Source organism: Labrus bergylta, chromosome 12 (assembly GCF_963930695.1).
Source record: "Labrus bergylta chromosome 12, fLabBer1.1, whole genome shotgun sequence".
Classification (NCBI taxonomy): Eukaryota; Metazoa; Chordata; class Actinopteri; order Labriformes; family Labridae; genus Labrus; species Labrus bergylta.
Genome location: NC_089206.1, coordinates 15,642,080 through 15,713,382, shown reverse-complemented (window position 1 = coordinate 15,713,382; position 71,303 = coordinate 15,642,080). Strand labels below are relative to the sequence as shown.

Genomic DNA, 71,303 nt, shown 5'->3' with positions numbered 1-71,303 from the left:
TTTTGTTACAGCCATTAAAAGAAACAGTGAGTCTTTGATACAGTTTCTTGATTAATTGAGATGTCTCATACTGTACATGCTTATTAAATGCATTTGGGAAATCTGCAGCTCTTGTGCACTGTTTACTTGATTCATTGCTGATTACAATTACAATTTATTCCCAGTGATATTTCATTACCAAGATTTTTTTTTAAATTAGATCCCACATGGAAAAAAATCACGAGAACAATTCTGTAATCAAATTAAGGCATACCTCAGATTCATTGAAAACTCTTCAGTATTGTGCTTTCAGGTTGCACAATTCTGCCACACAAACCTCTCCCTGGCTCCTGCCTCTTGAGTTCCCTGCCATTAATCACAGAGACAAGGCGGTCTTTCCAACACTCCAACCACATGCTCTGAACCCACTGGGCACCATGACAAGATCTCCTGCCTCCTCCTTTCCCAACCCCTTGTCTTTTCAATAGCCAAATTGCAGAGCTGCAAGTTGGGGCTGGCCTCCTCAGGGGGCATGTTAGCCATGTTAACTTAGAAGCCATTCCAGTCCACAACATACCAATGAGGTTCAGTCACTAATGACAACAGATTATCTTAAAGGACAATGAGGAGACTTTCCTAACAGCATCCACTGTGACATGTAGATTCTCAAAAGATTTCCTGGAAAAATAATTTTGATTTCAAACTTTCGACTCTTGCTGAGCTAAATTAGGCACACAGGGGCTCTCTGCGTTTATTTGACAGAAGTGGGTCACAGACAGGCTCTCTTGGGTCTCATCAGATTTGCAAGTCAAAGACAGACAGCAACTCTTTAATGATGGAGGAGTAAACCTTCTCCTACACCCGCTACCCTGTGCTATACACATTTCTAACAAAGTTGCACACATTTTATGATGACAGCTTTATATCAGTGTCCTTACTGTAAATGAGCTGTCACTGAGGAATACTGACAGCTCTGGAATGGAAGAGCTAACCAGGAAGCTGATCCCCTAGTGGTCCTGGTTAGAATGACTTCCTTGCTCCTAATTTATTGGCTAATCAGCCTGTGGATCAGCTGTCATTTGGTAAATATTTGACACCATTTTTCAGCAGGTCTCAGTAGGGACCAATGGGAGCAATGAAGCAGCTCTAACCCTGTGGAAAATCTGAATAAAATAAAGTCATGTCTACAACCACATCTGCATCAAACAGGCGGTGACAGCTGGGTAATTTAAGAGAAAAATAATAAAGGCAAGAGCGAGACGCAGGAAATAGTTCTCCCCGTTAAATATATTTGACTAAAAGTGGGGGGGAGGATTGTGAGCAGTAGGGAGAAGAAGAAGCAGCCAGTGTTGGATTCCTGGGATTCTTGCATACACTAGGTGATTTATGGTGTTAATGGAGCTGAGGCTCAATAGGACCTTTACCTCTGGTTTCTCTACACACTAAAAGCAGAGAGGATGCACACACACACTGATGCACACACACTGGAGTGCAGTAATTCTGAGGATCGGGTCAAGGGGGATCCCCAGAGGTCAAGAAAAGCACCCCCAAGGGCCCCCCTACAAAGGGGGAGACATTACAACATTAAGTTAGCCGCTTGTTTTCACCCTATGCTTGTTCCTAGTTAGCAACTAAAGTCATTATTTCCTTTTCACTCACTTGACCCCCCCAGGTTTGATGACATCTGTTATTTAGGGAGTGGGGGGGGGGATCTGCAAAGCCAAAGCTCTGTACATGTTATGTTTTTAAATTCTTAGCTTTGATCATACTGGAGCGCAGCATTAAGTGGATCTTTTTAGTGATAAATAACGCCAGCAGTGGTGCCATGAAACCGGCTTTGGTTACGGTCCATCATTAATTTCTACATTTTTCTGTTTTGTTCTTTACAGTGACTGATGTACCACTGTCCCATCTGCAGCTGTTGCTAAAGTGAATTTTTTGAGGGTATGACTTGAAAAATGCTCTTTGCATCAAGACTTTCTCAAGCTTCCATGAACAAAGATGACAACTCTTCAGTCTTTGCCCCTTTATTTAACAAAACTAAAGCCTGGAGCTCATCGTGTTACCATCACAGTAAGCTGCTGGTGTCTGCTCGAGTTTTATGTTATGACGAGGTAATTCTATTCATTGTATGGGGATTACTATCAGAGGAAATAAGTGAAACTAGTAATAATAAATGTCTATATGGCAGCCTCGGCTCTTATAGATGGGTATGCTCTCAATGCTTATTCTCTTATTAGTTTGTTGGGCTAAATCAGAGGATCATGAACATCCTGGAAACTCTGATGAGGACTCCTTTCACTGGTTTGGTTTGGTTTATTTTCAGCAGGTGTTTTCTTTTTACATTTTACACCACAATCCATACATGCACAAATATACATGACCAGACCCTGAGCACTTAACAACAGTACACTCAAACACAGCATCATTAAAGCACAAGAAGAGTGACACCATTATAAAGTGATTAAGGAATCATCCCCAGGTATGTAGGGGAGCTAAAGCTCCTAGTGCACTACTATTTGTAAATCATACAACTCACTTGACATTAAAGCTGAATTCATGAAAGAACAGCTAATGGATCCGTTTTTATGTACAATTCAAATCACTTCAGAATAAAAAGTATAGCTAAAGGAGCCCATCACAAGGCAAAAACAAACAAGAAACCAAACTCTAACACTTGAAAATTTTAGAAAAATAAGGAATTAGTAACATTTTAATACACATAGACAAGAGGAAAAGTTGTAATAGCTTATGTTTTATTTTTTTCTACTATTTACTCTGATTATTTGTGTGTTACAGTTGTTTAAATAAGTGCAAACTTCATCCTATCCCCTTTAAGACGTGTTCTGTTTGCTTTGTGTTGAGTATGGCACTCATTTTTGTTGTTTAGGTTCACTTATTTTCCATCCCTTTTCTTGCTCAGTTATTTATCTTCTTTTCACAGAGAGTGTTGTCTATTTATTTGAGTTCATGAAAATTTACAAGATTGACACATTTGCAGAAAACAAAATCATGTAATTTAAAAGACATTTGACAGAGTCATACATGTTATACTTCTATGAAGAATTCAGAATATCCAAATACAATTTAAAAAAAGTTAAAAAAGTCACACATAGCATTTGTTACATTCTGTCTTCAAGAACCTCTTCATTAAAATGTCAATACGTTAAAACATTGAAAGTCTCTAATATAATTTTCAGATATTGAAAAATGATGATTCCACTTTTTCACCCATGAAACATTGCTTAGCAGAAGTGTATTTTGGATTTAGAATGATGGTCTTTAATATTGACTTGAAGATTTCTGCATCATAAGTGTCTTAATAAGATGCTGGTCCTGTTGTATTAGATGCTAACAGTGGATTTTTGGGTCAAAACATTGAACAATGGACTACGTTTATTTAAACATTAAACATCAACTTTCCAAAAAAAGATTGAATTCAGACTCATTGATTTCTCTTAGTTACAGTATTATATGTAGACAACGAAGCATGACAAACTGCAGGATAAAAACACTCAACACCAAGTTCATGACAACAGAGACTCTCTGTATGTTTACTATGAACTGGATACATTCTTCCAGTATTAAGGGGGGGATGGAGGGGGGCTTGTGAGTGGTGGACTTGGTCATCTTTCAACCAGAAAGTAGGGAGTGTGAGCCAATGCTTCTGCAGCCACATGTCGAAGTGTCCTTGGGTAAGACACTGAACTCACTCGTATAGCTCTCAAGTAGCACAGCCAGCAGTGTGTGAATGCTTATAAATAGGATTAGTTAATACTGTCGGGCACTTCACGTAGCAGCCTCTGCCATCAGTTAGTGAATGGGTGTATGTGACCTATAGTGTAAAAGCAGATTTGGGTAGTCTAGAAGACTAGAAAAGTGTTATACAAGTGCATCTATATTTTCCAAAATTGGTAAAACTAATAATTTGTATTATTGGTGTTTTTTTCTACTGGGGCCTCTTCTTCTCTTTCAAAAGTTTGGTGGATCACAATTGTCAAGATTACGATCAAGTTTGGGACCTTTCTCTTCAGTTTTATTTCAAATGATTAAGTTCTGGAAGGGACTGATTTGTACGATGAAAACACTCTAAGTCAAATCTTCCTATAGTGTGTCTGTCAAATGTAATACTTTGGTCCATTGTTGAGCCAAACCCTGAACTATATGTGTGGCCTTTAGGAGCTTTTGTTCTCTTTATGACCTATTAACCTTCTCAGCGTCTCCCTCCACAGCAGTAAGTACTGCCCACCAGTCTCTCCAGGTGCTTGTTGCTCAAGATGATTGTTAAGTATCAATTTCCTGTGTCACCTTTATGGCTTTTATTTATTTGTCTGCTCCTCGGTGTGGAACAGAGCCCGAGCATTAGTCAGCTAGATGGATTATAACTCAACTGCTACGACTCATCAATCTCTGAAATTTGACTTCCTGAATCTCATACAACTGTTACTGTCATATTACGGCCAGGCATTATCAAGATCAATGACATTTTAAATGCTTCCCAGTTAAGGATGATCGGTGACAATAAAAAGGTAAGTTGGTGATGAAAGTGTCTCCGCTGTGCGTATAGTGAGAGTCACCTGCAGGAGAGCTGCAGCGGTTAAATGAATGAACTTGTAATCACAACAGTCACCCTGCTAAATGTCACATGTTGACCATTATTGAGCAATCAAGAAGTATTTAGCAGCCAATGGCTTTATCACACTGAGTACCAATCAATGCTCACTTTCTTTGGGTTGCTCTCGTCTAAAGCTGTGTGGAAAAATCATACCGACACAAGACTTATGACTATAACATCTGCAGCATGAAAATATTTTAGATACATCAGACTATGTTTAGATGACGGTAAAATTCATTATTTTTCAGTCTTGCCCATTTTAAAAGCTCTCAAAAATATACTAAATATTGGTTAAAGTGATTGATATCCTATAATATTATGACAATTGCAGATGCCATGTTTTAAAAAATAAATCCTGTAAAATGTTTTAGAATAGTCTTAATATATGCCTTTCCATCTATGCTCTAGTTTTGACAGTACTTTCCATGCAACATTACACCATCTGTACTTTAAATTCTGCGTTAAGAATTATTTAGGAATTACATTTTCATAATATGTAATGGAAAAAAGTGTTCATGCAGATCAAATACATAAAAAAAGAAATTGTCCAATTCCCCTGTATAACAGCTTTGTCTCTCTGTCAATTTTAACGTTTTGTTGTAATAGGGTCCACTTCAACACTATTCTACATGTTGAGTTTCAATTATTGTAGAGGGAAGTCAAACAAGCATTGAAAGAAACTAACAAGTGGTTAGATTTACTATTGTAATGGGTTTTTTTTTTTACACAGACAGCAGTTGGCTCAGTTGGACAAAAATAATAAGAAGGTCAGCCAACATAACACAAATGCTGAATCAGAGATATTTGCAATCGGACATTGTTATTTTGTTGACTACATGAGTAATTTGAGTCAAACTTCAAATGCTTAAACTAAATGTTTCTGAAGTAGGAATAACTCATGCTGTGCAGCCAGACATTGTTCCAAGATAACTTTGTTTTAATATCTACTGGAGAGAACAAAGTTTGCAAGATGCACAACATGTCAGCCTTAATTTGGGGGGAATGAAACTGATGTCTGGGACATCTTGAATATTTCAGTCTGATAGATAATGCAGCCTTTCATTTTAGCATTATTGAGTTTGAATAATTTACTCAACGTTAACATATAGCTTTAATTACAAGATTACATGTTTTGTTTTTTTCCCTGCAGAAATATTCCTCCCCGGACCTCACCAGAAGATTGGTGCTATACTATCACTGTGTCATTTTTCTATCAGCATTTTGGTATTAAGCATGATTAGCATTCACAGTGCACTGCTGATTTACTCTGTGAACAAGCAGGGGATGTTTAAGCAAAAGAAGAAAAAAAACACTCCTCTTTCCCTGCAGAGAAAACAATGCTGTATGAGGGAGAATATTAGCTAATGTGCTGCAGTGATGAACATTTCCTCCTGTTTCATGTTTAACCCTGCTCATTTCCCACAGTAAGAACTCCGGAAACACAGAAGTGTGCGCAGCAGCTCTGGGGGAAGATGACTGATGGCTTGTTGTCATGTTGTTTGGGATTGTGCCGACGTGGAGCCTCTTGGCTCAGTGAAGCTGTGAGGGGCTGCAGATACATACTACAGGCTATAGCTGAAAAGTCCTGGTATTAGCACAGTATTGCTTCATTGTCACACTGTTGAGCCTGTGCTGAGTGCACTTAGCTGTATTGTCCCCAGCCATTTGCACAGTACTGGATTTATGATTAAAGTTCATGTGCTGTGACAGATTTCATCACATTTAACCAGAAGGAAAGGACAATTAGAAGTTATTCAGTGACTGGATGTTTTTAGAATATTTTGATTGTATTGTATGCAAAGAAAGAAAAAACTATAAAAATAAATAATTACTTGCAAGACCTCTTGCATCCATATAACAAATACTACATGGATTATGGAGCATAGAAGGGGTTTTCTGCAGTACCACTCATTTTGTGTACACATATAGGCAAAAAAATATATTATTTTTTTACAAATATATTATGTGTATTATTAAGAGAATACAGAATAACTAATGCAAATGGTCTTTTTTGGACATGGACAGTATATTTTGTCCATTGTTCCTTTTGCAATGTAAAATTGATTAATCTTTTTTTTATAAAGAGTTGACCCTTTCTAGCAGAATTTTCTGTTTTTAAAGTTATACTCCCTGGCTTGTGTGTGGGCTAAACCTCCTCTGACATCACAATTTTTCACAAATGTCAATACTTGAAAAACACAGACATGCTCTATCAATCATAAAGATAGCCATCTCTCAGCCGGTCAATGTGCCACACTTGAATGTCTGCGCTGACCCTCTCTCTCCCCCTCTCCCTCTCTTTTTCTCTTTGTCCCTCAGCCACATTACAGCTCTATCCTGATGCTGCATTGAAGAGCCTGAGCTCCATAAACATGGCATAGATGACTGTCATTTTCCCCGTCCAGGAACTACATTAACAGCTCTGACCTCTCTGACTTGTTGGTGACACTCGTCTGTCAGCACTGCTTCATTCCCAGTCTTGTGAGGGTCAAGAGCCGACACATAATGAGGCCTGACAGTGTTGGAGGGTCTGATGTCAGTAGAGGTAGCATGGATAAGGGTTCAGTTCAAATCCATTGAGGTAATCTTAGCACGGACAGTGCTGATCCTAGGGCCTCGACCGCCTATTGACACACATCAGAGCATGGACGCAAAACAAATTAGCATCAGTCAATATTGTCTCCTGCCTCCCGACAGAGCCACACAAGAGCTGCCATCTTTACCTCACCTCCAGTCACAACAACGGGGAGGGTGATCAGGATGCAGAATGTCTGCACTCAGTTTTAGGAGAATGTTTTTTGGAAGGATTGGGGGAATCATTTCTTTTGTTTTTGTAATTGTGATGCAGAATTTGGTTTGAGGGAGATCAAATATTCAGCTAAATTGTGGGATTATCCTTTGTCGTATTTCTATAGCCAACTCATCCAGAATGTGTGGTTTAGGGGAAACAAGCTGTCCTCAGCTGAATTCACTTGTGTGTTTTTTTGTTTTATGTGATAATATAACTTCTGTTGCATAAAAGTGCTGGTCAGTGATGTGGAACAACTCTTCAAATATGCTAATCAGACATATGGCACTTCTAGTAAGAAACAATGATTGCTGTTTTTGTCCTCCAAAATAAAAAGGTTACTTGGTTTTAAAAGTAATTTGTTCAAGGGCTGTAGGGAGATGCTGCATGTTTTTAAAAATCCGTTTGCATAGGGGGAAAAAGGAGAGATTGCTCACACCTGTTTTTTCTTCTTCTCTTCCCCTCTCTGCAACCCCTTCCCCTCCTTCCCCTCCCCTCCCTCCCTGCTGAAAGCCATTACAGAAATACAATTTCTAATACCTCCGCACAGGTCTTCGATCGACTGCAAACAAATTTATATTCAGGCGGTAAACAGAAAGCTGCAGAGATTTATTTATTGAGTGTGGAGGAGAGAAACAAGCGAGCGCGTGAACCCTGAGTAACCTCCGAGCTGACATGAAGATGGATCAGCGCGCGCCGCAAATGCATGAAGAGAGGGGATATATTGCACTCAGTCATTCAGCACATCGCTGCCTGTAGAATCCCATTAACTCCCACAGCTGGGACCATATTTCTGTGTTGTAAGAATGCAGTTAGAAGTTGTTCATTACGCTGAATTATTTTGTAATTACTGCAGACTTAAAAGACATAGGGAAGATTATCGGAATAAAACGATAAGAACAGTTAACACAGACTGTTTTTTTTATTATCAAATATTACGGATGGTGGTTATGTCCTGTTATCTGAAAATGAAATATCAATAACCTAATCATAATAGGCTAATAAGAAAAAAAAATGATTGCACGCATGTTATGGCTTTCAATCAACATACTAAATGTATTAATTATTATATTTTCAACAGATTGATTTGAGCATGCAGGGACAGGGAAATAAATCATTCAAATTCATTCTAAATAATAAATAATTAAATAGTTAAATAATTTCAACATCATGCAAACATCATTTCTCGTCTGCCTGCATAATTTGTGCACAAGACTGAGCGCCGTGAAACATGACTGAAGCTCGGAAATAAAATATAAAACTTAACCTTATTTATGAAACTTGTGTTGTCTTTGAAATTATTGCATTTATTGTGACTATGAGATAACATACATGAAGGTTAAGTTGAAAGAAAATAGTTCAACAGTTTGGATATTGTTCAACACATTTATTGGCTCTCTAAATTCACGTCTCTCCCTACTCTATTTATTTTCAGGTCGCGACACACTGATGTGTGTTTTTTAAAGTAGGTCACCAGACTTGAGAGAGAGAGAGAGAAAAAAAAACCCTGTGCTGCCATATGGAGCTATTTGACATTTTCACTCCTGTACTGGAGGTGATAACACTGAGCTGGCGGAGTTTTTGTTTATCGACTGCTGCACAAAAACACAGACTAAATGAACCGTTTCCAATGTCTTTAAAGTATATAGCCATGGTCATAAATATCTATCTTCTATTATTTGTGGATGCAGTAAATTCCTTTAATTCGTTTTTATACCCAACCTTTAATAGCAAAAATTCACAGGAAAAGTTACTCCTTAACAAATTTCAGGGGAGTGTTGTTGACATAAACACAGTCTGAAGTTCTCTCTTTATCAACCTACACCCTCTATTTTTCTTGGCGGAGGGACCGGGAGTTCTAGTGTCAGTTACAACTTCTTGATCTCTGCTCGCAGACATCTTTTTTTTTTTTTGTATTTGTTCGAGGCTAATTACAAATCTGCTGCAACTGAACTTCTAAATACCAGCTGTCACGACCTCTGAACCCATTAAGTGTGCCTTTCTCATGACCTAAGCCCTTTGCTAAAGAGGGCCTCGGGTTTTTTCAAGGAGCCAGCGCAGATTTGCATAATCCATTAGCTGCTTCAATGTAGCTCTATATTATGCTAATTTACTCTTTGGGAACAGAAGTTTGCATTGTTGGCGTGAAAAATAATCATTATAGCAGAATTTGACCTAAAACACATTTCTCTTGGGGGCAAACAAAACAGTTCAGGACGCAAACATGTGTGACGTCACAGCCTACCTGTCTTGCATAGGTGAAAAGCACGAGAAGGCCCCTCTGTGAACGCTGATGGATTTTTAAGGACAAACGTAGCTTTCTTTCAATGCCACTATTCAGATTTTGACCTGAATTGAGTTTCCTCAGTGTTTGTCCTTTCTGATGACAGAGATGTCCAGCTATTGGCCGAGACCAGGAGGGCACGTCATCTCCATCAATCAGGAACTGCTGGTTCTCCTCAGAGGAATGTCCCCGCGCTCGTGCAGCCGCCTGACCACGCGTTACTGGATGCACGAGAGGCCATGGAGCGGGACCCCGTCCAATGATTATGCAGGAGGGGAGAGGTTATAATGACTTCCTATCAAAAGTTAACGGTCGAAGGGGAGAGTATGAGCCCCCTGCTCACGGGCTGCTGCCAAGCCAAAGAGGTCATAAACCTGGACCCCGATTGCAGGACTTATTCTGAACTCTGCGGCCGTGACGAGGAGGGGGAAGTTGCCTCTGGATTTAACTCTCCGCAGCCTCGGTACTTAACTCTCTCGAACAGTTTGACTCTGTGCTCCTCTTTGGACAGCCCTCCTCCTCTTTCACTCCACTGTGAGACTCTCGAGGGCTTCTCGGCACCGGCCTGCCCCCACTCGCCCCGTGTCCCCTGGCGGCGCAGGGCGCAGGGGCAGGGCTCTCCAGGACGCGGATACTGCGCATCAAACAACGACGAGACGGCACAAAGCGGGTTTGGATCACCCGCAGAGCAAATTCAAACCTGCTCCTATAATGACACAGAGTTTCACGTCGACGTGGGGAGTTCTGTTACTTTGGACTGTAACGCTGCTTTGGATGTAAACAGAAAAACTTTTGAGTGGATGAGAGTGAAGAGGAGTCAGCACCGGGCGGGTGAGTTTTGTCACGAGAGACTGAGCACGAAAGGAGGGAGAAAGCTTCCCTGAGACGTAAATTCATTCAGGAGAAATGTGTTTAAGTTTTATTTTAAGCTTTGGGAAACGTCCAGTGATAGTTTGGAAAGTTTGATCGAAAGTTTTTTTTCATAGCGCTGGAAAGAGGCTGACGTTTTTTGCGTCACTGTGAATGTCCTCCGTCACAAACAAATGTTTTTGGTTCTTTTTTTTTTTTTTTACTATTCTCACTTTAAAAACAGATTAAACGCTCGGTATGTAATCCTAGCTGTTTACACGGCGCCAAATTTGAATATGCACATGAGGACTCTGTTATATTTCCTTAACGGTTCCATGTTAATGCCTGAGGTTATTTAACATGTTTGCTCCACCTACAGTCACACGCAGGATTTAGTCACACACACACAAGAGGATTGTAAAGTACAGTAAAAGCTGCTCAGCCACAGTGTATATTCAAGCCTGAAAATGATCAATTATTTAGCCATGCCCTTCCTAACCAGCAGCCTTTGAATAATGCATCAGACCAGTGGCTGTCGAGCCTCACAGGAAGTTGAGTAAAACTTACTCCTGTAAGCAGGAGTGCTCCCTGAGTATCGATTAGTTGTCTGTTTGTAATGAAAGCCCTTGTGTATTGATTTCAGTTTGCAGCACCTTTACATGTGTCCACCTTTTTAACATAATTGCTGTCACAGATCATCATTTCCCTGAGTGATGAGTCCTGGGCACAGAGCCCACAGAAGAATACACATCCCAGGCTTTAAATAAAAAAAATACAGATAGCCTCCTAATGTGAAAAATGCCTATCAATCCTCAATTGTATGTGAGTTATAGTATCCAATATAGATCCTTCACTTTGATCAATAGTGTCAGTTGACTGACTGGCCAATGTACTTGAGCTGCGTTTCATAAATTTTACATGGATGAAGATTTACTACAATGGTGGTCCAGTCTTTTTTTTCTTCTTCTCCACAGCACATTCTGTGTCTGCTGTGAGTGAGCTGCTGACCCAAATGTTCACTGACCAAAGATGCATGTCGGCCATCATAACCACAAACTGTTTGTGGTAACAAAAAAAAAAGGAAGGCCTGAGTTCCTCTGCAAGCAGTGCAACAAACATAAACTTGCCGCAATATGCACATTAGTATAATGATCATTTCTACTCATGCTGCATAATCATCTCCCTTGATTTGTAACAAACACAGAACAAAGATTTCAAACTTTTACGCACAATACCTTTTAATTTTACTCAGAATACTTGAGTAGGAAATAAGGCAGAAGCCCACAGAGATAAAAAACAGTTAAAAATCTAATTAGTTTGTAGTGATACAAGCTCTGAGGACTTGATTGATGCTGTTTTATCAGAAGCATTTTGATATATTAATACTTAAAAATATGAAACCATCCAAAAAAAAAAAAAACTTCACAAAACTCTTCATAGAAAATAAATAAATAAATCATTCAGATTTGTGGGTAGTCATGCGGACTCAATTCTTGTTAAACATTATTCTCATATTAATGCGATAGGAAAATGAATCTTTGGTTTGTTCATCATGTGATGCAGAAGCACAAACTGAAAAAAACAGAATATTTCAGATTATTGAATAGTGATGTGCATTTGAGCACTTTGAATAATTTTGTTATGATGCTGCTTTAAGAAAAGCAATATTAAACATGAATATCTCCAGATATTCTTAGAAATATCAAAAAAGCTCTAACAAACAAAAAGATTAAAAAAAACTACCACTTCTACCTTTTGACTGCAACATATTTGAAATATATCAATGCAATTTGATGCAGAAGCACAAGCTGGAAAAAAACAATTCAGAAATCAAATTAATGGGTAATAATGTGCTTTCACACACATTGACAAATATTATTCTCAGGTTGCTGCTGCAGGAGGCACAGTAAGAGTCATTAACATCTGTAATTAGTCAAACATATTGCAAAAAGATGAAACAAACACAAAACCGCAATGTATAGTCTGTCATTTCCCACTTGCACAGACTACATATTTTAGATTAGCAGGTAAACATTTCAGTGATGAGGCCACTTTGAGGGAGGTAAAGGTGACAAAAAACACCTTTGACTGATCTCCGGGTGATTTTATTCATAAAACACATTAGCCACTCATCTGATCTAAGTCTGTGCACATGAGGAAGCCATTTGCTCCCAGCCGCCCACTCACACAAAGACTTCTCCTAGCAGTACTGTTAGCATCTCTGTAACCTCTCCCTGCATCTCTCTGAAGGGGATCATCTGTAGGAGTAACTCATTAGCGCTACTGTGTAACTTGTAAAAGAGTCATTAGTGAAAGTATGCTTTCCACTGGAGCTTCTATTGGTTTTGGCACAGAACAAAGTCTTGCATTTTCTTCCTGGTTGAAAGGCCTCCACAGACCTGCAGTAACCTGATCTCCTGGCTCAGTGTATATACTCCCAGTGCGTCATTCTTCAATTATGCTTTGACAGCACCTGAATTACTGTGGGCTGGATGCCCAGATGACTGAGGCAATGTGTATCGATCCATCCCTTTTCTTCTTCTCCTCTCCTTGGCTTGGGAGGCCCCTTCCATTCCCTTTGCTGGCTGGCTATTTTTAAGCCTGCAAGTCATTCCTCAAATATTTAGTTTGATTCTTCTATGCCTTCTGGCCAGCATCAATTCTATTATCTTTGCAGCCATTTATCAGAACGTGCATGTGATTTGCACTACAGAAAGCTGAACTTCATAATTGCGTACAGCTCCTCTGTATTGGTTCTTCTTCTTCGCTGCCCTCTAATTCTCCGGCTCGCCCACCTTGACATTCATTTCCTTAAAACACAGATGTCGACATTTATCCTATAAGTGACCTTTCCATCTGCTATGCTTTTCCAAGTGGCTAGAGGCCTGTTAACCTTCCTCCCAATGAATTGTGGTGGGAGAGATCGCACTACACCTGGCACACTGACTCCATTATGTGGCAGCAGCACATTTTCAAAGAGGCAAACACTCACTGACGACTTGCCCACAATGTCAGCCATGAAAAATCAGGATCTAGCTGCGGCTCCTGTCATTCATTGCACATAAGCAGCACAGATGATACTTTAATGTGTGACCCAAAACCTCAGAGGAAAAAGAAGGAACACATTTGTCTTAAATGCAAAGTCTGAAAGGATTTGTAAACTGTTAAACTGTCATTGACACAGAAAGGCCTACAGGCATATTATTAATGATTGTGATGCAGTTAATGGACTGTAAACGCTGCAAAGTTTTTACGCATCTCTGACTATACTTTTCTGCATATCTTAAATATCATGGAACATTTTGTTCTTCTCTTTAGTGACCATGATGCATTTCAAAAGCAGCACCTTTACATTATGGATGTAGAACTTTTAAATCTTTAAGGTCAGAGGTGGCGATCTTAATCTGCATTAATTCTTCAGGCTTGCAGTTTGCTCTGTTGTTGCATGAGATTGCGTTATACCGCACAGGTGTTTCTGTTATTATGTCCACCCCAATAGATATGATTCTATTCCCCATGCACCTGTTTTACACCACCAAAAGGTTTCGCTCGTCCCTGTGGGCTGTTGCAAAACTTGATACAGTGGAGAAATACATCTACTACATCTACTTGATATTCAAACAGAATAATGGCTCCCAGGTGAAGACCTTAAATCAACAAACTGGTTTAGGGCAAAATCCTACAAATCCTAATTTTTGGAAATCATTTTAATGAATTGCTGGACATTTGATAAACATACCTGTTATTTACTCATTTTTTAAACTACCAGGTGAGTAGCAAAAAGTTTCATTACAAATATTTAATTAATTTCTGAGGAGTTATAAAAAAGTTATAAGGACATATTACTATTCAAATATTATAAGGTTTATTATAGTAATATTTTTCCTCTTATTTTTCTTCCTTATCCCTCGATTTGGGCGTGATCATTTTATACTAGTGTTTTTTTTTTTTTTTTTTTACTTCTCTTGCGAGTAACCTCATTTGCTCTTTCAATTCTGACTGTTTTCATGTCCTCTCTCCTCAGCCAGCATGCACATGACCTGTGGGCTCAGTATCATTGGTCCGGGCCTGGGTGCTGGACACGGAAACCTCTGCTCGGATGACCATCCCGCGGAGAACGGCACCCCGAGGACCAGCTTCAGCACAAGGCAGCTGACCGAGCTGGAGAAGGAGTTCCACTTCAACAAGTACCTGACGCGGGCCAGGCGCGTGGAGGTGGCCGGTGTCCTGCAGCTGAGCGAGACGCAGGTGAAAGTTTGGTTTCAGAACAGACGCATGAAGCAGAAGAAATTACAGAGAGACGGCCTGGTGATCTCAGAGCCGGTGCCCGCGGCTGCTCCGCACTCTAACACCATGGACACCTCCCCCTCTCCTGGACCGTCCTCTCCAAAACACCTGGCCCTGAACTACTGAGCCTGCAGATGTTTTGATTCCCGTTTGCATCGGTTTCAATCAGGCTGCACCTTTATTTGGTTATCACGATGGATGGATGCTTATCGCGAGAGGCGCGATGGCAAGTTTCTTCATGCAAGAACGGGTCACAACAATTTGTCATCGTCCCCGGCTTCAGACTGGCGCTCTGATTTGAATATTAAAATCCGAGTCATTCCATCGCGCTCCATGTCTACACAATGTAAACTAGGAAACAAAATAATATTAATTGTCCATACAAATGCGGAGGGACTCGTTTATTTATTTGTTCTTTATTCAGGAAGTGGCTTTACTTTTATCTATTTATTCTACAGGGCACGTGCTACCTGTCTTTTGTTTAAAATAACAAATGTATTTACTTATTTATTTAAGGGCTTCATTTGATCAAATTTATTTTATGGACATTGGATTGACTTTTGCAATTCATTCTCTTCTTGTCGTTGTAAGTTCTTGGACGAATTGATAGCCTAAGTAATGGATTTATTTTTTACATTTCTTTCTTTTTCTTCTTCATTTTAAAGTAGTTTGTGTCTTAAAGCTCACATTATAGAAAAAGCTAAATGCACCTGTAACATAGACAATTATCGTGCTAATTTGGCAGAGCACCAGGGTGCTTATTTAATACTTTTGATGTCCTTTTATAAACCAGCTTTTGTCCAGTGTTTACATTTTTCTTTATCCTCAGTCCCCAAAAGATTAAAACACCATGATTGACTGATAGATTTATCGACCGCTCGTATTAGGAGTATTGATCCGTGGTGATCCATCTATTTAAGGCAGAAAACTGGGAGCGTTTGCATGCATGTGTAACTGCACGTTAATGGAATGTAGAAACGTCACGATAGGGAGCTGTTGCGTCTTTTATTACCGCGATACATGCATCAGAAAATGATCATTTAGCCTGAACACTCATGCGGGAGGGCAGACAATAAAACGCTGTCTGTGCTGTTTTGCACATCAACCAATAAATTGCGCGCGTGGCCCCAGCAGCTCGTCAGCCTCATATAAAGTAAATGATTGTGAACCCGGCCCTTAAACACTGTTATGTTCCCGGTATAGCAGTGTGTTTCTGTCGTGTTAATGTCTATTCTAATATCTAGAAATGAGCCGTCAGGCTAATTCTATGAAGGGGAATATTGTTGTTTAGCTTTCAATTAGCATGGTTTGCACTGGATATGAAAGTAATACTCTTTCCAAAATGGATATTAATGACAACACAACATGTAGGTTACAATGAAGCAACTGGGGAATGTGGAAAAATAAAAGCTACAAACAAAATGAATTAATAAGGTCTTTTAAATCTTAACAGGCGTCCTTGTGCACATAAAACCCTGCTAATAAAGTAATAATTAGACAGTTGCACCTATGGGCATGCAGGCTGCAGGGCAAAGCTAATATATGCACTTACACCAGAGTTCACCTCTCACCTCTTGACCCTTGTCTTGCCTGGAGACACAGATGACCCGGTCATCTGCTCACAGAGAGAAAGATGCACCATTCATTTGTGTGACCTCCAAATCTGCAGCTTTTTCTCTTCCTTTATTTCTTTTTCTCATTTGATCTTTTTCACCAACAACTCGGCAAGCTTTTGTTCCTCTGCTGGCTCTCTGTGGCCACACAATAATATTTCATCAAGCTGAATAGAGAGGCGGCCAGGCCATATGATAATTGTTCATATTATAATTCCATACCAGACCTGCATAATGCATTTTTTTCCTTGAGCTAACCTAATTTTTGCCCTATCTCTTATTTTAATAAGCCAAAAAATGCTCTACTGTTTCACTTTATAAACTGGATGAAAGAGTCTTTTCACACAATAGGTTTTTTGGAAATAAACTGCAGCCCTATTTTTAATAATAGCAAAGTTGAAAAATTAAAGTTACTGGTGCATACTTAACACTTAATGTGATTTCAAGTCAGAGGCAGCAAAAAAAAATAATAGAGAAACTATCCATTATATGTCTGCTTCTTATAAATTATTATGCATATTTGGTGCAATGATTCTTAGAGAAATGTATACATGTATCCCTTCCAAACTATATATTTGGAGCTTTTCTCATTAATATTAACAGACAGATATGCTTGAAAGTTTTAACTTGCAGGTCTGCAGAATAGCTTTTGACAGTATAAACATTTCAAAGTTTTTTTTTGTAGTTGATACAAATGAGTTTACATGCGTGCCAAACTAAAAACAGTGTTGAGCCCAATTTATATTCAATTTGCATTCAAACAAATAACATCCATTAAGGCCGAGTCTCTCTAAACAAATAGTACAAAGTGGAATGTTTAACAAAACCATCAAATGTGTTCCTCCTTTTAATGCAAATAAGAGTGCACTCATGAAGGTTATGAGGATGATGATGATGAAATGTGATGACAAGCCTGGGAGTCTAAAAACGGTTTCCCATGTCCACCACTGTTCCTCCAGAGGAGAGGGGTAGTATGGCCTTATTACAAACTCTTTTATCATATTTAGCAAATTTGTTCCCTTGTTACAGGGCTTTATGTTACAGGTTGAGGTGTTTGATGCTTGCAGCAGGTGTGCACTTAAAAAAAATAAATCCAAAATGACTTTATCACACTTTCTACTGTATAATATATTCACATAGAAATACACACTGATTTAAAAAAGTAACAGTAAAATCTGCAGAGAAAAAAAAACTTGATGTGAATTATAGGGATGAGGTGGAGGTGAAAGAAGAGTTGATTTATATTGGGTGAACTATCACTTTAATTTCATCCTGTGGCAGCTTCAACATTTGCCTCTCAATTGATGGAAGGCGAAACCGCATTGTTTGTTCAGACCTGACATTTAGCTCCAAAGCTTTTCAGTGTGACTCTACTCTGATGAATTTGTGTTCTTCTATAATTCCTTCCTGAAGATGTACGGTTTGTTCACAAGACTGACAGCTGTGCTGCGCTCATACACATAAGGTGAATGAAAGGAAAAGGAAACCAAAATAACTCCTCAAAAGTTGTCTTCATCTTTATTTTTATTTTTTTCCTTTTCTTCACAGCAATAATGTCTCTATAGAACTGTGTTTGAAAATCTGCTTTAGCTCCTTTATTTTAATCAATAAGAAACAGTTTTTCTTGACAAAGTAGAAAAGCTTGAATATAATTAGTAAAAGTGAATTTACCTGCCTCATTTGTAAAATTAAAAGATATATTTTAGGTGTCAAACCTAAAGCAGTGATGTATTGGTTCATGATAAATGAGCATATCGACAGTCTCTGTTTAGGTTTTGTATTGCTGTGTGTGAGCTTATGCGGGCAGCTGTTACCGAGGAGCACTGCCTGGCATGAGCAATGACAGAAAATATGCACCTTACAGAATAACTTACATTTACACATATAAGTGGGTTCCCTCTGAGATCATTGTAATGAATGTATAGTTGACCTAAAATTAACTTAATGCATAATATGCATGTAATATGCTCACCGGTGCTCAGGGGAATGAATTCAATTGATCAAGTTAAGCTCTTTCTAACTCGATGTGAAGCACTTATAGATAGCTAAGTTGTTGTTGTAATTACACATCATTTGAATGTTCCATTTCAGCTTTCTGCTCATCTGATTTTACTGTTTTTCTTTATTTGCACAGACTTTCATGCACTATTAGTCTTTTTCACTGGGCTCATTCACATATTTGACTACCAAACAATTTGAGCATCAAGAAAGTTTAAATGAAGTGCACCTGTTTTTTTGTGCCAGTATGTGTACCTATGTACATTTGGATGCCCTGTGTATACAATTACACAAATATGAGTTTTGTTTCCTAGGTGCTACTAATAAAGCGCTCAAAAAGATACAAAGCACCAATTTGAATAATTGTCGAGCATGTACTCTCACACGCACGCAAATACAAACCCATACATAACACATTCTGACAACAACATGCACACCAATCCCAGTCCTTGCCTCTCCTCTCGTGCTCCACTCCAGGGAGCAGATGTTTGGGGACAGCTTACAGCCTCAGCGAATTTCTGTGTACAAAGCAAACAGGCGCACTCAGCACTTCTGGCTGCAAAGGGAAATTTGCTCTTGAAACAAGGGGAGGGGTGAGGAGGGGGAGGTGGCTTTGAGTCAATGTAAGGTATCATGGGGCTGGAAGAGGAGGAGGGGGGGAGGGGGGGTAAGGGTGAGAAGGGGTGCACACAGAGGTGAAAGTGTGTCAAGGTTGCAAGGCTGTTGTATAGGATAATTCCCTGTTTCCTGTTTGTGTGTCGGGGCGGCATCATGGACTGTACACGCGGTATCTCTCCGTGGTATCATGCAGCATCCGTAAAAATCAAACAAGGTTGCCCCTGCTACATATCTGATCGCGTGCCGTCTCTTTGACCTCTCCCAAGTATCTCTGTCTTCTCACTAGTTTGGATTGCCCTTTCAAAAGTTGCAGACATGCATAAAGTGAAGGGAAAAGAGGCAAAATAAGGGAATGAGCCTTTACAGAGTTTGCTGATACTGCATACGAGACACAATAACCTAGGAGAAGCTATGCTAATGATGCCATTGATATAATTCACTGATTTAATGGTACTGGTCCTGTGGCGGTATGCTGCATGTTTGTGCCCTAAGGAAAATTGCAATATTACTTTTTTGAAAATATGCTCTACTGGCTGACAATATTTTGTTATTGTATTTATATGCCTTTAAACTTAAGTGTTTGATATGAAAATACCTAAATAAATAAAACATGTTTAAATGCAGCTTTTCCACATAGGCTCTGCAAGATGCTCCACAGCATGTCATTATAAAAGGCTCAAACCTCACCGCACTCTTGTGTCTGAACATGACATCAAGTACAGACATTTTGACCTCCAATCAGTGTATTATAATCCCTAAACAAACCATCATAAATGAGCCCTGCGATGTGTATTTGTCTGAACGAAGGCATCACGCTCCTCCTCTGCCCCTGGGGTGAGGTTGCCATAGTGACAGATTCATAGACATATGGAGGAGAGAGGAGAAGGGGCGGGGCTCCATGGGGTGAGGTGGAGGGGGAGACAGAAGAGAAGGGGATGGGTACTGCGTTTGAGGACGTTGGCGCTCAGTCTTTCACGTCTCTTTGTGTTTCATATGTCAATCAGCCATCCGTGTCGGTCTGTGCTCAGCGAGGGAACAGTTCATGAACTTTTCTCAATCAAGTCTCTGTCAGGCGCCATCTTGGGTCTATCTCACGAGGGAGAGGATTGATTCTCACATAACCCCAAAAACACACTATGTGCAGGGGTGCTGCAGGCGAAAAAAAATTCAGAACCAATTTTGAACATTAAATTGATTTGGAAAGAAGCTGTGTGCACATTCTGTAATTCTGGCCATTTTGCTTCATACAAATGACCAATCAACATCATCAAAACAAACATACAGATGTTTTGCTGCTCATTGATTTGATTCAGAAGACATAATAAACCTTCCAGCCAATCAGAGGACAGCTTGACAATAGAAAGGGTTGAAGCAAAGGAGGAAAAGCAAGAGAGAGGTGAAGGTGAAGCTGCCATCGGGACCGTCCTTGCTGCCATAAAAACATTTTTTCATCAGAAATGTTATGCAAAAAAAGGGGAAAACAGGTGCTCAATCAACTCTCAAACCTACTGATTTATATACTGATATTCACCCCTCCTAGTTATTCTCTTCACACAATCATTCTGTGTCTTGCCTCAACCCGTACGCCATTCTTCCCCTCTTCTTCACTATTTCCCTGTCATCCGTCTTCCCTCCTGCCCCTCCGCTGCGGCCTGCTCTCCACCTGATATGAGAGAGTGATCCTCCAGCCCTCAGAGGTCAAGTGATACAAGGTCATTGGCAGGTCATCTCTGCTGACTGGCTGACCTCTAAAAGGACGTCTGCAAGGAGCCAATCAGGCTCTGCTCCTTCCTCCCCTAAGGCGGATCCCTCTCCCCGGCTCATCAGCCGCCTGTGTCACATGACCAGGGTGAGGTGTCAGAGGGAGGATGATTAATGATGCTTTTAGTACCTGTTTAGAATGAAGCTGTCCACACCGCACTGTAATTACCCACTCCCAGGCGGCAGCTGCCCAACATAATTGCTTTTTGTTTGTTGACCTGGTTTATTGAAGAGAAAGATAGCTTTGGCTGGGTAAGATGGAGTTGGGTACACTATACGGTGGTGAGGATGTGTTAAAAATTTGAAGGACTGTGTGTTTGAAATACAGGTGTTGGTAGATATGTGTGTGCAGATAGCAGAGTTGAGTAAAAAAAAAGTTATAGTTAATTAAATCTATTTATATAGTTGGTAATGTAATGCCACCATAATTCAAAAAAGCTAAGAGACATGAAGCCTCTCATTTAAGGTCAAAGAAAGTCACACCTCATGTGCAACTTTGTATACCTCTGGAATACACAAGCATTCAACATGCAAGAAGGGGGTGTGTTCTGTCATCCACAATTCATGTCAACATCTCAAAAGCTCAAGCACAGTGTTGTTCTGGAAATTCAAAACTAAGTTCAGAAGGTCAATGGAATACTGTGCCTACAAATCCCCCCTCCCTGTTTTGGCTGCATGCCTAAAGCAAATATGAAAATTTCAGTACCTGCGGCACGTGCCACGAGGACAGTGACAATGAAACCCAGATAAACAGCCCCTCGTTTGACCTATGGAGAGCATAAATTTACCGCCCATAAATCCTTAAGCGTTTCAGCTCCGTTTGGCGCATTTGCCGAGCCTCTCTACCCAGACAGAGAGAGGCAAGCATTCGGGTATCAGCTCTACTGTATGAGCAGCTTTCATCCTGCTCCTGGTTCTCACATAACTCAGTCCTGCAGCCTTTATCACCGCCTCATAAATAACTAGGCTATCGCCTGATAATGTCCGTTTAATGCTTAGTCAATAAAGCCCATAGTAAGAGGGGCCTTTTTTAGCCTCTCTCCTGTACATAAATATAAACAGTGCAGTAGATTGATGTGATGGGCAGGCTCTCTCTGCACTGGGACAAAAAGAGGTAGCATGTGGGCCCAAGAGCTGAAGGTGGGCTGAGGGGCTGCAGGTGTTTAGAGGAGATAGTGGGCTGTAATGAGGGGGCTGCAAGAGAAGGGCTGAGTGGATATCCTTGACTGATCACCTGTGAAAGGCACATATACACCCATATACACACAAATGATAGCACACAGACACTAACATGCACACTCATTCACACACACCCACACACACACTAATGCCATCATTAGTTAACCCATTGGCGTTGATGCCTGGTGCACAAAAGCTCATCCTCCCTATTTGAAGGGCATGTGAGCATTATGATAAAGAGACTTCTGAATGAACTTCTTTTTGTATCTTGTTAGCATCTTTCCTTAATCTATTGACACTTAACAAAAACAAACACATGCTGCTACCACAGAACGATATCCAGGAATGTATGTTTCACAGTGCAAGGACAGCTATCGACCATTCACACTAGTCGTCAGACCATCCAATTCCAGTGCTGATCCAGGGGCAGCTGTAGCCCGTCTGAAGGCTGGAATGGAATCAGACTGAGCCCTGGGGAGACAGCAGAGACTGACAGGGATGGTGCGAGGTTGAGCTAAGGGGGATGATTGTGATCCATGAGTTAGTGAGAGGAGCAGCACCTGGGCTCGGCGCAGCAGCTGGGAGAAATGGGTGATCTAGAGAGTGGGTTCAAAACGAGCGGGCTGAACCAATAATGTTGTGTTTTCGAAAATAAAATCCAGGTGAATTGTGTCCCAATATCAATTTGTGTTGTAAGATCATGAAGTCAGAATATTAGAAAGACATTTGCTTTGGGGGTCAGTTGGAATTACTCCCCACAATCCACAATCTCTTTAGTTCATTTACAACTTTGAGTAATGCAATACATGTGTCATCTATGAAAAAGTGTCAATTCAAAATAGACTGAAAAGTACTTTCTAGGAAATTTTCTTTTTTACTTCTATTTTCAGACATAATATTGTTATGAAATAGTAACAAAAAACAACAGACTTATTCTGCAAAATTATACTTAAAAGACGACACGTGGGGTTTTATGCTTCTGAGATCAAATCCAAATAACAAGAAGGGAAATCCAGATAGCTGTTCTATCATTATGCAGCAATGAATTAGCAGACGGGGCAAGTCAACATAGTTTTCAAAGTTGTATGTGTTTATCGTGTAGGAACCAGGAGAGTCAATAGGTTATTGTAAAACATTGGCAGGGAATTGTGTTTTGGGGAGCTATGGGGAGGCTAGATTGTTTATTGCACCTGCTACAGTTTTGATGTAACAACTAATTAAAACACATGGTCGTCTATTATCACCGGAAAAAGAGATGTAAAATGCACATACATTTTTTTTTACAATAAACTTACAACCGGTGGCCAAGCGGTTAGTTTGAGTGCCCCCATGAACAGAGGCTCCCCACTCTGTCCCTGATTTCTGACTCTCTCACTGTCCTGTCTCTTCAATAAAGGAATAAAAAGCCCAATAAGAAAGTACAATCAATTCAATAAACTGTGAGCAGAAAACAACTGCAATGCTGCTGGATTGAATACTAGTAAATAAATGTAAAGCACATGCACCAGACGTTAATATAGAAACAACAATACACAACTCATACTAGCAGGCAGCTGCCTAACAGCTGTAGCTGGTGTTAGCCCACACAGAAGCAGTCTATACTCAGCTCATGACGCTCTCTTACAGTATAAAGCAGCTCGTTCATATAGTCTGTAATTCTCTCCACAGTCACTATGAAAGCTAAACAACATTATAAACACGACAATATAGAAACAATGTTAGCTTAACACAAATAATATCATTTAACCAAAGTAAAAATTACCTTGTTAGACGCATGCTGCAGAGGGAAAAATATTCAGATGCATAAATTATGAACCTTGATTAAAGTCCATGCTTGCGGCTTGCTTATTGTAGGTGTTGGCAGACCAAAACACCGAAAATAGAACTTCAAAATAAAAGCAACATTATTTTTACTAGGCCTACATGAAGTGATGAATAACAATGTATGTGTAATAGTATACTAAATTCAATGTAAATGTCAAATTTAAATCCCAACTCAAGTAAATTCTTAGTTATACTTGGAAAAAGTAAACAATGTAATGGCAACCCACTCACTTTTTTTTTTATCCTTCTTATCGTCCACTTTTTCCTTGCAATTGGACAACATGTATCCACCGTGTTATCTTAAAAAAGCAGTCTGTGATCATCCCCATCAAAAACATCTACTTACCCTCATCTCCTAGTGGTTCCCGACGTGGTAATGTTAATGGGGGGCTAAATAAGAACAATGCATATAGTTACTGCTAGACAAAGCATGGCAACATTTGTGAGAGGAGATCTAGGTGAACATAGGCCTGACAATGAATCTACACTGGACTTCACATCTACTAAAATCATAGACAAGAAAATATGACAAATCATATTTTGCCCTATGCTTCAACTGTGCAACAGTAGGTAACGAATTAAGACCAAAGCCTGTGTTGTGCACAGTGCTAGAGAGTAAAAAGTAAATTTACTTAAGTACTGTTCTTATCAGTACCTGTACCTTGCTTGAGTATTATTTTTAGAGAAACATTAAAAATTCCTGGGGAGGGGGGGGGGGTTTGCAATGCAAAAAGGAGTTGTAGGAAGGCTGCACACATATTTGTATGTATGTGCTGTTGACTTTATGATCATTACTGAGTTGGAAAGGAGACATGCAAATAGGTGTCAGTATCATTATATTTGCTTTTGTCTTTTTTAAGGGCCATTTCCAATGCTACATTGGATCATATGTTTACACAATAACCCAGAATGTACCTACTCTGAAGTAGGAGCTGAAGAAAAACTTTAAATAGCAATCTAAGAGTTAGAAAAATTCTTGGGTCGTTGTTTTGCCACACAGGAAAAACAATCCTGATCACTATCAACAAGTTCTAACACTTCCTTAAACATGTTTTGACCAAATTCACAAAGTAATGATGTAAACTCTTACAAACTAGCTTAGCCTTCATGACACTTTAGGAGTCTCCCGATAGTGAAATCTGACTTCACAAGCTCGAGGTAAAATGGTAACAAAAAATGTCAAAAATAATTATAAAATAATCCAAAAAGGCTTAAACAACAACACTATGGTCCGCTGTAGAAATCACTCTCCTTGAAAACATAATGGAATCATAATAAATGCATAACATGTAAGGCCATGTAATGGAAATTAATGACTGACCAGCCAACCTTGAAGTTGCTGGAAGGACTATTTCCTCACCATAGAGATAGTAGTTACTCTTAGCATATTAATATGCTAGGGAGTTAGCAGCGGTGCAACAGCTATTTTTCAACAGAATGCAAAGTGATGTGATTATTACAGATGAGTTTGTCTGACTCTGGGTAAGTAATACAATAACTTATTTGATAAATTGTTGGGGATGCCTAAATGCATTTTCCCCAGCGTGTCTGTTAAAAGATCACTGTCATGTGCAGATCTTACCGGACATCATTTATCAATATTTGCCTCAGTGAAGGGGACAAGAAGATTTTGAAACAAATTCTTAAAGCACTTATGTTTTCAGCAACATTTCATGAAGCTTTCTTGATGTTCCTGACTTTCAAGGATTTTAAAACAAAGAGGTTAGGGTTTGCTTGATTTAAAGTTATAATTTTAATGAGTAAAAGACTACTGCAGACTTCAGTAGATCTTCAGATCTAGAGTCTCATGTCACTGATTTGAATGCTTGCAGATGCTGTACTAACATTGGAGGAGGACCCAAGGATGAGCATGGGCAGGGACCTGGATTCGGAGAAAAGGTGAGCGAGGAAGTACCCACAAACTAGTGGCGCCTCTCCTCTGAAAACAGCGGCAAATGAATCTCCAGGGTGATGGAGACAGAACTATTGCAAAATTAGGAGAGACATTAACTGTGGTATCAATAAATAAACCTCTAATTAGGAAAAAAGAAGCGGAGCAGAGCAGGAGCAGCAGCACATGGGGAGAATATCAATGGCACGCTCACATCTGTATGCAGTCACAGCTCTCTGCTGAGGGGACGGGCCTCACAGGGGCTTCACCGATGGCATCAGCTCACCCATCCATTCCCGAGCCGCCCTGGTGGAGAGCGTGCCCACTCTTTGACTGTGCAGTGAACCCAGCACACCCTCCCTTCATTTCTCCCTCCAAGTCCTACCCCCCTACTTCTCTTCTCTTCTCTTCTCTTCTCTTCTCTTCTCTTCTCTTCTCTTCTCTTCTCTTCTCTTCTCTTCTCTTCTCTTCTCTTCTCTTCTCTTCTCTTCTCTTCTCTTCTCAGCTTATCTGCACGGTGCCCTGAGTGTGCTGCTGCTCTGTGACTCCAACATGATTGATTGTGGTGGGGGTCCTACACTCCCTCGGTGAGAGAGAAAATGGAGGAGGAAAATAGTAGAGCGGGGAGTGGGCAAAGCAGAGAAGCCTGGAGAGAGAGAGAGAGAGAGAGAGAGAGAGTGTATGATGGGTAAAATGAAATAGAGGCAGTATTTGTGTATGTACGTGTCTGCACACATGTATGTGTCTCCATCTATTGGTATGGAGTGTGCTTATGTAAAATGTGTTCCCATCGCGAGGAATGAAGATAAACTACTGTCTGTGCATGCCCCGAGTCGACACCCAGGTATGTATCCAGTTATAATGTGTCAGGATTAGTTGGATGCCTGGCCAGCAGAGGGACGTGGAATTGCAACCTAGGTGTTGGTGGAGGCTGAGGGTGGAGGGTGGAGGGTGGAGGGGGTGCATGGCGCTGACCGCTCCCTGTCTCTCCCCCTCTGTTCCCTGGAGGGTAATAAAGACTGATGACAGTGATGCTGTGCCATCCGGCTCCACAGTCTCCACTGCACAACCATTTGCGCCATCATTTATCCCCCCCCCCACCCCCCCTCCCCGCTCTAATTCTGCTTTAATAACCGCCAGCTCCATTCGTCAGGGTATTGACGGGCATGACAGGCGGTGCGGCACACACTAACTCCCTGCCCTTTACTCGCTCACCGTCGGGGTCAGCGCGAGGTCACACAGTCAATAATCACAACACACCTCACTGTCACCTTGGAGCGACTGCATGCCCTGCATATCTATTCTCACGGATGCCGAACTTCTCATTGGCTTTACTGCTTAGTACCCAACACCATGCACATTTGTAACGCTCTCAGAAGCTATGGGCAGAGTTAGAGCTGCACCACAGGAGACATGCAGAGCAGAGGGAGTGTTGATGTTGCTCCACTGGGGATCAAAATATGTGAACATGGACTCTGGTGCATTAAATCTGGATTATTACAGTGCTATCATGTCACAGACGGACTATATTAAAGTGTTTTCCTTTGCACTTTGTGCTCACGCTTGTGTTTCGAAGGTGAAGGGTTTTTTTGGGGGGGGGGGGGGGGGGGGCTATAGTCATTTATTACAGGTACAACTTCTCCCTCTCTCTCCTTGGGCATTCACCTCTTCATATGCAAAACATGTCCTGCTGTCCTCCAACTCCAGCACAGTTTGCTGCCGTGACACATTTTTTCTTCATTTAAGCTTGACAGTGACATTTATGTTCATTTGCTCTGTGCAATTGTGAGGCATCTGGAGAGGCTGGTTCCCTTTTTTTTTTTTTTTCCCTCCTCCCTCACCACTTTTCTTTTTTCTCTCCTGACAAAAATATTAATGTAGATTTGCATGCCACAGTGCCAAAGTCCTTGATGAACAGTTGGATTTTTGGGAACACACAGAGGAAAAACACCTCCGTAATTATGCATGGCAAGAAGACTGAAGAGTGCGATGGAGTCTACTGTTTTTAGATAGATTAGACTGTGTGTGGTCACTCAGAACATTGCTAGGATCACAAGCAATGGGAACTTACGCCGCTCCATGAATCTTGTGATGCTGCTGAGTTTGGAGGTGCTGGGGACTGTGATGCACTGGGGAGCTGAACATACTGCACGCTGTGTTTGACCAGGTGGCACCCACCCTTCTACCTCCTCTAGGGTCACATGATTTATCCATGGGGTCCTATATGATCCACAGTCCCTTTACTGACCCCTTCTGCTGACACATATAGAAAAAGCAAACATTTCAGAGAGGGACAAACAAGAGGCCCTCGAGGGCACCACATGCAGAAAAAAGAAGCAAGCAACGGCATTTTAGCTTCACCTACTATACCTGAACACACATCCTCCCCCACCCATCCTGACCATGCAGCAGCAGAAGCCAGGGGTGCGGGTGCTGAGGGCTCTAATCCGCGGTGCAGGTCCCATCGGCAAGGATCATTGAGCTAATTAATAATGTGGCACAGAGAGGGATGGCAGTCATTAAGGAGCCACAGCTCTGTGTGTTAAGATGCTGTGCGTTTCTGCATGGGCGTTTGCATGAGTGTGTGCGTATTAGGGGCGTATAGAAGGGCGGGTGGGTGTAGGGAGGGGGCACTGCAGACACAGGGGCTCACGACAGCATGCAACCCCTTTTATTCATAATTCACAAAGGCCAAGCACAAAACGAGAGCACACCAACACACATGCACATATGCAAACACACATACGGTATGAGTTTATTAAAACAAACGTTGATTTAACATCATTTACTGCAGTGCAACTTTGATAGACTCGGTTGAGTTTGTGTGAGAGTCAGCCAGAGTGCACTGGAGCAGGATTTCCCTTCTCTTGTATCAATGAAGGCAAGTCTAGTTCGACCACACTGTAACTCACACAAAACTGCTGCAGCACGGCTCCATGGGGCTCTGTATAAAACTCTACTGCACCAGCAGAGCCTATCATTCCCACTCTACAGCCATATGTTACAAGGCGCTGTATACATCGCCAATATTTACTGTAGGCTAGGGGACCAGAAGGCTAAGAGCACTTAGTTGTGTGAGGCAGCCCAATAGCTCAGCCCGGGCTAATGAAAGGAAACAACAGGAGCAATTAGCAGTGTAAACAAACAGCTCGCCGAGGCCCCAGTCTCCAGCCTCCCCCCTGACAGCAAAGGGACTGGCAGCCTGGAGTAGGAGGTAATTGGGGGAGCTAGGAGCCGAGACAAAATCAATGGCAACGCATGCACAGACACAGCACGATTACTCACCAACCTACATCGCAGCCCCGGGGACTCAAACACGACAAGGTATTGTGGCAGGTTTGACCCTGTCGAGCTCACTCTCACCTAAGGAAAGGCTGCTTTTCTGTAACTAAAATGTGCACATCTGAACTTAGAAACACAGGCCTAAAGAAAGTCAATTAAACTGACAACTGACACCACACATCGCTCAAATATCGCACTCTGACCACTGGACATACAGGGGCCTAACAACCTTCCTCTCAGTCTAATTGATCTCATCTCGGTGCCATTTATGTGTCTGCCTGTACACTAATGTCTCCTGCTCGCTCCTTCATTGGGAAGCGTCGGCGTCTACAGTGCGACCATGTGGCTGCGGCCTGCAGACAGCCATGCAGAAAATGCGGCTGTAAATGTCTCCGTCCCTCTCTCCCTGAGTGGAGAGGAAGGGCAGGAGGGGCATCACTTAGGCTCGAGGCTGACTGGGACTTCCACTCTGCCGGGCATATTCTGCTGCAAACATGGGGCTTCTGCTGTCTGAGTGCTTGCCAAGACAATAATCAGCAAAAACACTGACATAGTTTTACAAAGTCAACTATGGGGTTTGTTCTCTCAGCACAGGTTGCAGCCAAATCAGGACTTGTTGGCACGAGGGAAACTGCAGGAAAACAAGAAAAAACTAGTGAATGAAGTTGTCAAACTTATTTTAGTGAATAGGATGTTTGGTGTTTATTCTATAATATGATATCATACTTGATAGGATGATTATGGATTTTATTTGTAGTCTGTAACTTAAAAGTAACTAGTAAGTAAACAATAAGCAATAAATGTTGAGCAATAGAAAGGTACATTTGCATAACATCACTTGTGAGTAAAACATAGACTTTAGTATTAAACAAGAAGGCTGAGAGGGTTTGAGAGTCGTTTGAAAATAAAAAAGGCAAATATTATGATAATTGATTGAGTTTTGTCTTTCTAAAGCAGTGTTTTTATAGTCCACCGGTGACATTTCTAAATGCAAACTTACTTCTTTTGGGGTTTTGACTCTTGGTCTGACAACACAAGCAAATTCAAGATGTCACCTCTGGTTCAAAAATATTGCAAAGACATTTTTATTCATTTGGAAATTGTGAACAATTAGCAGATACATCGAGAAAAAAATGCAAAGATGAATCAATAATAAAAATAATCATTAGTAGCAGCCCTTGAGGATACTATTTGAGTAAATATATTTCACCCACTGCAGCGCACAGCAGAGTTTGCTGATTCAAGCTGCGTAAAAGCATCAGCTACTTTGTTTTTAAGCAAGACACAGAATCCAGTGCATGCTGAGAGACATAACATATCATTTTCAGATATGACTTGAAAAGTATGATATTTTTCTAATCCCTATCCTTTTTTTTACGTTCCATGATAGTAGGGTTCATGATATTGGCTTATTCTGCTTTTTCATTTAGCTGCAGTATTTAACAGCATCAGCAAAATGCCAAACCTGTGAGGCAAACTGAATGACTCTGCTGTATTTCAAAAGGGGATTCCACATGGACATGAATTTTGAAGCTTAATCTGGATCTAAGAGACTTATTCCATCATTTATGATTCAGAAAATTGGGGGGGAAACACTACATTTATCACCTCCTTCAGCAACATTTCTGATTTAGTGGTCAAATGGATGGATATTGCCTCTATTAGTCCTCATTATTACTGTAAATTCTGCAATACCGCCAGGTCGGCTCGGTGGGGATTATGGACCATTATGAGCAGAGTGAAGATGGAGACAGAGAAACCTTCTCTGGCAGATGCAGAGCAGGGGGGGTGGGGGGGTGGGGGGGGGGAGGAATAAGGAATGTGACCAGGCTCCATGTAATGATAAGACAGGAGACAGAGTTCTGATCAGAGTGCAACACAGTCCCATTCATCTACACTTAACAGCATGCTCCATAAGACACTCCTTCAATTTGGAGAGACGAATGTCTGGATGTTGGACAATGCGAAAACAAAAAAAACACACACAACAAACACTGACACTTACACACAAAGTCTGCCCTCCAAATACCAGTGCATTACTTGACCTGGAGCTCATTGACAGAGCTGCCACTCAACACGAAGACAGATGCTCCTCCTGGGACAAACCTCCTTCATTGACTCATTTGTTTTGCTGATCTAACTACCTTTGAACACCGCACAGAGGTGAGTGTGTGTGCACTTAATACACTCAAAAAACTGTGTTTTGTGTGCACATTTATGTGCAAACAGAGACAACGGTCCCTTTGCATGGGTAAAACACCTCTATGGAGGTTCAAAAATATTTTTTTTGCACGTGCACTTATGTGCAAACAGTGACCACAGTTAAAAATCCTTTTGTATTCGTAAAGCACCTTTAAATGGCTGTGAGCACTCTGTAGAGAATTAAAAGCCTGAAAACAGTTTTTACTTCTTATAACTTTAAACTGCAAGTGACACTCTCCCTCAAGAGATGCTGAACAAATAAGCCCTCTTGCTCATTTATGCATGTTTTCCTCCAAGTTCCTTGATTAAAAACATGTAAATTACTGGTCTAAGATCCCAGATTCCGTGGGCATAATAATAACCAAAAACAAGCCTTTAAAATGTGCATTTTTTTTTCCTACTGACTCCGAAAAACATGCAACCAGTCTGTATTCCACTTCACAACCACAAAAAAACATCTTCATTTCCTCTCAGTCCCCCATTGGAGTGTGTCACAGCCATGGACTGAACACACACTCTGGCAAGACAGCCCTGCATTCATCACACACTCGCAGCCATGTCGATAGTCACCAGGCTGAGCAGACTCATAATGAATTTGAAGAGCTGCACACCTATAGCAAAGTCATTTACTTTATCAGTCCGATAAAAGGAAGTGATAAGATAGCTGCTCGGCACTGTAAGAGTATCAGCCTTACTCCGCAATTCATCTCACCAAGATCTACAAATAGCAAAGCTCATCCCTCAAGGCGGCCACACTCAGCCTTTATCTACAGAATTTAAAGAAGGGCTAATATCTCATAAGAATGTGTGCTTATGAAAACCATCATTTCCATATCATTATCAGCCTGAGTATCTGACTGCCATACTAAAAAGCATCTCTCAGCCCTCTCTGGGTCTGGTTCAGGAGCTGCTGGAAAAATACAGGTGCAAATATGATTTGGGTCTATTCCTCTTATGAAGTTGACCTCCTGTAATTGACACAGACACACTGGCAATTTGATTAGCTCTTCCTGCTGCTTGAGGGCATCTGACCATAGCAAGCTCATCGTCTGTTTCATGTACATAGCTCCACCTATTGGTGAAGTTGAGGAAAAGCAGAAGGAGCAAAGTCAGCCGGAGTTGGTTGACTCACAGATTGTGTTTGGAAATAAGCCACTGGGGAAAATCCAAACGTACCTGACAATCCAGGCCAAGGCTGCACCCACAAATGAAACAATAATCTCTGTAACATCAGCTCTGAAAAAGCACAGTGGAAATGTCTCTCTCCTTTAAAAAATCATGTTTCCATATCAAAAGTTATTATTATTATTTCTCCTCTTTCATTCTTCTCCTAATACATGGAGATTTGGGTGTATGTGAATGCCTGTGTGAGCTTGTGTATGTGGTTGTGCAAGCTGGGTCTCGATAAAATAATATTATAAAGATTTTGACTTACAACTGCTCTGTAACTTTTGCTTCGGTGAATATATTTCTCTATTAACATACAATAATTTCTATATTATTGGTGGTGTGCAAATATGTTCATGCGCATGTGTTTGTGTGTTTACAGCCACTCTCAGAGTCCACGTGCCACCAAAAGTAGTTTATCCCGTCACTTCAAAAAGAACTGATAAGAGCCTCTTGAAACACTTGAGATAAACTTTCTGCCTTAAGTGCACTGACATAGCCACCAAACATGCAGGGTGTGATTCGGAAAGAAAGTCAAGAAAAATGGGGAAACACCCGTACACACAACCGTGCACACACACGCACCCGCACACGCACACGCACACGCGCGCACACACACACACACACACACACACACACACACACACACACACACACACACACACACACACACACACACACGAACTTCAATACCAGTGCAATTCATGGAGCCAAAAAAGAATGTGCTCAATTGCAAAACAGTGTGTCACATGAAGTGAAAATTACTGTACATCAATTCATCAAGATAGGTCATTAAAGCTGTCAAACATCAAAGGCTCTTCGATCACAGCTCATTCTTAAGACACCAATAGCCTCATTTATCATATTTGTTTGAGCAATGAGACATGGAGTGAGGCAAGACAAGGAAGAAAGAGGAAGAGAGCGAAGAAAGGCTGAGAGGAAAAGTTATGGAGAAAGAAGGAGGTTCATGTTAAAAGGAATAGAAAACTAAAAAAGTCATTGTGTGAATTGGACACACGGACGAAAAAAGGAAAAGGACTATAAACGAAAAAGAAAATAATTGTTTTATATATTCAGTGAGTCAAAAGGTGTTCTCGTGTCAGACAAGACATAATTTATAACAAGCAGAAACAGAGCTCCTCAAACTAAACTGTCTGCAGTGGGACACCACCTGGACTGAGACCTATAACCCCCGAGGCTAACCAAGCTTAGCGTGCTGCTTCAGAGCTTCACACACCTGCATGCACCAAAAAATGTGCGCCAAACACTATCTCTCCCTCCATCATATTATTTTGTATTATCTGCATGGCTCCCTCTCACCTTTATTTGACCTCACCAGGCTTCCAGCACATCACTCACTTTAGTGCAGATTTATTATCATTTATCATTTTATTAGCATGGGAAACATTTTGGGGGGAGATTGTATTGCTAATTTCTGTCCAAATAATGCTTGTAAGAGGACATCTTTAAAGTTTATGTGGCTCATGATCAAATGGTTTTTATATATCCCCAGGCTCTTGTATTCTCCAAATTGCTTCAATAAATAACTTGTAAGTCTAATTATGCAGCAATTAATTGCAGCCAACATGGAATGCCCATCAATCTTGTAACTTGAAAAAGTCTTTTCCAGCACAGCCTGGCAGTCCAAATAAGAAATTTGATTAGATTTTGCGAGCACGTATGGGACTGCGTGTGTGCCAGTTTGTCATTATGTGTGCATGTGAGTGTGACTGTGTGTGTGTGTGACTGTGTGTGTGTGTGTGTGTGTGTGTGTGTGTGTGTGTGTGTGACTGTGTGTGTGTGTGTGTGTGTGTGTGTATGACTGTGTGTGTGTGTGTGTGTGTGTGCCTGTGGAGGTTACAGCCAGATCACAGAAGAGAGACCTCCATCCCAGCAGCTCTCTCTCTCTGCAGTCTGCTCTCTCTGCTGTCTCGTCCAGTTGCTATGGCAGCAGCGGTGAAGGCTGTATCCATGGCCAAAGGAGGAAGCTGGCATCCCCCAATAACAGACCTTCCACTGCCTCCTATTCCCCCCCCCCCCCCCCACACACACACACACACACACACACACACACACACACACTCCACTAGGCTCCTGACCCGCTGGTGAACCTGCCTGGGGGCCGGAGGTCAATGGCTCAGAGCTGCCGAGTGACAGTGAGGGATGATGAGCGAGAGAATGAGAAAGAGAGGAGTTACACCACACAGATGGGGAGGAGAGATGAGAAAATGAGAAGATGAGACCAAATTTGATTACTATCAAGTGGTGGTGGGGGTGCGGGTGGCCTTTCGGCATTACAGAAAATGGCTGCTGTTTTTGCCCGTCGCCTTTTAAAATGGAGGTGGAATGCAGATTTTTTCTCTCCCATCATTTTTTTTTTTTTTGTTAATTGTGTGTTTCCTGCTTTTCGTTGCGTGCCTGTGTGCTTGGACCGGACCGGTTTAAGATTAAGAGAATCAAGAGGAAAAGGCGGGTGTTTTTTTGATTCTCTCTGTGTGTTAGTGTTTCAGGCCAAAAGAGAAAGTGTTTCTCTTTCTGTCTGCAGAGAGTAAAGGTATGTCCAAAGGGAGTTATCTGTTGTTTAGTATGTAGTCAAAGGGGTTGATATGGTCTAGGGGGGGGGGGTCAAGTGAGTTGACCCCCTGCCCTCTCTGCCTCTGAGGGGTCAGACGGGCTTCAGTTAGCCCCGAACACAACTTCCTCACCTTGTAGATTTGTATGCTTTCATACCAAGAGGCCTTTCAAAGTATGCAGTTGTTCATCAGCATTTGTCAGACCCATTTCCCCAAAGCAAAGATACCTTCTCTCTCTTCAACTTCCAGTTTTTTCCTCTGAACAATGAAATGTGGCTTTAATTAAGCTACCTGAATATGCATGTGGTAGAATTATTTCATATTAAAGTCTATTTCAGCGTGCACAGGCTTTGCAAAATCTTAAACTGGGTGATAAAGAAATAAAAAATAACCAATAATGGAAGGATAAAGGTGTAGAAGAAGCCCCCAGCCTTTCCCACCCCCCACATACACTCACTACCACCACCTGCAATGTAACAACCTGTGATAACACATTATCATCAACCCTGCTGCCAATACAAACCAGGATATCAGACCGAAAAATCTCCATAGTTCTATGATGAAGCACAGAGCCTCTTTTGAATACTGTGAGGATAACAGTACCCCCTAGTGGCTAATGATTGCAACTGCACAACAAACACATGGGGTATGAGTGACTGTCAACAGCCACACTTCCAATCAATCTCCATCCGTAACACTCTGTGGTCCACACAGTAACTGTGGAGGAGAGACTCCAACACTTTGCCTGTTTCATCTGGTACACAACACGTCAGCACTATCAGACATTAATATGGAATTTCCCTTCGTCCATGTCATCATTGGCTGGTGGGGAGAGCACACAGGCCAGTCTGGACTGTCAACCACACACCCACACAGTAGCCGAGAGGGCAGAGCACAGGGTGTAATGTTTGCTTTCCATGCACAAACATGCATAGCTATAGACACACATGCTTAGGGCGATATGCAGACACTGCAGCCTCTCTCTATCACGCTCTGCATTCTTTATGTGTTTTTTTCTGCGTGTTCTCCAGATGCCGTGTCCTCTTCGTCACCCCATTTCTGCGCTGTACTGTGCTGTGCTCCGCTTGGCAACCCCCCCCCCCCCCCCCAGCCTAGTGACTTGTCACAGCCCCTAACCACATAAGGAGCACTGCTAGATTGGATATACATGATCTGTCCATCCATCAATAGACGGAGAGAGGAGAGGGATAGAGGGAGAAAGATGGTTGTCTTTCTTCTTTGGAGAGCGAGATAGAGATGCTAGGACAAGAAGACACATTTTTGATTGTAGAGTGTCATTTGCGAATGGAAACAACACACAAAGAAAAAAAAAGTCTAACATGTTCAGAAACATATTTAAAACATTTTTCATGCAGCCTACTGCTAAGATAACAAAGGAATAACCCATTTCCCGCTCTTTTCTGTGCGAGTGATGCCTGCATCCACGTTTCTCATCGCTGTTATTGGTCAGTGATTGATGATTATGTTCATTTGTGGACAGATAAACTGGCTGTCACGTTATTGTTTACAACCTTCTTCCAATAAAGTGTCTCTCTCTTATTATTTGCCTCATGCTGAGGGTTTAGCCGCTGATGCTGAATCACCTCCACCTTTTTTTTCATCCCACCTTCCACTATGTGAGCTGAATGAGCCGGAACATGTGTGTTATGGCCCCTGTATAATGTTCTAAAACGTAGGCACACAGGGTGCAAACCTCTGGGAGCTCAGCTAACACTCGGCTCCACGCATTTTCATCTGCAGGTGTTACAGTCTGGCATGTTAATTCTCGGTCGCAGACTGTGTTAATCAAGCAAGGTCAGATTCTGGGCTTGATGATGAGCAGATATTTGGGATGTTTGTCTCATGTGATCATGTTTGACATATAATATATAAATGATTTAATTAAAAGCGTGATTTCGTAAGTGATAATAAACGATCACAGGGCTCTACACTTGATAGAAACACTCATTAGAATCATTCTGGAGGAGCTACAGTGTCTTTGTAAGAGCTGTTTAAACAACAGCCATTTGTTTCTTCAACTGTCGAATAAATACATTGAAAACACGACATCTGACTGCAATAAAAACAGTACTGCTCCTACCATTTCTACTTGTGGTATTGCTTCTCATAGCTACAGACAGCGTTCTGTCATATATCTGTTTGATGTTGCATACACAGTATCAGAGAGGGTTCAATCTGAGGTTGCCCTAACACTCCATCGTTTAATCCTGTGATATTCATCTCTGTCTGCACCTCCATCTTTTCCATACACTTCCAGGTGATACGTTATCACCAGCACATCTGTACATCTCCTCCTTCTCCCCTCAGTCTCCATCTTGCTCTCAATCTCCTTCTCCCTCTCTGTCCTATCCCTCTGTTTTTCCTCCCACCTGCCTTCCCCTATCTCTCCTTCCATTTTCATACTAACTCCCCCAACGCTTCTCTCTCTCTCCATGCCTCTCCTCCTTCCTCTCTGTCCCCTCTCCTCTCCTCTCTCTCTCTCTCCGCTGTGCTCTGATGAATTGCCTTCCCCTCCCGGTGAACTCGACCGATAATCCTGGGGAAGCAGTAAAAGATCATCGATCAGCCCTGCAGACAGGCCCACAAGCCACAGCACAGGAACAACACGCTAACAACAAGGCTCTGCACTTGGCTCTCACTGCATGTCATATACACAGTATATGTGTATGCAGAAGCATGTGTGCGTTTGTTTGCATGAGGATATGTTTGTATTTATAAAAGTGTGCACTAATATTTGCTAAATGAATGCATCTGGATATTTTGCATGATTTCCAACTTGTGATGAAATATAGTCCAGCATTATGAGGGTAGTTATAAGTCAGTGTTAACTCACACGAGCCTAGCACACAAATAAAACACATTAGTCACAGAGTATGAGTCTATCACTGCTGGTTGTGTATCATGTGCTATGTTTAGCTGGCATGCTTTGCATAGCCTGCATAGAAGAGTTCCCTCTCCGCTCGTAGTGCTGTCTCACGTGATCCACCCCATGCTGTGTATCATCCACTCGGAATCTGTGCGTATACATGCATGTGTATGTGGACTGTGTGTATGCGTTTGAAGCTTGAGTGTGTCTGCCTGTCAGCATATGTGTATAGTATTTGTATATGTATGCAGCACACACAGAGGGCCATAAATCATGTGGCCATCCTGAAGGAGAAGGGTAGAAAATGCACATGATCTTAGGCAAAGCTTGATGGCTCTGAAATTGACCAATTGATTGATTGAAACAATTAATTTTGCACCCAGCTTTTATGGCTGAGAAGCCAAGCGATCATCAGTTTGCAACAACCAAGTGAAGGCAGCTGGATTGTTTTATAAATTCCACTGTAACTAAGCAAAGGACCAGCAACTGCTCCAGGCTTAGGATAATGATAAGCGAACAGCTATAGGTTTAAGTTATATGACATGATATGATGGCCTGGACTCTGCAAAGTCATGTATGAAGTCCATTCGTCTTCATCCTCCAGTTTGCACACAAAAATAAGCTAGCTTGAGCGATTCAAGCATGAGGCAGCCAATGGTCATTATTCTATCCCCTTAAATATGACAAATGGACGACTGCTTCTATTGAATCCCATTCTTTACATGCCATATTATAACGCAGTGCTGTTCGCCAGTGTGGAGAAGCTTGACAATAAAAAGCCAGTTGCTTGGAGAATACATCTCCACTTTGACAACCAGTGAACTGCTTTTCATTGAGGAGTCTTGCCAGTCATACTTTATCTCCCTTTTTATTTTGGAAATGTTTGTGAGTTGTCCTTCAGTGCCTTTCTCTCTGCTGCCTTTGTTCCTAATGTACTGGCAAGGCTGACTTCATTAAGCCCTGTATGCGGCAAACACATTTATTTCCTATTTTGTTTTTTCCTATTTCATTTTGCCGTGCTACGCCACAGCGCTGCCACCAAAGCGGAAAATAAAGTCCCCATCATGCTTGGAGCCATGTTCCTCTTTGTGAGAAAGGTGACACCTTGTGGTCAAAGTAGAGAATTGCAGGAGAGCCTGAATTCCAGCAAATACAAAAAGAAGCACCAGCTCTGAGTCTGTGCATTGCAAGACTGAGTCCCATGTGCAGCAAGAGCAAGGCACGCACACCACCCAACCAACCTCCAAGAACACCTGCAACAGGTATCTGAAGTATTTCGCAAGTATGAGAAGGTGTTTCAGGCCTCGATTCTTCCAATACTTGGGGAATGACTTAATGTAAGGGCGTGTGTGAAGCTACATGTCCCTGTGTGTTTTCCTGACAGTGAAACGCCACCATGGACATTGACAGATCACAGAGGAATGTTCAATTGCAGGTTGTTGCGTCCTGCTGTCATTGGGCTCATCTGTCACAGGGCAAGGCTAGCTGGGAGGCAGAAGGAGGCAGGAGTGAGGGGCGTCACTTCTTCCACAGATGATGATCACACCGGGGCTCCTGCCAAGCAGGCTGCTGGCCCTGTCTTGCTCCTGTGGTCCTTTGGAATTCTTCTCCTTCACAGTCAGTTCCCGGGCAATAATATTACCGCTTTGATACTAGAAGTATGAAGGGATTTTCCTGCTTGAATACACTTCAGCTCTGTGTCTCTATCTCTCCATCTTTTGGCTACAGTGCTGTGTTGACTGCAGAGAATCTATGTTGAGATTAATTTGGCAGCATGGGGTATTATTTTAGCTGGATAATGAGACATTTCTCGCTGCAAATGCCACACACAGATGCTCTGTTTCAGGAATGAGTCAATGCAGTGCCCTGCAGGAACAGAACTGATCTGACCGGCTTTCTCTCTCTCTCTCTCTCTCGCCCTCCCCCTCTCTCATCTCTTTCTCTCTGAAAGTTTGCCTCACCCATCTTACACTCCAATAACCTTTCTGCTGTCTTTCCCACATACTTCCTCATCCTTTCTTTCTCCTTTGTTTCCTCTTCCTGTTAAGAGTCTACTGTTGCCATACTGGCATCAAACCGGTGCATCACTTTCTCATGTGCACCCTCTAGAGTCAAGGCTGGGAAGTGCATTTGTTGTTACATGAGAAAAGATACAAACAGGAAGGCCAATTACAGCCCAGCAGTCATCTATCTGTCAACCATTTGACAGGAACATAGCACAGCCAAATATATGGCTCCCTCCTAAATCACAGCATCTCACTCTAACTAGCCTGTCTTGAGTGAGTAATTAGTAGTATCATGCAGAAGCATTTTGGCGTCCCGAAATACCATTAGATCATTTTACTTTTGATTTTCAGTCACTTTTCTCCAAAACCCACACGCTCAAATAGCCAAATGTTCCTGAAAATTATATGCATAAAACTGATTTAGGGTGCACTCAGGAAATCGATCATGCAACAGGATCGTTTAATGTTTAAGGAAGGGCCTTGTGATTTGTGGCTGTTGAAACAGAGTTCATATTCTGCATTTAAAGATTAAAAAGAGGACCTTGTATTTTCATAGCGAGCACTAAATGCCTTGTACATTTCCCTTTTGCAGCAGTCCCACTCTGAGAGCTCCATTGCTATTGCAGATGCTTTATGGCGTGCAATTTAGCTTCAGCTGCTATCTGAGCCGTCTCAGGAATGGACGCGCTTAGAATCAAGTGCAATAAAGCAGAGAGGGAAGAGGAGAGGAAAAAAAGAAGAAGGGGAGGGGAAAGAGAAATTAAAGAGAGACAACAAGCTCATCTGGACAGCCCCCCTCTGGACAAAAGGTTGGGGCGGGGGGGGGGGGGGGAGGGGTCTGCTGTGGACACACACTAACACACAAATACAAACATTGGATTCCAAGGCCCTTGGCTAGACGAGGAAGAGGCCTACCTGTTTGTTTTCACAGAAGCTTCCCAACAAGGCCAAACATACAGGAGTGAATTTATCCACTAATGCAAGTTGTGTTTTAGATATTCCTTTCTCTCTATCTCACTCTGCCTGTTAGTGTGTATGTGTGTGTGAGGGACATTTGGTCCTCCACACTGGCCAGGCTTTGTTGAGTCTGCTGAGCTCCAGGAAATCTCCTGAGATGGGGAGACAGATTTACACCCTTTCCCCTGAGAGGGCTTTACAGCCTGGGACCCAGCAGAGCAAAGGAAGGGCCAAGAGCGCCAAGTGAAGAGCAGGGTGATGAGACAGGGAGAGAGAGGAGGAGGAGGAGGAGGAGGAGGAGGAGGAGGAGGAGGAGGAGGAAGAGGAGGAGGAGGAAAGTAAGAAAGGATAAAGGGAGAGAGGAAGAATGAAATATGGCTAAGATTGTGGAAAGGAGGGGAGGGGGGGGGGGGCTGAGCTGTGATATCGATGGAATGCAACATGGCCGCTATTTGCTCGCTGCCCTTCGCCTCTACTCTACTCACATACACTCTTTCTCTTGTACCTTGCGTCTCTCGCTCTCAATTTATCCCTACTGATCCCTCAGACACACACAGACACACAGACACAGACACACACACACACACACACACACACACACACACACACACACACACACACACACACAAAGAGAGGCCATAAATCTGCCAATGAGGGCTGCTGGGATAGAGACACCTAGGACAGGCCTATGCTGTGTTTGGAGAGAATGCAGATGTACCTGCCTCCAGCACACATAATTCTCTGTGCCTCTTTCTCTCCCTCTCTTCCTCCTCCCCTTTATTTTTATGCTCTTCATCTCTCTCCAGAGCTTTCTGTCTCATGTTCTTAACCCCTTTCAACCTTAACTCGGCTCATCTCTCCTCCACTCCCTTTTCCCTTTGGTCTCACTGTAAGGACTTGCGCTCCCACTTTGGGAGGAACAAAATGCTCCAGCATATTCTCATGCCATTGTTGTGGCGAGACAAGGCCGAGCTTGCGGACATACAATGGTGTGAACATAAGGGGGGAGATAAGGCTCACGCTATAGGCGGCACCTTGTGGGGGATAATGGGAACAATGCATGGAGCTGCAAAGGTCTATGCAACCTGTTTGCTGCAGCTCCTCTGTCTAAGAGCCAGCGTCCATCATCCAATGACAGGTCTAACTACCTGCTGAGTGATACCTGATGTTCTCAGATGGGCTACATTCACAACGAGCCACCTCTACATGATATGTCTGTGATAAAGACAGCCAGAGACAAAAGGAAAAGGAAAAGTTTTAAGTTGGTTTCATGTTTGCTCACCTTTTTACAAAGTGACTGCAGGCGTAGCTATTTATAAAGGATTTATAAAGAAATCTTTGTTAGCGAAAGAGCACAGTAACTATAGCCTAATGTTTCAACCCATTTGTATCAGCCATGATGGCCTCCAGAAAAAAAGCTGACCTACACACACCCTTATCTTCATAACAAAGCATGAACACCTATGCCTTGATATCATCACAACTAGGCCATGCAAAAACAAGGCCCCAAACACAGGCACACACACGTAAACACACTGCGCCCAAACAGAAGAGGCCTGTATGATCTGATTTACAGCAAAGTAAACGATTTAAGCCGCACATCTCACTCTGACACCTAAACACCTGACAGGCCTCTCATAAATAAGGCTGACCAGCGACTCCCACATAATTTACACCTTGGCTATCTCCTAAGCTTACATGTAACGGGTCCCCACTCTATATTTCACCTGGTAGAGCTCACCACTCGCTAAAAAAGATGGACGTGCAACAAAAGTTACCTCATAAGTGGGGGGAAGGGGGACTTCAAAGCTTAAGAAAAAAGGTCTGGATTTTAGTGGGATGTGGCGTGGGGATGGAGGTTATCCTGGGCTAATGCATGTGTGTGTGTGTGTGTGTGTGTGTGTGTGTGTGTGTGTGTGTGTGTGTGTGTGTGTGTGTGTGTGTGTGAGTGTGTGAGTGTGTGAGATAGCGTGCAAGTGAATGACCCTGGCCCGGAGCATAGCCTAGTCTAGCCTAGCTACAGCCCAGCTCAGATCAAGGCCCACAGCCAGGAGTTCCACTTCTCTGTCTGCCATAAATCGTCCTGCCTTTGTCTGTTCTCTTTTTCACTGGCTGAAACTTATCCTCTTCCATTAAGAGTGATGGATCAGCATCTCTCAGGGCGTAAAAGACTCTGAGGTTACAGGTCCTTGCAAAAATTGTACTTTACACTGCAAAAGTGAAAGAAATATACACACAGGCGTTCTTCGTCATACACGCCTACACCAAACAGGCAACGTGAGGCAGGAGATAAATTTCAAGGCAGGGAGGACCAAAGAAGAAATAAATTGTTTGACGTTTAAATAAATGTATAGCAGCTGATATGCATCTACAATGTTACTTCTTTTTAATACTGGTAAGATAAATGTTGTTTCTCTTAAATGTTGTTAAATGCAATTTAATAGTAAATGATAAGTTGATCTTTTATTGATGTCCTTTGATTGACTTTATTGTTTTAAAAATGGATTTGGCAGCATCTGTGCTCCCTCTGGTGGCTGCTCCCTGTCATGATCACTCAGAGAGTTAGACCCGCTATAAATAACATTACTGTGTTCGTTTGTTCTCTAAAACAGGACCATTTTTAATGAACTACTTTCTGTGGTAACCAGACATGATATAAGAAATAAAGAATTCAGAGCATGTTATTAAAATCAATCTGTATTAGTTGTAGGCTAATAAAAAGATTTACAACTTTAGTCTGTTGTTGAGAAATCACAAATTTAGATAAAAGGGCAGGTAGCCTAAACACAATATATACCGACACTTTTTGTTTTTCCAAACAAGTGATTTTGCGGCAGTTATAAAGGATGTTTATCGCGCAGTAGGAGATTTGACAATTTTGCAAAGATGACAACAATTCTCCACATGCTACAACGACGACCTTCTGTAAAAGTATCTTTAATATATAGCCTAACTGTCGCAATAATACGTTAAATGGCTTTTGCTCTGTTTAAGAGTTTTAAAAAGTAAGATATTTAGAAACGATTAGGCTGCACTCTTTGCAATTACAGAGCGATTCAAATTAAACTCATTCTCATACGTTCGGAACATAAAAAAGAAAAGAAAGGAAAGGAAACAAACATACATAAGCTTATCTGTGTAAAATAAAAATGAAAATTGTAATAGAACATATTGGAGGTCGACTGTTGTCTGTGCTGCTGCTGCAGCAGGACAGCTGAGTGATGTCGCCCTCAGGTGGTTACAGCGGGGAACAGCAGCACTGAGTGAGTGTGGAGTCCATCAGCCGGATGAAAGATTCACTGCTGATGCTTTCATCTGCTGGCTTCTATAGTACCCCATTCGTGTTTGAATGAATCGTGGGTTTGATTTAGATTGTGTGCATGTGTGCTCTGTGTCTAGTGGTGCGCATGCCCAGTGATCGGTTGAGCAGCGGCCTTTGTCTAAGGAAGGCTGGCCTCATGCGCTTGCGCGTTGCTCAGCCGGACAGCGGAGGCACATAAAGCCTGGTAAATTGCACCAGGGCAATAAAATGGCAATAAAATGACAACAACAGTGCATTAATCCATCACCAGGGAGCGCTGAAGGTACTGTAAAGAGCTCTGGCTGGAGTCTGGAATGATTTCTAGGGTTTATCAGCTCAGGCTGCAGCGCCCATTCACCGTGCCAGGGGGCAGTGAGGAGCTGAGGAGAGCTGAGACTCCCTCCCAGTGGACCAAGTTTGTATTAATATCAGGCATGTAAGAAACAGTAATAAAAAGATGCAGCAACTTTATATTGAGCGGTCCAGCTTCTTTTAATTAGAAGAGAGAATTAATAAAATGAAGGAAAGGAGCTTTGGACTAGCAGGGGGGTGATGGGAATCCCCAGCTCTCTTTTACCTTAGCCTTATTTGGAGCAGTATTTTCCATGACATGTTCTCACAAGGAGGCAGCTTCTCTGTTGCAGGCGCGCAGCCCCTCCGGCGTACACCCTCCCCTCTGGCTCCTGTGGCTCCTGGAGAAAGAGAGCTTTATTCAGGAGCACCTGGATTTATGTGGGGGAACCAGAAGCAGCAGGTGATGGAAACTACTGGCTCAGTAAGTTGGCTGTGGCCAGGGGGTTCTGGAAAGGTAGTAAGTGGACCCAGTGGGTCACACTGTCATTTCCTGTTTCTCTAGCCTTTTAGTCTCTTTTTCTTTTTACCATCGTTCTATCACGGACTGCCTTCATCTAGTACCCTGGCCTTCCTGCCAGAATCCCTTCATCCAATAGGAAACAGATGAATCGCTCCAAGTTTGAGGTGGCCTAGCTTTGCCCTTCCCATCATCAAGGCAACACATCTGACATACATTTTCACATAGTTGGGGCTAACATATGCCTTTTAAAGATGTCATTTTGAAGTAATGCAGCTCGGCTAACAAAAATTATCAAAGGTCACTTCTCTGGGCCTGTTAACAACCACATGAAATTTGCTTCTTTTTAAAAGACAAGATTATTGATGTCACCTAAAGGCAAAACCATTTATTTCAGGTTTCAACTTGGATACTCACTCACCACTAATCATGTCTGAGTCTTTGATTTTGTGCCTGAATCTTTTGTGCACTTCACTTTGCATTGACAGCAAAGCAGAGAGCACACATATGATAACCTTTTAGAAAGAATAAGTGGTGTAAACATGTAGACCTCCTCTCGGCAGATGAAAAAAACAAAAAAAAAACACACACCAGCCGGTTTGCCGTCAGCTATTCCACAGAAACAGCATTCTAAACTGAACCAGGTGTGTACATGCCATAGTGAAGAGGTCAAAAGTGGAAACACATGATCTACACTTTTACCTTCTTCACTTCTTTCTCTTGACAACCTCTGGGTGATAAACACAAATATGTATGCTTAAATGAATCCTTTGCCAAAATGGATTTTAAATTTGGTCAAAAATGCTTACATAATGTGCAAGTATGGTTAGGCAAAAATCAGGCAAGTTCATACAGTTAAATAAGGGGGGTAGCGCTGGGCGTTCAAACAAATGGACGGTCAGGTATAACGGGGGATAGATACACAGGAAAGAGCCGGGGGAATGGAAGTAGGAGGTGTCAGCGTTGTGGAAAGACATCTGTTTGGTCTGCTCTGCTTCCCAGATTCTCTCACGTTCTCTTAGCCCCTGCCACACTGCTCTACCTCAGTTTATTTCTGGCCAACAGTTGAGATGAAGGACTCAGTGTTTAGACACGAGCTGTTTGGATAAATCGCCTCGTATGTGTTACAGATCCCGCATGTAAAGCCCTGCATCACTCCCGCGCCCTCAGAAGTACGACACCTAGGGCACGGTATATTTCACAGAGATTCTACCATGAATCAGCACACAGGCCATCCTCCTCTATTTCACTAAGTTTTATTACAAATGTGTTTACTGCTAATCAGTGTAATGGACTAGACTGTGAGCACTTGAATGTGTGTTTAACATATATATATCCTGCGGGCCTCGGGAGATGACAGGGCCCTTACAAGGATGGTGGTTGTAATATTGAGTTATAAAACCCATTCAAGAACCTGTCAAGAGCCCCTTTATCCTGAGTGGAGTAACATCTATGCTTTCTTTTATGTGTTAGATTTGTTATGCAACGAGGCTTTATAAAGTATTTATCAAGGCTTTATAAGCCACTAAAATTATAATCAGTCCAAGAGCCACCTCTAGCAGCAGACCTGCCCGGGCTGTTGAAAGCTCTCTATTCTAAAGGCCTCGCAGCATTTTAAGTTCTGCCAGAACTATTCCTTGTGGATCCGTTAAAATGAATCTCAACTTCTCCTGTTGAAATAAAAGCCACAAAGAAAATCCCAGGGATTTCATGGCCCCTCTGAACTCTAATCCGAGATGGAAATAGAAAGGACTGAAACTTTATGTTCATTTGACATCCTACGATTAAAACATAAGATGTGTAGAGTTCTGTAGACAGATGTGATTTCCCCCTCCACTCTGCCAAAGTGAGGCTGTCGCAGCTGGATTCGTATCACTGGCTTATAAGCCTTGCATGTTGGACCTCAAGCGTATAATACTTCACATTCATACACAGTGTAACATTAGATAGTTTATGGTGCTGTATTATGTGGAGGCTGGCTATGGCTGGGAGCGGAGGCAGGAGAATGCTGTGGTCAGCGGTGGGTCAAAGACTGTCAGGGCAGAAAGCCAGCCTCTGTACGTGTCTGCCCTGAATGTTAATGGATTAACGCTCGCCACACATACAAGCTACACTGGGAAACTCAAGATGACTTTTAACGTGAAAGGCCGACAATAAGTCGCCATCATAAATTCAGGGACACATGCTGTCTGTAGCAGCGCCGCGGTCAGGCGTGTTTCCTCAGGGAGGTTGGGGCTGAGTGACTGTGTGATGGAGAATGGGGAAGCAGGTGGGCTCTGCGTTGGCTGACCTTGCCTCTCAAGCCCCACAAGATACGATCAGCTGGCAGTTGCAGCCTTGCCTAAATTACACACAAGGTATAATATAGAGCAGGTATAGTATTGAGCAGGTACAACAATGCACTTTTCCACCAACAAGCTTTACCATGCTTGTCTCACTGTCATTTTAGAACAGCTTGAAGTATATTTGCAGTGTTTTAAACTCACACCCTGCTGATATTGCATTTTGCACCACAAGAGAAGCCCATTCAGTTAAAGCTTTTTTCTCTCCTAATTGCTTTAAGCGAGTAACTTGTGCTTGTCTAATGTGAATTTCCACATGGCAAAGAGAGCTGCAGTTGAAGTGCTTAGACATTGTGCAGCGACAGCCCCAATCACTGTGTGTAATTTAGCAGCAGGGGGACAATGAGCTAATCTTGCAGGAGAGCATATACTCTCAATTTAAAATCAATCAAGATGCATTTGTTTTTTAGGACCACCACTTGAGTCTTGCTGTAAATAAGAGCCCGGTTCAAAGCGCACAATTGTTGTCTGCCTGCGTGGGGGGTCATTTTAAACCCACTGATGGATTCACAGCACATTGCACTGCAAAGTTGAATGTACATTTTGACACTAATACGCCTCATTTTTCCTAATCATTTTGCTGCTGCACTGCAAGTAATTAGCTTTAATTATGTCAGTGGGTGATTTCTTGTCATTTATTGAAAAACTGACTTACCATCATTTGCAGCAGCATGGTTTTAAATACTTGAGCGCAGAACAAGTGGCACATGCAAGAAGAGAAAAGTTATGGTGTTGGGATTTATAATCTAGTTATCTAATTCTAGTGAATAAAACACTGTGCTGTGCTTCCCTATGATTTTCTGTCTCCAACCACCGAGGGCTTACTTAATGCCCTCAATCTCTGCTGGTCTCTCTCCTTTCTGTAAATTAATTTATGGTCTAATTACAGGACAAGCCTCCAGATATGAAGGAACACAAATCACTGGTCCTTACCAGATGGCAGAAAAACGGCACGGGATAATTGAAAATCTAGAAGTGGATCAATATTTAGAAGCCCAAGGTTACACGAAGTATGACAATACTATTAACATGGAAATATGATGCATTACATCCACAGGCAAATTGGATTCTGTGATTTGATGGTGAATGAGTAGTACTGACTGAAAATACTGGCATGTCAATAACAAAGTGCCAAACTAGCTTTGTTATCACAAGTCTGACTCTCATACACCTCTGAATGATCTAAAATGTAGTGTTTCAGTTGTATGTGCATACCCACAGCCATTTGTGCACACTTGAACATATGCATACTGTTTTCCAGTGGTGTGTGGATCTGGTCTGAAGGTCTCCTTACCAGCAGAAGACACCATGAAGGCTCAGAGTCTACCTTTGGGACACCCCACCCTTCTCTAGCATTTACCTCTGGCCTGTTAAAAATGATATCAGCTCATGGAGGGCAAGCATTAGCATTTGCATTTTATTGGAAGCACCGAGATTTAGAGCGGAAGATATATCAGCTCTGAGCAGACAGAATTAGTTAACAATGCATTACCTGCCTTTTATGGCAGCTATAACTCTTTCCCCTGGTGGGGAGAGGAGATGAAGGGAGGAGTGTGTGTGGGGGGGAGACGGGGGGGACGGGGGGGGACGGGGGGGACGGGGGGGTGAGTGAAGGGGAAACACAGCCAGCAGAGGGTTGGCGCGGGGAGCGCCGTGGTGCAGTAGAGGGGGGATTTAGAACCAAGAAGCTTTGTCTGTGGTGCTTTACTGCACATTAAGTATGATAGCTGCTCAAATTAGAGCATCACATCCCAATCACCTTCACACAGATCAGTGCACTGTGCCGAGGGGATGATGCACCAGTCGTCACTGCAGACCTTTTTATCTAGATGAGGCAAGGAGATGGAGACACAGCTGTTGGGCAGATGTGCCTGTGTGACCACAGCACACTTTTTTTTAGTTTCTCTGAGACTCTAATTAACAGCTACAAATCAAATCTTCCCTTTAAAAACAAGTTATTAGAGCACTGCAGAGTCTGTTTGTGTTATTCCATAAGAGTGCATGTTTATCTGTTTGCTGGTTTACTGGTATCCTTGAAAAAGCTGTGTAACACTGATGAGGCCCACTGCAGCAGTCCCCTTCCTCGCCACAGCTCCCCCGACACTCATTCGGTGAAATGTGCTGCAAGACAACCCACCTCTGCTGTTCCCTGCCCTACCCTGTGGAACTCATTTGCACTAGAAGTTAACTGGTACAGGAGGGACTGCGTTTGAAGTGCAGGCAGGCTGCTGCATATAACTAAATACATTTACACCTAAACTGTGAGAATATTATTGAGACAAAGAACACCAAGCATGATGTGCAAAATGACAGGGCCCTGTCAGTGTTACATTTAAAGACATACATGTTCAAATGATCGAATAACTCTTCTATAACTTGTAGAAAATCTAAGAATGCATCGTGAAAATCGCCACACACACTTATTTCTAACTTTCTAACTCCGATTTTTGACTTCAATAAAGCTTCTCTCTGCTGCATGCTCAGAACTGATTCTACATCTGTATTTGCCCACACATCACAGGCAGCGCTCCCATGAGTGCCACTGTGGCTTTCCCAACCAAACCTCCTGGCTTGGGTTTGTCAGCAGACAGCTCCAGGCTCCATAAAACAGCCTGCTGCCTGCTCCCTCTGCCTGGCTTAATGGTCCCAGGGGCTGGAAATTTACTAGTGACCTTTGCATTCCATTTGGAGTGTAAAAGCCTTTTTGCAAGGAAAATTCCATCACTTTGAACGTAGCTGAGCAGCAAATTGTGTGTGCGTATGTGTGCCAGATAGAGGGAGTCACTATAAAAAGGCAGCAAGAAAGAAAAAGAAGGTGGTGAGAGAAGAACAAGGATTAGGCTCACCTTTTACTGCAGTTTATTGCTGATATTGCAGGGGGTTCCCCATAACACAGACACTACTCTCGCTTGACATCTGGTTAATTTAAGAAATAACTTATTTCCTGCTTTTGTCATGGTGGCCATACTTAAAAAAAGGTTGCTTGTCCTCATGTTTTAAAGCTGACTTAAGTAGATATTGGTGAGTTTATTGACTCCATCATTGTTATATTCCTTGAATTGCTATCAAATTGAGAACAAAAAAAATCCTCATCACATAATATAGCATTTAACATTCTTTGCATTTGGTCTGTTATTCAAGTTATGTGGTCCTTATAGCGACAGATTTCTTTTTTTATGGCTGCATCATTACAGGTAATGGAAGTGGGGTGGCCTAGGGCTTTAAGGGGCCAACCATGCATGAACATAATGTCCTGGGTTTGCATCTGGCCAGGGACCTTTCTTGCATGTCATTTCTCATCTCTTTTTTTTATGCCACTAATTTCATGCATGAAAATATCTGAGTCAAGCAAAAAATCGTAAATCTATTTCAAGTCATTTGAAATATTATTCATTGTAGAGACACTTCAGCCGTCAAACCGTTTGAGGCATCTTTCGAAACTCGTACAAGAATTTAAAATAGATCTTTGTCAATTTGAACTCTAAATACCTGCACATCCCGAGTTTGTGGACTTACAGGTGTGTCCAGCAGATGTTATTAGCAGCTGAAGTTACTCAGACGCCATCTGAGGACTTAGAAAAAGATGTGATGTTAGGCAGTAAACACAACCTTACCTCAAGCACTCAGAAATATACATTAGAATCTGTTATGGCATTAAAAAAGATTCATTCATGTGATGTTGTAGTTAGAAAATTTAAGATTTTGAACTGTGAATGACTTGCATAAATATCTAGTTATAACTTCTGCATTGATGTTGTACAGCAGCACCATCTGCTGGGCGACAGCAGCTAATGCTTGAGAAACAGTTAAAAAAAAAAAATAATGAAAAACGTTTTGTTTTTTTAACACGATGCAACATATATGCAGATTTAGCCTTGTGATATTTGTCAGTGTTTTATTTTTTGATACATTAAGCCAAGGCTTAGTATAACACATGTTTTTACTTTTGTTTTTCATTAAAAACGATTCCTATCTAATGAATCATTTTCACTTCTTTAAATTCCAGGCTCACAGAAACCATTTGAATCCTGGGACCTTCGATTAAGTCACTTATCCACTTGTAGAAAATCTATTTATATGCTAAAATAAAAGCCGACTGACATTACCTACATTGAAAATGTTTATTGAAGGGGGCTACTGTACACATATTTGTAACATTTAGTTTACATAAGAATTAGTCTACTTTGAAAAATTCTGTACAGGCACAAACTTAAGACAAAAGGTCAATGGTGTGAAAACACATTTTTTAATGAAAAAAAAACACCAAAAACATATTTTAAGTGTTGTCAAGGGACAGGGTTGATACACAGAACCAAAGAGGAGGTGACAGCCTTTATTCAAATGCGAATAAAAGCTAAAAAATGAGAGCAGTTATCAGTCTTTAGAAACTAAAATAAATTGGTCCAAGGAGTCTGTATTTGAGAAGTTTTAATATTTCTATGCAAAAAGAAATGACGGATATCAATAAAGGCCAGGGTATGGATATTCCAATTAAATGGTTTCAAAGTTTCATATTAAAAATACAATTGTGAAAAAACTGTAATAGCCAAGTCTAATGTAACACTTTACACCGTAAAAAATATCCAAGGATCACTTACTGATGATCAACATAATAAAACTGCAGGGTTGTAATATTTGAGACGGATCACATGGTCCAAAAGTTTTTCATCATTAAGCCACAAGGTGGCAGACTCCAGTGACTGTTGACAAATGCTGGTTTGGGTACAAGATTGTCCAACATGATAACATGAGACTGGTCCAATTGTAACACTGCAGATAAAAAGGGAAACAGGAGATACCAAATAGAGTACAGTTTGTTTTATTATCCTTTACTTGAACTGGTGATAGCATGGAGGAATTTTAAAAAACACCACAAAGTTCACATTCAACATGAAAAAAAGAGGAGATAAAAATAACCAAGCAATAACCACTGTTAAAAACACATATTGGCTGGCATCATTTGCAAATTTCAAACTGGGTAGTTGTATTCTGGTAGACAGAACAAACTAAAAAAATCTAGAAGATAAAAAGATTTTTTTTTTTAAAAAAGAAGAAGTGATTATGTAGTCAGGAAAGGTCTGCGGTGGTTGCTTCCTGTATATTGATACTATGGTCTTATCTTCAGCAGTGTTAGTGGGTTCTGAACACAGGAAGGTGCACAGCCTATAAAGACTTGGGTTGGGGGTTGTGCACCTTAGGTTGGACAAGCTCATAGTTAACACTGCTTTTGTAGAAACCCTGGCTCTGCAGCTTATGTACTGAGTTTAAACAGATGGCCAAAACTGAAAAATACTTTACTGACTTAATAGTATCCTGTGAGCACTAAAACATGTGTTAAGACATTAAAAAGAAGGTAAAGAATACAAAGACAGAACAGCAGAACCCACTCCAGTAGCATATCACCCATGTCAGCTACAGCCTCTCCCTCGGTGTGATCGTTACTTGTCAGCAGTCTGGGGCCGTGTGCTCCAGTGGGTTATGGATGAAGATATTCACAACAGTGCCCACTGCCTGTGTGTCGTTGTTGGACATGGTAAAGAGGAAGGATGGGAAGTTTGGGTGTGAAAAAATGTCCGACTCAATGTTGTCCCTGCAGTGGAGGAGGTTATGTTTCCTCCGAAAGTGATCCACTCATGCACTAACAGCATCCTTCTCCTTCTTGTCACTGTCTTCGTGCCAGGTGAGACGTTCCTCATAGAACGCTATGACAATCTGTGGACACTTGTGATTGGCCTCCTTGGCAAGCACAAGGTCTGCTTCATCAGAGTCTTTCCTACGAGCAAAGAAAGGGTAAGCTTTGTTAATAAGGTTAGCTCAGAAATAGGACTTGGACAAAATATTGATACTGCAAAATATGGTCGCCTTGATTTATGTAATCCAATTATGGACACGCTGTCACCAAATATTTCTACTTTAATTTTAAAGAATACAGCGCCAATTAGACCCATTTCAAGGCGTAAATCCTTCTAACAATGGCCCTTACAGCATGAATGAGGGTAACCTGAGTGGAAGTTAATTAGCCCAAAAAGAAGTGAAGAGATGTGCCCACCCTTTTCAAACCAAAAGAAGCAAAATCAAAAAAAGCTGCTGAAGAGAATTTTTATTTCTAACTTACAACTTAATATTCAATTTTATGCAGAGAAAAAGAAATCTGCTTTAGTTGGAATGATGTTTGAAACAGGGCAGTTTTATTTTACATGACTTATTTTTAGCAGGAAGAGGATAATATTTTAGCCCCAGGTCGGTTTCATTTTCTACTACACTATTACAATATTTCAGACAAAGTAAGTTGATGGAGCTTGCTTAGTATGCATCTGTGTATGCAATTTTTATTTTTGAACTTTAACAGTGCTAAACTTATCCCCCTCTCCATTCATTATGGGAAAAAAAATGCATTCATCATAGAAATGGTACAACTGTCGCTGCATTTTGAGCCAGTAAACTCTCAGGAAAGGAGAATGACTATGCATGAGTGACGATGTACCACACATATATCCATCTAGCTAATGTGGGATGACATAAAATTTTACGGTGTCACTTACTGTTTGTATATGAATGGACAGCTAGGCTATTAGTTCAGCTAATGGGTAATTTGTCAGTAGCAATCTGGCACATTTAGCGCCGTTTCAAAGAATCATTTCATTACAAGTTGCAGGCAGTAATGGCGCAGATGGCAACCCCGGTGAAACCCGCTGTACACAAGAGTTCAAGCCCAGAAACCAGAAAACAACAATAGAAATTAACTTCTGGGTAAAGTGAAAAGACCAATGCAGACTGCTTCAGAGTGAACTGTCATCTTACTGCTGTCATCAATAGCAGAACTAAGTTAAATACCACGAAAGCATTCATATAGAGCTTACATAAACATCATCAAATTTATTAAGATATTGTGGACGCTGTTTATAACTACTTAAGTTGTCTCACGCACGCTTGTTGTTTCTTATGTATTTCTTTAAAGCTTTGCAGAACTAAGTAATGGTCTCTGCATTTACTTCATTATGACCGGTATCAGTCAGAACTAATGACATGTTAGCAGTTCTATAAAGAAGACTATCTTCAATAATTAAGATATTTATATCGGTGTCATTATCATCACCAACAAGACAATAATGCCTGTTCAGCATTGCTGTAAATGAAACAAACAAAAACTTGATTTGAAGGGAACAGAGGGATGGGGAGCATGTGAGACAAGGCAGTTAAGACTCTGGTGGCTGCATCAATGCTCTAACCCCCATTTCCTATTATAAATGAAGTTAAGACTTACAACCAGACCCGGTAAAACTAACATACTGCGATCCAGTGTAACTGACTGATCACTGTTATCTTACATGATCGAACATTTGACTTCCCATAAGTTGAATAAAGGTATTTAAACTGATCTTACATTTAAAATGGGAGGCTAGTGGGTTTTTTTTTTTTACTGTGTATAAGTGTGTATGACTGTATGTGTGTTGGACCCCGGGAAGAAGAGACAATGTGTATGCTGGTGCTAACGCGGATTCTAATAAATAAAGAAAAGAAAAGTGAATACTGATGTTGGGGCTTTTAGTGTTAGGTTGAGATAAGCTTTCTTTTAACTACATGTATGCACGATGTCTGCAATGCGTTGCCTGTTTGGCGCACCAGCTGTGCAGTTGCAAGATGCAGTATGCACATGACTAGTAGGGGCCGTGTAGAGGCCGAGGGGATGTGACATAGTCAACACATCAACAAGGACAACAATTACAAAATTTTGAAGACAAACTGATAAGTCCACAATTATCCACATCTGAACGATGTGTCAATGTTATTGCAAAGAGACAAACAAGTCTGTCAAAAAAGCTGGGACAGATACGTTCCATTTTGGAAGTTGATGTCGAAACCTGTAAAACTAAATGGAAACAAGTTTGATGTTTTGGTTTAATAAGTGACTCTGTAAACTGGTGACTTTCAGCTGAATCTGTCCGTAGCTGCCTTTTTATTTGTTTCGTTTCTCAATAAAAACATAGACAGTGGATATCAAAATCTACACTCCCATTTTAAGATGTCAGTTTTTCTAATGTAAAAAAAAAATAAGAAAGAAAGAGCATTTCAAACCTTTTTCAACCTTTGTGACCTATAACCTGTGCAATTCAATTGATTGATCTTTTACAGGGAAAAATAATTAATGAAAATTTAAATTACTGGTATGTAGTTGCATAAGTGTGCAATATCTCTAACTATTTGGGATGTGGCTGTATTCAGAATTTACCAATCACATTAATATCCATGTTATATGTCAGTTAACACCTGCCATCAAGTAAAGTGACCGCAAATAACATTAAGCTGTTCAGGTAGGACTTTACTGACATTTACTGAGGTGCATCTTACAGCAAAAGTCATTCAGGTTCACAAAGATCTTTACCAAGCACCAGCGGGATCTCACTGTTGAAAGGTTTTGTTCAGGAGAAAGGTACAAAAATATCCCGAGGCATAAGCTATACCATGGAATGCAGTGAAGGCAGTCATCAGATAGTGGAGAAAATATGGCACAACAGTGACACTACCAAGAACAGTACGTCCCTCCAAAAGTGATGAAAAGACGATAAGAAAACTGGTCAGGGACTGACAGCAACATTAAAAAGAGCTACAGGAATGACCGGCAAGCAATGGTTGTTTTCTACATGTGACAACAATGTTCTTCATTTGTCTGGGCTATGGCGTAGGGTGGAAAGACACAAGCTAGTTCTTACGAAAAAAAATGTTTAAAGCCTGGATAAATTTGGCAAACATTTAGTTCCCCAAAGGCATGTGGAAAAATGTGTTCTGGTCTCATGTGACCAAAGCTGAACTTTTTGGCCATCATTCCAAAAGGTATGTTTGGTGCAAAAACAACACTACACATTGCAAAAGAACACCATACCCATGGTGAATCATGGTAGTGGCAGCTTCATGCTATGGGGCTGTTTCCCCCTCAGCTGGAACATGGGCTCTAGTTAAAGTGGAGGGAATTAGATTTGCAATGCTATTGCAAGAAAGAGTGGGCAAATTTTTACAAAATCAAGATGTGTCATGTTGATAAGACTCCTCACCCCAAAAGACTGAATGCTGTGATAAAACCAAAAAGTGCATCAACATGGTATTATTTGAAGGGTGTGCATACTTAAGCAACCAGATTATTTTCATTTTCATTGATTATTTCCCCCCCTAGAAGAAATTAGCTTTTTTCCCTACAATTAAATTGCGCAGGTTGTAGGTCACAGTTGAGGTGGAATAGTTTTGAAATGCTCTTTTTGTCTCATTTTTCCCCTCACAATAACTGATATTTCTATTTCTATTTGATGAGTGTATTTTTGACATTATAATAAAAAAATTAAACAAAGAGGCATTCGTAAGGACTCTACACCATCTACAGAAGCATTCGGCTGTATGTCCCCAGTTAACAGGGTCACCAGTTAAACCAAAACACCGGGACTGTTATGACCTAGCATGGACAAAACTGTTTGAGAAACAGTGTAGACAATATCAGTCGCCTGAGCTTATCTGATGTTACTATTGATCGTTGATGGTAATATTATATTAGTTTTGAATGAAGAATGAACAAACTAGCAGCTCCCGAGTGTCGCCATGTCTGTTGTTTAGATTCCACACATTAGTTAGTTGTATACAGATTTCGCTCTCTGGTGTACCCTGTAGAAGTATCCTCCAGTAACACGTCGCAAATAAAGTATAGTTATAATTATTTCCATGATGGGTTGCGCAAGCGACGTCAAGGTTAAACAGCAAGTATATACCCGGTCTTATGGGCAGCAGCTCTGAAGTTGTACCTCTGAGACTAACTCGCCAATCATAAGTAAAAAAAAAAAAAAACAATAAACCACAAAAACAAGGGCAAGTTAATGTATGCAGAAAAGAACCCTGCACTCCCTCTCCAAATACATGCATCCATTTATAAAAGCGACCTGAAGTAAACTGAAACCAATCATCCATAGATTTAAATTTCTGTCAACACTCATCTTGCATCCTGTACAGCCTGGTTATAGAAACGGGAATTCAATCCTACATAGCAACAAATCTGAAGTCTTCATAGAACTTTATAAAGACCATGTCACAAAAACTTACCACTTCATTAGAAACATTAGGTCACCACATGAGTCAGTTGCCCCAATGATCTTCTCTGGCTCAAGTCCTCTCTCAAAGCCGCGGGCAACTAGAATCTCTTCCTGAAAAAAAAGAAAAACAAGAAAAAGAGCTTTTAGCAAACAATAAATGCTGGTGTGTGTAACATGTTGTGTTTAGATATTTGACAAATGAGTGCATCAGTAACCCAATGTGTCTGATGTTCTTGATTCATGTTAAAATCATCAATTTTTTACTTATTTTAAAGATCACTTGATTCATTAAAAAGAATAGCCAACAAAAACTATTGTACGTTCTATCCTTCTCTAAGCAAAAAAAATACAATTCAATGTTTACCAAATGCCAAATGAAACTGTATTCATGGATCTATAATAAAGGGTCTATCTCTCTTTAAGACCAGACATCAAACACATTTTTTCTGATAAGACCTTTATAATCAAAGGCTGATCTATTGTTGTTGTTTTTTCCAAGAGTGAGAAGCTTTTAAGTCTCCATTCGGCACCACACCAAGTTTAAAAGAAGCATTAACCTCTTACACGCCAACTATAACTTACTACGAAACACTTCAGGTTTACAATGAGTTGGTTTTGCACATACGAGTGTTCAAAACATAATCATACTATCTGCATTAGGACTTCTGCATAAGTATATGTACCTCCTTCTTCTTTTTGGGCTTGCTTCCACCCTCCTCGTCGTCGTCAGAGCTTCTCTTCTTTGAGGTACTGGATTCTTTGGAGCGTCCTGAGGAGCCCGAGCTTGATTTGCTGGCCCCGCTGCTAGGTGTGGAACTTCCACCGCTGCTTTTCTTGTAGGTCTTCATGAATTCTGAAATAAGCTCTGGGCAGTCGAGATTCTTCTCTGGCTCCCACGTGTTGTGCTTTCTGCATAGATATTAATGCACCAAGTCAGTACCAGCATTTTGTATTAATAAACAGCATCAGTAACAGGTTGGCAATCATGTGTATTTTAACATTAAAACGATTTAAACTTTCTGTATTAGCTAGATTTCTATTATGCAAATAATATTATTTGGGGGTAAAACACCAACTTTAACGTAATTTGATGTATTCATGCCTTTGGTTTCTGTTCTTTAATTGTCATTACTTACAACTTACATGACTTTTTCCTTAATGCTTTGTGATTAAAAATGTCCTCAAACTGGATGTGACATCTATTTTTTTTTAAATTGTTACACCTTTTTTATTTTTCTAGGACCACTGCTCATATTTTGTATAGTGCTGTAAGGCCTATGTTGTGGTTCGCAAAAATTTAAAGAATATGACTTACTCTGAGTATCCTTTCCACTTCAAGAAGAACTCAACCCTGCCTTTCACCACCCTCCTGTCCAGCACCTTCTCCACAACATATTCCTCTTCATCAGAAGAAGAGGAGTCCTCTTCGCGAGACTTCTTGCCCATAGCAAAGTTTGATGCTGAACAAAACGCTGTTGCAGGGAAATGGTAAATCCCTGTGCAGAAAGATCACCGATATGATGACGTTATGGAGAGTTTGATAAAGCCTTCAAAAACTAAAGTAGTATATATAACGCTTCAAACCACGCAGGCACTTGTTGTACAATATACGTGAACGTTAGCCAGCGCTAGCTATACATACCGAAAGGCGTAATTTCATTGGGTTTTTACTTATCTTAAAGATAAAATGTGACTATAATTGCATCGCTAATACCTCTTGGAAACGACTCTCTCGTCAAAAAAAAAAAAGTATTTCTTGTCAGGTTAGAACTCCGATGAGTGCACACAGCATGGGTGATTTACTGTTGTGTTTGCATAGCTAACGTAACAAGCTAACCCCTTTGCCATTTAAGGCAAACCTGCTAATGCAACTAGCATGCGAGCTAACGCTTCAACAAGGGTAGCACAACACATCTTTTGAAGCCAACACGGGGACGGAGCAAAGCCAAACTTGGGAGTGAATTAAGCTCGCTGGTGTGGTAGTTAGTCCTTACCTTATGGATTTGGAGAATACCGGTTTTGACCAGTAAACCGCAGGAATTGGACCCGTGGTTAAGTGAGGCCAACGCTTAGACTACTTTAGCATCTAGGCTGGTTCACAAAGGTGCCGTGCGCTTGTCTGTGCGTAAAAAGCGCGCGTTAAAGGCGCACAATAAAAGTATCCGCCCCTCGGTCAGCTGATGACCTACTTATTTGGCAAGCTAATATGCTTCTACTGTATTTACAACATTAAATTATTTTGAACATGTTTTTGTCATTTTTTTATGTGTCCAAGTAAAAAAATAAAATAATATTAATATTATCTGCTAGTGTGGGGTGTAGTGATTTTAAGGCTAACAGCTCCACCCACAAAAATCTGAATAATTTACATCCATTTTCCTTTAAACATTTGTGCAAAGTGCATTTGTATACCCTTTTTGTCAGTGCATTCATTTGGATGTATTCACGGCATGATAACTGATCAAGGAATGTAATAAAACATTAAATGTAAAAGGCATTATAAAATGTTTTTGTTCGCTGTGATTCTTAAACGTGTGCCTTGTAATCAGCTCATTGGGCGTTAGTGTTGATTGATTTGATTTTGGCCCAATCAAAGTTCTTTAAATTCTGACGAAAGACTGCAGCGGGAACTCTCGGCCAATGGCCATGCGACAGGGGCGTATCCTTTGCTATTTATTCTACAGTAGAGTATCGGGTTGGGTTTGTCTGACGCAGATCACCTCTCTCCGGTCATTTTACAAGGAGTCTTCAAGGATTTCGCAACAATATGTCGAAAGATGTGAGTGTTTCTTTCCGATTTAATATGATTATTATTTTTCTGCATCCTGAGCGTCTAAAATTGGTGGATATTCTTGTTTTTTTTTTTAAATGGTCGGCTTATGTTTCTTTCTTTCATCACATCAGGCGCAGCTTGTATTGTGTAGCCGCCATTTTATAGCAGCTGGGCCTCGTGGCCTTTGTTCTTGCAGCGACTCATCACTGTAGTCTTGATTATAGCTAATTTGTTTGTTGCTGAATATATTGCCAGTGCAAAAAGGATACATGAACCGACGCATGCATTCAGCGTTGGTACTGAGCGTCTGCTACAGTTTTTAAACACCACACCGCCGAGCGTTAATGGCGGCGGTGTCGTTTTGTCGGATTTTGAAAAGTCACGCAGGATTTTTGTAAATAAAAAAAATAAAAAACGCAACCACACATTTGGTTGGTTGTGAGGTTATTATGAGCGACAAGGTGCGTCGTTTTCGCACACGTGAATGTGCTCTGACGCCGCGGTCTCCACTTTGTTCATTGTGCAGGTCCCACGCGAGCCAGAGCAGCTGCGCAAGCTGTTCATTGGAGGTCTGAGCTTCGAGACTACAGATGAAAGTCTGCGGGCTCATTTTGAACAATGGGGGAGTCTTACAGATTGTGTGGTAAGTGTATGCAATTTAAAGACATTCTTCCACTGGCCACGGTTTTAATTTGAAACCGTTGTGGCTTGTGTTGGTAATAATGGAGGACTTTCTTTTCTTGCAGGTCATGAGGGACCCCAACACAAAGAGGTCCAGGGGTTTTGGCTTCGTAACATACTCATCAGTAGACGAGGTCGATGCTGCCATGACTGCCCGCCCCCACAAAGTTGATGGCAGAGTTGTTGAACCTAAACGAGCAGTTTCCAGAGAGGTAAGTTCAGTTTTGCATTTGTGTTAAAACTCGTGTGTTTAAAAAGGAAAAGCAGCATTTTAGTTACAACAAAATGTCTCGCGTGTTCACAGGACTCAAACCGGCCAGGTGCCCACGTGACAGTGAAGAAGATATTCGTTGGAGGCATCAAGGAAGATACAGAGGAGTCCCACCTGCGAGACTATTTCCAGCAGTTTGGCAAAATTGAAGTTATTGATATCATGACCGATCGTAGCACTGGCAAAAAGAGGGGCTTTGCCTTTGTGACGTTTGATGACCATGATTCTGTCGACAGGATCGTCAGTAAGTCAATGTAATGTTAAGACCCTAAAATTGATCGCTATATCTTGAACAATTGGTTAATGTCCTTTCCCTTCTCACAGTCCAGAAATATCACACAATCAACTCCCATAACTGTGAAGTGAGGAAGGCCTTAACACGCCAAGAAATGCAGACTGCAGGAATGGGTATGTGGGGTATGCTTTATTTATCAAATTAACCAAGCTCAATATGCAACATTGAGTTCATATTGGCACAATACAATGCTGTAGAGCTAAGTGTTAATGTCATTGTTTAGGTCGCAACGGTGGTGGTGGTGGCGGCGGAGGTGGAAGGCCATACGACTTTGGAGACAGGGGCTTCAATCAGGGTAAGACTATTTGATTTGATTGCAAGTCCCTGATTTTACTGGTAAGCATGAAACCTGACTGTAAGTTTGCTCTCTTTTAGGTGGAAGGGGAAGATATGGAGATGGTCCTTACAATTGTAATGGAGGGGATGGTGGTAAGTAGTCAACATCATTTTAGCGTGGATTCTTAAGACATGACTTGACGACAATTGGCCAGATATTTAAAGAATGTGTGTTATAGGCTATGGAGGTGGACCTGGGGGGCCTGGCGGATATAATAATGGTGGCAACCGGGGCTATAACCAAGGCTACAACCAGGGTGGCGGCGGAGGCGGCGGTGGAGGTGGAGGAGGAGGTGGTGGATATGGAGGAAACGGAGGAAATGGTTATGACAGCTATGGTAAGTATCAAAGCTTCCTTTAACCTTAAGAATTCTGTGCCACAGATTTTATTCCCCCCTCCCTAAATTTTCTCAATCCACTCGCAGGAAACTGTGGAGGTGGTGGCGGCGGAGGAAACAGCTATAATAACATGGGCCACTACGACTCGCAGACCTCTAACTTCGGCCCAATGAAGAGCTTCGGCGGCAGCGGCGGTGGTGGCGGCGGCGGCGGCAGGAACTTCGGTAAGATGAAGACCGGAGATTCAGGGGTAGACTGGACAGGTTCTTTGGGGGAAGGGGTGACTGTAAACTGAGTTTTCCCTGTTTTTGCTTGAAGGTGGCTATGGCGGTAACTCTAACAGTGGATATAACCGACGTGGACAGTTTTAAAATGTGAAGTGGTAAGTACTTGAAAGGCATGCCTGAAGGATTAACTTAATATCTTAAAACCAGAGTTTGTAGCTGCAGGGACTCGTTAAGTGTAGATAACCAATAAAAAAAAAAACACTCTGGATGTCAGGTCATACAAGTCAGTGCACAGTTAACAATGTTGTTCCGTATTGTTCAACAGGACTATGTACTTAGGAGAGGAGAGCGAGGAGAGCAGGCGAATGACAGGGCAGCTGCAGGTTTCCTCCTAAATCTGCTCAGCCAAACAGTTGTGGCAGGTTACTGCTGCTGCAAGACGAGATGTACAATAGCTTAATCATGGAGGGTCTTCATTTAAACGTTTTGTGCTTTTTCATCAAATGTGTTACTGGAAAGCAAGCATTCCAATAAGGTTTTATGTAGATTTTTTTTTTTTTTTCTTCATTGAGTCTGGTTTTTATTTGTAACTGCAACCAATCAAGCTGAAATAAAACATCTTTCAGTTTTTTTAAACGGTCTGTTAGCCTCTTCAGTGGTTTGGGAAAGGGATGGTTCATTATCTCATGATGCATTAAAGTGGGGGCAAGAGCCACAGTTGAAATAACATGTTGTAAGGTTGGACAAGACCATTGCACTGAGGTGATGGAGAGGGGGAGGACAGCACTAGAAAACAACATGCATTTTCAATACTGATGAGGAACAGAAGGTGGTGTACTATTAAATTCATCATAAGACTCTACCCTGAGTTCTGCAAAGATCACCTGGAGGATGCTAGCTTACATGCAAAGTCTTTGAGGCTAGCCATGGAAGCCAGCTGAGGGAGAGAAGTAGCAAAACCATCGCCAGGATCATTGAAGCAGGGGAGAGTGAGAACAGAAGCCTGAGACTAGCAGGCAGCAGCTACCAAAGGGCTTATATGCTGTGTAGGTAAGACCAGACTTCTCACATACTGATGGTATGTCTTTCTTGATTTGTCATGTAGCTGATAGTAAGTTCTGTAGCCCAGTAATGACGTAACAATCATTTGGAAACAAGTTTTATTATGACTTGGAACAGTGTTGACTGGTATAATCGGCCAACTAATTTTGCATAGTGGTACAATGTAATTGCATGCTGTTATAAATGAAGGCACTATATTGCTCTTTTACTTATTTGTTTCTCCTTTCTAGGGAGCTCCAAATGTTTTCCCAGGAACCTGACTTCATTTCTGTGACAATGGCTTAAGGTACAAATCTTAAAACTTGGAACACAACAATTTACTATTTAATTTATGAATGATCTAACCACGTCTGTTTTCACAGGGTTTCCAAACAATCATGCTGGTAATGAAGATTTTAAACCGACAGAAGTTGACTGCGGTGCAGTCTTTATTTATTTTTAAAATAAAGTATATTTTCATTAAACCCCTTGCTTGGTTTGTCTTTTGTTGTTGTGCCAATGTTATTGCAGTCTTTGTGTTTTAAAATGTCATAAGCACATACAGAAATTCAGCCAGTTGATTTACCCAAATAGCACAGAAATGCATTATGCTATATGTCTTGCATAACAAACATTGAATGTACTCCCAGTTCTCAGCAATTGTCTCTTTTGTGCATAGATGTGTGCGGTACCAAATAAATTTTACCATCTGGTGTCTGTTGTAGGGAGTATTCATCCACTGAGTATGGTTGTCCATCTTCATCTCTCAAGTGAGAGAAGACTTCAGTATAGAGGTCTGCCAGGCGACATTTAATAAAAGCCAAGCTGCGCTTAAACTCCTGTCTTTCCTGTGCCAGGTGTTCTCTTTGAGTCTGCAGCTGATTCAGTTCTCTTTCAAGGTGAAAGATGCTTTCAAGTTTCCTTTTTCTGCAGTTTTGGGCAGCCACCTTGTTTTTCCCTCTGCGTCGTATGTCCCTGACCAGTGCTAGTTGAGTATCTGTCAGAGTGTACTGTGTCAGGAGCTCATTGAAGTCATCCACAGGTAGATTGATAATCCTGTCCATCGGCATGGGGATCTTCAAGGCCATAGCTCGCCGCTCATCTCTGCTCAATGGAGCAGGAGTTAATGTGCTTCCTGGTTGTTTGGTGTACAGGTTATGCTGTGAGCTCCATCTGCTGGTGACTCCAGAGTCAGTGTAATCTCCAAGGGCAGTGGGCTGGCTCTGCTGTTTCACTGACCAGGGAGCCATGGCATTAGGTTGTGAGTGAGAATAAGCAGTATGGGTTTGAAAATAAGATGGATGTGCACCTGAGTGTAAATAGGAGTGTGTTTGATTCTGATAGTCCATCGAATAATGCATTTGTACTCCTCTGGTGTGCCCAGTCATGCTCTCTGGTTCACCATCACTATATGTCATGTTCATATCTACACTCTGGTACCCTGGTGCACCACTTACAGGGTTATCTGGGGAGGCCAAAGGTGGACTAGAACCCAACGACAGGCCAGAGTCTGACTCTAGGTCATCAGCTGGGCGAGCGTGCAAACTTTGTCCGTGTGCGGTCCACAGCATGTGCCGACCCTGAGACAGACCCGCATTGGACCTTCTGTGCTGACTGGTACCCGGAATGTTCAGGTCTTCCCTTGGAGTCATGAGAGAGGGCTGAGTGTGAGAAGAGACTGGGAACATGCGCTGATTTAGCTGAGGTTCAGAGTGTGTGTACATGGCCTCTGCGTTGCCACTTAATTGATGACTGGCAGATGCCTCTATAGAGTAACATCCATCATATGTGTTGGCGGTGCTGAGATCACAGGCAGGAGGAGAGGGGGGCTGATATTGGGACTGGGCCATCCCATATGCTCCCATATGGACCATTGACTCCATGCTCTGGTATTGTGTTGTTTCATGGGCTTCACCAGGGACATCAAACTACAGTTACAAAAACAAATAGAAAACCAAGGTAAGATTGACAGGTGGATCAGTAAACACAAAAACAGCTACATTATGAAAACTGTTACTAGATTTACAAGACATTTACATTTATAAGTGGAGCTTTTTAGTCTCATCTGGTTCTCTGTTTGCCCCCACTTCAGCATGCCACCCATTGCCTATGAAGGGCTCCCGTAGATGTGATCAGGTTTCACTGATAACAGATGGCTATTGTGCGGTGCTGGGGGCCGCAACATACAGCATTTGCCCCTATTCACAATCTGATCATGCTGCTATCACTCAAACAGGCCATTGTTACTTATTCTCATCTGAGTGTTAGCCTATCAATATTTTGCATCAAACGACATACAAACTACAAAATACAATTTGTTCATGCACTATACATTTATCTATGAATGAACATTTCAAATGTCTATGACCAACAACATGCTACTGTTAAATATAAAAAAAAAAAAAAAAGATTAAATATATTAACGTCTGCTTTGGTAGGCCATGGATGAGTTTTGATCTCAAAAGAGCACAAATGTCTTTGCAGTATCAAATTGTAACATCTAACACTATATTTAAAAAGATACTTATGAGAAAATATTACTTGTATTTTTTGAAAACAATCCAGTATGCCAGTACGTGGAAATGCAGCAAAGGTATTCTGACAACATACACTAATTCTCTAACTGCTTAAGTGTTACCTGCAGCTCTGTGATGGCCATCAGCTCCTGCCAGGCCACATCCATCTCTGTATCCTGAGGTGCTCCATGAGACCTGGCTCCAGATAAATGAGTTGACATGGACCCCCCCACACACAGCCTGCCTGGAGTGGTTAATGCCTAACAGAAATGAAAATTATCTGAAGATAACAACTCATCCAAGAGGGTCATCTAGGCTTGACAATGTGAGAAACCCACCTCAAAGGTTCTCCTTGGTGGGAGAACACAGTTGGCCGTTGAACACATTCAGGCCAGATGCTTGCAGCTAAGGAGCCACCTGGTGGGACACAGAGCAGTGGGTTAATGGAACTTACCTTTTCTCTAAGACCCCATCATGTCTTCAAACACACATACAAACTGTATATTACATATCTGTATTCCTGCAGGTGCTGAATAAACAACTGTACAGTTGTTGTGTATGTTCTTTTGGAACACATGAAGGATTCAGTTTACTTGCGTTAACTCCTCCCATCAGCGGTCCCGGGTTGCAGTATTGCCGAGCCCTGATAAGACAATCTGCGGGAAAACAGCATGCTGCAGCCAACATACTGGAGGCTGAGGGCCACTTTGGAAAAGTTTTGTGTTCAGCTAAAATGCAGTCTGTAACATTTGTACTATTATATATGTGTGTGTGTGTGTGTGTGTGTGTGTGTGTGTGTGTATATATATATATATATATATATATGTATATATATATATATACATATACACATATAAACACACTGCCAGAACAAACTCAGCCATGTGCCATACACACACAAATACAGGCAAAATCTATTTTAGCTTTTGTATTGTATTTCTCTATATTTCAACATAAATGTAAAAGCCTTTTTTGTTTATGTTGCCTTTATTGACCAAATGAATAAACTAATGGTGAGAGTACACCAGGGTTTCCCTTTCAGCTTTTATGTTCTTCAGAGTATTCAATTATTCAATTGTCTTTCAAGTGTCACTAAGAATTTGCTCAAACTTTGAATTGTTACTTTAAATTGAAGCACATCTTGCTCCAATACTTTCTACCAAGAAACAAGGGAGCGACCTGTGATATCTTATAGAAGAATTATTTAAAATCAAAAAGATACCTGATTCAGTATCAAACTGTGGGCTGTGACATACTAAACTGTTAGAGATAATGGTCTTGGTTCTGTGTCTTTAGTCTCTAAAGAGACTTTAATGGTGTGCAGAAATAAATAAAGTCTGAGACTTGTGTTCAAATGCAAAATGTGGCATATTTCAGCAAAGTATTTTGTTGTTTCTTTTACTTTTTAAGTATCAAATGACATGCTTAAGGTTTCATTATCATTTCAGTGAAACTGGTCCTTGTAAGGCTAATTGTCCATCAATCAATCAATCAATCTTCATTTGTATCGCGCCAATTCATAACAAGAGTTCTCTCGAGACACTTTACAAAGAGCAAGTAAAAAGACTTACTCATTGTTATGTTACAAAAAGCAGGTAGAAAACCTTACTTATTGCTATATTACAAAGACCTGGCTTAATCCATCATGAGAACTTTAGCAAAGCAGCAGAAGTTACGGTGGCAAGAAAAAACTTTGTTTTAACAGGCAGATATCTTGGGCAAATCCAGGCTCATGACAAAATAGTCATCTACCTAAACTGTGTTGATGTGACCATCAGTGATATGAAAAAAAATGTAGTTTTATTCAAAGGAATCATGATTAACTCTTAACAGAATATTCTCTTTCATCTGTCTTAGTCAGTCAAAAAATGTCTAAACAGTCAAATGAGATCAAGACAAAACTGACCAAACAACTAAATTATTTTAATCCGACATATGATAGAAACTTACGTTATGACTTTAACTCCAGTCTGTCATATTTAAATGAATGAAAGTTTCAGCAATGTTATGATTACATTACCTAGACATTATATATGAGACTTTCCGGTTATACTATCATAAGTGACACATGTACTTAAATCTACTGAAATAAGCACAACTCAAGAGGGAAAACCTCTCAGAAAAGATCGACCGAAGAAAAAAGGTTATATATGAATGTACATACCTGTTTAACATTCTCCACTTCTACAGTTGAAGAGTCAGAAGAAAGACTTGGTGGCTATAAGCACAATCCTGGAGGTGAAAAAAAGGGGGTAAAAAAGTAAAATGAGATTATGCTCTTTTCAAGTTTTGCAGATCACAAGAGGTTAAACACGCGAGGCCTGCTGTCCTATCTCTCACTCAACTGTCTCTCTCTGTTACGCTTCTCTTACAGCCACCGGCATAAATGGGATGGCTCAGTGCAGACAAACGCAATCTTCCTGTAAAGCACCCACAGCACACATTTTTGCACTTACTGTATCCTTAATAGCACACTTGCGCCCCAACCTCTGAATTTCCCTTTTGCCCACACGACAAACCACAAACCAACAGTCTGGCTTAGAATCATTCTGTAAGTCCACAGTGAAGTAGGTAAATGTTTAAAGAGTTTCAAAAACAAACAAAAGACCCCTTAAGCAAGCTAGATTATTTTCTGTAATAACAATACATATAAAACAGAAGTGAGAGAAAACTAGCCGGTTGGTTGTGTCTGTTCTGGCCCCTCTGTCCTTTAACTCGTCCCAAACAAGAGGAACAAGCAGTATGATGTGGAGCACCTGGAGTCAGAGCCGGCATGGCAGTAAGGGCCCTGTTCGAGCAGAGGTGGGTTGGAGGCAGGATTGAGACTTAGTTTAGTAGAGATGGAATGTACACCCTCCAACAGGTAAGAAAGACTACATTGTTCTTCTATCTGGCAGAGCAACCGCCAAGGGAGAGAGAGGAGCAGGGGGAGAATAGAGGGGAGCGTGTCTTACATAGCAAGTGACCATTAAAACCCCTCACAAAAAAATCCCCTCATTGCCCTGATCTGAAGCACTGTGAGGAGACTATGTGTTATGTAGAACTGCTCTATTGTGCAAAAGTGTACCATTGCTGATAGCAGTATGTGGTGTATTTGTTGTTTAATAGATCAATATTTAATTTATCTTCATGCAGCATGATGGAGAAGTCTGCCACTGTGTCAGTGATGATTTTAAACCAATCTGTGTCACATTATTTTTCAAGAACTTTAGTGATCTGTTAAAATCACCACGACCTCCTGCATTGTATGCGAACTGATTTTTATATTGACAACAATACAAATAACTTGAGGAACATATTGAAGAAAGGTTTTATTCAGCTATTGTAGCTATGGAACAGATCATAACCTTCTTCCATAAATATTAAACAAACAAAACAGGTACACATTTTTGTAGTGTTACCGGAATATGAGTGGTCTTTCTTAAAAGACAATATGGCTCCAGTGATATTCTCTATTTTTGTACAAAGAAACAGCGGCAGTGTGCAAATAATGCAATCATTTTGTTTAAATAAGCATACAAAAAATGTCAGAGTTCAAAACAGACGTCACAATCACTTTAGTTCTTAAATTGCAGTTGGTATAAATAAATAATTAACAGGGATAACAATGGACAACAAAATCCATTGTTGTTGAAACAATTCTCTGATAATCTACACACTTGGTTGTTCAAATATGTTTTTTAAAAAGTAATAAAATGCATTTAAAAAATCCCACACTATTCTTAATACAAAATAGCTGATTAAAGGTGTTTCCTTCATTACTGATACATACATACATACACTTACCAGATTTGACATTTAAAAGAAAAAGCTGATTTCAAGCTTTATTAAAAAAACACACTGAATCAAATAAACATATAACCCAAACACTGACATGATAAAACAGCTTAAGTACTGTAAATAGAAATTGAATATTGCAACTCAAGCATGACATTTTTAAAAAGAAATAAGTCTACATTTGAGAGATGAACAAAAATGGACATTCGGTAAAACACTGTATATTCATAAACGATGAGAACATTGAACAGGCTTGTCTGGCCCACTACAATATAGCATCCCACTGAGACATAAATCTCTCTGTTTTCTCTGTCATTGTTCTGAGATGGAAAAAAGTAGGTGGCTGACAGAGTCAAGAAAGGTGAATGTCTACCCGGAATCAAAAAAGGGACTTCCCAACTCGAGTTCCTAGCACCCAGCCCCTGACTCTACCACTGCCACAGCCTGCCAAAGAGCACCCTGTTATTACTGCGACCACAGTGGTTTTCAATCTGGACACAGTTCCCAGGTCAACGCCCACGTTCTCTGTTTGTGTTTGTTTGCTTCAATTAGTCTTTGACATCTCTGCTTTCCAGCTTCCCTGAACCTCTGAGGTCTGTCAGCCATTTCTCATTGTATACCTCAGTGCTACGAACTCCACCTTAAAAATAGAGTGGACATGTTGGCTGGGAACGGCCCACTGTTGACTCACTACCGCTGGAAGTCTCTTAATAACTTTTCTACTGTATGTTTGGGAGCCTCATGTCTAATGTGAACGAAATAGTTAAACATGTTGTCCCTTTGTGTCCTGGTGTTTCTATAGTGTTTTACGTGTTCATTAAAGATGAAGGAATGTGGTATCTTTGGTTTTGTTTTCACATCCAGAAAGCTGTATCAGACATGAGTGGAAAAACCACCTCACTGCTAAACAAAATGGATGGGTTGTGGTATCAAAAAAGGGAATATTTTTGGAGTCAGCTTCTGGGAAAGGGAACAAATACAGAGTACCGACTGTAGCCTTTTCTTTTATATTTAATAACTTACTATTTGGGATCTTGATTTTAAATGAAAATAAAGTTCAACACAGTTTTTTTCAACACCTTGCACATTTATCACCTTTTCAAATGAGCAGAAAGTGAGGTTTTCTTTATTGCATCGACTCCAGAGCAAATGAATTTACCAACAACATTTGCATTGTTGTTCCTTAAAATTTTTATCTTGACCATCACACATTATCACTACCTGAAAAGATGACCAAATGAGGAACCTGAATATGCAGCATCATTCATCTGAATGTGTTGGTAAGGTCTGTGCTTATCTCCAGATGTTCAGATAAAGATTTCGTAACAACATCATTATATTCCTTTACCATTTTCCAATTATATTTGTCACAGTTTACATTCATATACATAACTGCACGGTCTGCGAAAATAGCTTTAGACATACAAGAAAATATATGTTTTATCTTTTACTTTAGGGGCTGTGTAAATATACATTTGTGTGCATAGCCTTAATTATATATTATTATGTGTTCATAACAATGGATTTAAAGGCTGGTTGGTACTACAGACGCAGAGAGGGAAGGTATAAGGAGGATGTTGGTCGGCGGAAGCTCTGCCTAATGCTGATAAAAAGAAACACTTAGTTCTTAGGAAGGGAACTGCTAACTGCTGTGGTTGCTGGTGTGCACCAAGAAGAGGGGAACAAACCGAGCAACCTTATTCTTCTTTCTATTGCCATGGTCTTCATTTATACTTCTTTATATCTGTGATTAACAGACGGGG

General features: G+C 41.2%; 5 protein-coding genes across 11 annotated transcripts in view; 3 read left to right on the top strand and 2 right to left on the bottom strand.

Moving 5' to 3' along the window:
* The window catches only part of LOC114917154 (homeobox protein Hox-D3), a 3,011-nt gene extending 2,904 nt beyond the window's left edge, over positions 1 to 107 (top strand). Inside the window, exon 2 of the mRNA XM_029277585.2 lies at positions 1 to 107. This exon is cut by the window's left edge and continues 989 nt beyond it. The gene's annotated coding sequence lies outside the window, so the exon portion shown is untranslated.
* Positions 108 to 9,670: 9,563 nt separating this feature from the next.
* hoxc1a (homeobox C1a) lies at positions 9,671 to 18,760 on the top strand. The gene is made up of 2 exons (XM_020635032.3): positions 9,671 to 10,497; positions 14,540 to 18,760. The coding sequence occupies exons 1-2, from the start codon at positions 9,954 to 9,956 to the stop codon at positions 14,926 to 14,928; spliced, it is 933 nt and encodes a 310-aa protein (XP_020490688.2). The 5' UTR covers positions 9,671 to 9,953; the 3' UTR covers positions 14,929 to 18,760.
* A 32,677-nt stretch (positions 18,761 to 51,437) lies between these two features.
* On the bottom strand, positions 51,438 to 59,437 carry cbx5 (chromobox homolog 5 (HP1 alpha homolog, Drosophila)). The gene is made up of 5 exons (XM_020635112.3): positions 59,279 to 59,437; positions 58,600 to 58,780; positions 57,968 to 58,193; positions 57,295 to 57,395; positions 51,438 to 52,987 (listed from the first exon to the last, which is right to left on the bottom strand). The coding sequence occupies exons 2-5, from the start codon at positions 58,728 to 58,730 to the stop codon at positions 52,846 to 52,848; spliced, it is 600 nt and encodes a 199-aa protein (XP_020490768.1). The 5' UTR covers positions 58,731 to 58,780; positions 59,279 to 59,437; the 3' UTR covers positions 51,438 to 52,845.
* Positions 59,438 to 59,926: 489 nt separating this feature from the next.
* On the top strand, positions 59,927 to 63,732 carry hnrnpa1b (heterogeneous nuclear ribonucleoprotein A1b). 3 transcript variants are annotated; one of them, XR_003808683.2, is made up of 12 exons: positions 59,927 to 60,063; positions 60,584 to 60,700; positions 60,804 to 60,950; positions 61,043 to 61,253; positions 61,334 to 61,417; positions 61,528 to 61,599; positions 61,680 to 61,733; positions 61,820 to 61,978; positions 62,066 to 62,203; positions 62,298 to 62,361; positions 63,499 to 63,554; positions 63,631 to 63,732. XR_003808683.2 is itself a non-coding variant. In XM_065960996.1 (11 exons), the coding sequence occupies exons 1-10, from the start codon at positions 60,052 to 60,054 to the stop codon at positions 62,348 to 62,350; spliced, it is 1,047 nt and encodes a 348-aa protein (XP_065817068.1). In that variant the 5' UTR covers positions 59,927 to 60,051; the 3' UTR covers positions 62,351 to 62,361; positions 63,499 to 63,732. The 3 variants fall into 3 exon arrangements, 1 of the variants encoding a protein (XP_065817068.1); XR_010667509.1 differs by having other exon boundaries at positions 62,532 to 63,554; XM_065960996.1 differs by having other exon boundaries at positions 63,499 to 63,732.
* On the bottom strand, positions 63,353 to 68,154 carry nfe2 (nuclear factor, erythroid 2). 5 transcript variants are annotated; one of them, XM_020635040.3, is made up of 4 exons: positions 67,928 to 68,154; positions 66,102 to 66,180; positions 65,886 to 66,023; positions 63,353 to 65,175 (listed from the first exon to the last, which is right to left on the bottom strand). In XM_020635040.3, exons 2-4 carry the CDS (start codon positions 66,147 to 66,149, stop codon positions 63,901 to 63,903), a joined length of 1,461 nt encoding a protein of 486 aa, XP_020490696.2. In that variant the 5' UTR covers positions 66,150 to 66,180; positions 67,928 to 68,154; the 3' UTR covers positions 63,353 to 63,900. The 5 variants fall into 5 exon arrangements, with proteins under 5 accessions (XP_020490696.2, XP_065817067.1, XP_065817066.1 ...); XM_065960995.1 differs by having other exon boundaries at positions 65,886 to 66,007; XM_065960994.1 differs by lacking the exon at positions 67,928 to 68,154 and adding an exon at positions 66,272 to 67,907.
* Positions 68,155 to 71,303: the final 3,149 nt, after the last annotated feature.

Coding starts and splice junctions, on each gene's coding strand:
- hoxc1a (XM_020635032.3), top strand. CDS start 9,954: ATGACTTCCTATCAAAAGTTAACGGTCGAAGGGGAGAGTATGAGCCCC. Junction 10,498..14,539: donor GAGGAGTCAGCACCGGGCGG/GTGAGTTTTGTC, acceptor CTCTCTCCTCAG/CCAGCATGCACATGACCTGT.
- nfe2 (XM_020635040.3), bottom strand. CDS start 66,149: ATGTGTTCAACGGCCAACTGTGTTCTCCCACCAAGGAGAACCTTTGAG. Junction 66,024..66,101: donor CACCAAGGAGAACCTTTGAG/GTGGGTTTCTCA, acceptor CATTTCTGTTAG/GCATTAACCACTCCAGGCAG. Junction 65,176..65,885: donor TGGCCATCACAGAGCTGCAG/GTAACACTTAAG, acceptor TTGTAACTGTAG/TTTGATGTCCCTGGTGAAGC.
- cbx5 (XM_020635112.3), bottom strand. CDS start 58,730: ATGGGCAAGAAGTCTCGCGAAGAGGACTCCTCTTCTTCTGATGAAGAG. Junction 58,194..58,599: donor AAGTGGAAAGGATACTCAGA/GTAAGTCATATT, acceptor ATATCTATGCAG/AAAGCACAACACGTGGGAGC. Junction 52,988..57,294: donor CTAATGTTTCTAATGAAGTG/GTAAGTTTTTGT, acceptor CTTTGCTCGTAG/GAAAGACTCTGATGAAGCAG.
- hnrnpa1b (XM_065960996.1), top strand. Junction 60,701..60,803: donor GGAGTCTTACAGATTGTGTG/GTAAGTGTATGC, acceptor CTTTTCTTGCAG/GTCATGAGGGACCCCAACAC. Junction 61,254..61,333: donor TTCTGTCGACAGGATCGTCA/GTAAGTCAATGT, acceptor CCCTTCTCACAG/TCCAGAAATATCACACAATC.